This window comes from Hemiscyllium ocellatum, assembly GCF_020745735.1.
Source record: "Hemiscyllium ocellatum isolate sHemOce1 chromosome 27 unlocalized genomic scaffold, sHemOce1.pat.X.cur. SUPER_27_unloc_20, whole genome shotgun sequence".
In the NCBI taxonomy this organism is placed as follows: Eukaryota; Metazoa; Chordata; class Chondrichthyes; order Orectolobiformes; family Hemiscylliidae; genus Hemiscyllium; species Hemiscyllium ocellatum.
The window spans coordinates 446,893-518,627 of NW_026867488.1; the positions used below are offsets into that span (position 1 = coordinate 446,893).

The following is a 71,735-nucleotide window of genomic DNA, read 5'->3' on the forward strand; positions in this document are numbered from 1 at the left end:
GGGAGGAGGGACTTGGAGGAGGGGCGATGGAGATGTGATAGGTAAGAGCTTCTGTGCAGAGGAGATGACCTGGGGGGGTGCAGTGAGAGAGAGACTCACTGAAATCCTTGTAGAGGGAGGAAGAGAGCTTCTTCAAGGAAGGCATCCTTGCAAGATGATTCGCAGTAGGTTAAAATCTTCGAGTAAAAAGTGAGGACTGCAGATAGTTACAGTCATAAAGCACAGGAACAGACCATTAAGTCCAACTAGTCCATGCTGACTGTGTTCTGAAACTAAACTAGTCCCACCTGCCAGTGTTTGGCCCAGACTCTCTGAACCTTTCCTATTACAATTGCAACATTAAAGAGGCATTTGGACGGGTATATGAATAGGAAGGGTTTGGAGGGATATCGGCCGGGTGCTGGCAGGTGGGACTAGATTGGGTTGGGATATCTTGTCGGCATGGACGGGTTGGACCGAAGGGTCTGTTTCCATGCTGTACATCTCTATGACTCTATGTACTTATCCAAATGTCTTTTAAACACTGTAACTGTACCTGCATCCACCACCTCCCCTGGACATTGATACCACATGAGAACCATTCTCTGTCTTAAAATAAAAAGGTGCCCCTCATGTCTTTTTAAAACACCATCCTATACTCCCAATTTCTTCATCTCCGCCGCATCTGCTCCCAGGAGGACCAGTTCCAATACAGTAAAACCCAAATAGCCTCCTTCTTCAAAGACCGCAATTTCCCCCCAGATGTGATTGATGATACCCTCCACACCATCTCCTCCACCTCCCGCTCCTCCGCCCTTGAGCCCCGCCCCTCCGATCGCCACCAGGACAGAACCCCACTGGTCCTCACCTACCACCCCACCAACCTACACCCGGACTAACCAACCCAACCACCCCGTGGCTCAACACTTCAACTCCTCCTCCCACTCCGCCAAGGACATGCAGGTCCTTGGACTCCTCCATCGCCAGACCATAGCAACACAACGGCTGGAGGAAGAGCACCTCATCTTCTTCCTAGGAACTCTCCAACCACAAGGGATGAACCTAGATTTCTCCAGTTTCCTCATTTTCCCACCCCCCCCCCCACCTTGTCCCAGTCAAATCCCTCGAACTCAGCACCGCCTTCCTAACCTGCAATCTTCTTCCTGACATCTCCACCCCCATCCCCTCTCTGGCCTATCACCCTCACCTTGACCTCCTTCCACCTATCGCATTTCCATCGCCCCTCCCCCAAGTCCCTCCTCCCTACCTTTTATCTTAGCCTTCTGGACACACTTTCCTCATTCCTGAAGAAGGGCTCATGCCAGAAATGTCGATTTTCCTGCTCTTTGGATGCTGCCTGACCTGCTGCGCTTTTCCAGCAACACATTTTCAGTTTTGCAAGGAAGTGTACAAACAACTGAACAGGAACACGACAGGCAACTACCAGCTGATCTGACCAAAAAATACAACCATGAACTGACAACATTCATCAAGACTTCTGATCCAATCCTTCCAGAAGCTCAGCATCCACAGACTATTTGAATCCGTGGACGTGTCAGTATTCTACACCAGCATTCCTCACGATGATGGCATCTCGGTAACAGCCTCAGTACTCAATACCAACAACTGCCAATCTCTGAGCACTGTCCTACAACTCATCCGCTTCATTCTCAACCACAACATTTTCACCTTTAACAACCAATTCTTTATCCAGACACATGGAACAGCCATGGGGACCAAATTTGCACTCCAGTATGCCAACGCTTTCATGCACAGGTTCGAACAAGGCTTCTTTTCTGCACAGGACCTCCAATCAGCACTATACAGCAGATATATTGATGACATTTCTTCCTCTGGACCCATGGTGAGGAGTCACTGAAACAACGATACTGTGATATTAACAAGTTTCATCCCACCATCACACTCGCCACACTATTTAGTATCTGTCTCATTTTCGAACACATGCAGCTCTGTCAAGAATGGATGTCTCAGCACTTCTCTATACCGCAAAACCACGGATAACCTGACAGTGCTACACTTCTCTAGTGAAACATATTAAAACAGCCATCCCCTCTGGACAAGCCCTGTTCAGGTGAGGAGGAACGTGACAGACACTTGGAAGTACACAAGCATGCTCTCATAAGAACGGGGTGCAATGTTCAACTCATCAGCTGCCAGTTCCAATGTGTCACAGCAAAAAACTGTAATGACTTATTTTAGGAGACAGACATGAGCTGCAACCAAAATGGTACCCTTTGTTGTCCAGTACTTCTCAGGAGCCGAAGCACTACGCCACGTTCTTCGCAGCCTGCAACACATTATTGATGAGGATGAGCAGCTCGCCAAGACCTTCCCCATGCCTCCACTTCTCGCATTCAAACAACCACCAAACTTTAAACAGATAGTTGTTCGCAGAAAACCACCTGGCCTTCAGGACAACACGATACAACTCTGTCACGGCAGATGGTGAAAGACGTATCAGAGTGTTGACACGATTACCATCATTACACATGGGGACACCACCCACCATGAGTGTAGCAGGTACTCATGTGACCTAGCCAGCATTGTTTGTCTCATATGCTGCAGGCAACGATGCCCTGAGTCTTGGTATATTGATGAGACCAAGCAGAGGCTACAGGAACAGATGAATGGACACTGCACAACAATCACCAGCCTGGAGTGTTCCCTCCCAGTCGGGGAACACTACAGGAGTCCAGGACATTCAGCCTTGGATCTTCGGGTGACCATCCTTCAAGGTAGACTTCAGGATAGGCAAAAAAGGAAAGTGGTTGAGCAGAGGCTGATAGCCAAGTTCAATACCCATGGAGATGGCCTCAACCAGGACGTTGGGTTCATGTCACACTACAGGTGACCCCACTATACTATACATTCTGTCACTCACTCACTCTCACACACACACACCTTCGAGCCAACGCAATCACACAGACTCTCTCATACACATGCACTCTCTCAAATGCTCTCTCTCTCTCACACATACACCCTCTCACAGACTTATACTCCATTATACTCTCTCACACACACATAATCACTCGGTTTCTCCTGCACACACACACACACACACACACGTTTGTGGGTTGAATTTGTACTTGCAGAATCGCATTTTATTTTGCACAAAAACGCATACATGTAAGATTCTGTAATACCATGATACAAATAGAATCCGTCTGACCTAACATTGCGACACAGACAGACTTTAGCTTAACACCTTCAATGCATTATCTGATTGAGATGATACCTATTGTTAAAAGCTATCTTGAGAACGTAACTTTTGAAAAGTTCTGGGATTTACAGATGTAGGAATCAAACTAACATGGTCATTCTAAAAGATGGTAGAGGTCAGCTGAAGTTGTTTAATATTACATTCCATGACACTGCCATCCTGTTGCTATAAAGTCTGTGTGTAATGATTCTGCTCCACAACCAACCGATGAAGAAGTAGCGCTTCGAAAACTAGTGATTCCAAATAAACCTGTTGGGCGACAACGTGGCATTGTGTGAATTTTAACTTTGAAAATCTGTCAGTAATGCCAACATCTCCGTACTGCGCATGCTACTCGGTGTCAGCAACGCAGTGCGCATGTACGTCGGTGTCAGCAAAACATTACGCATGCTCACGCAAAAAGCGGAAGCACTCCGTGATCTTGTTTTGATGGACCAATGAGAAGCTCTGGAGGACCGGATGGAGATTGGTCCTCCTGCCAATCACAGCAAACTCATTGTCTGGATGCGGAAGTAGGACCATGAACTTCTGAAGTTGCTGCTGCTGCTCCTCTCTCTCTGAAAGAAGATTGAGCTTCACCCCAGACTGCAACTTCCTTCCTCTCTCCAACATCTGTGAGTACAGCACGCTCTTTTCCTCAACCCCTTTTCCATTCCGGGGTTGAGCTGTTGACTTGCAGGAACTGAAGGGAAACGGAGTGAATCCAGGGAGGGGAGAGACTCTGGGAAAGTTAGTCCAGGTCTTTTTTCAATGGAAAATACAGGAGAATTGACATTTCAGGCTCGAGCCTTTCATTAGAAATGATGTGTGAATATACAATAGGGCCTCTGCGTCCTTCTAATCCAGTCAGTGCAAGTTGTCAGACAGGTGCAGCAAGTAGCGAGCAAGGCAAGTGGGATATTGGCAAGAGGAATTGAGTTGAGAAGTGGGGACGCCTTCCTGCAGTTTGGGAGTAACTGAATATCTCCAAGGCTGAGTTCATCTGTTTATTGAACAACAAAGAAGTGATGGTTATGGGGGAAGGCAAGACCAGTACAGATCAGTTACAGAAACAGACCCTTCAGTCCAACTAATCCATGCTGACTATGTTCTCAAACTAAACTGGACCCAGCTGCCTGTGTTTAACCTATATCCCTCTGAATCTTTTATATTGGCGTCATAGAGATGTACAGCACAGAAACAGACCCTTCGGTCCAATTTGTCCATGCCTACCAATTATCCTAATCTAGTTTATTTACCAGCCCTGGGCCCATATCCTTCGAACCCCTTCTATTATAGACCAATCCAAATGCCTTTTAAATTCTGTAATTATACCGGTATCCACCACTTCCTCTTGCTGGTCATTTCATATATGCACTACTCTGTGTGAAAAGGCTCGCCTTAGAGGTTCACCTACCTCCCAACTCCTTTACTCAGTGCTGTAACCGATAAAGGAAAACATATCTTCAAGGAACTATGAACCTGCACTCCAAGGTCTCTTTGTTCAGCAACACTCCCCAGGACCTTACCATAAAGTGTATATGTCCTGCTCCAATTTGCTTTTCCAAAATCCAGTGCTTCACACCTATTTAAAATAAACTTCATCGTTCACGTACTAATCCAAATGTCTTTTAAATGTTCTAACTGTTCTGCATCCACCCCTTTGTCTGGAAATTCATTCCACACACAAACCACTCTCCGGGGGTGGGTGGGGTGGGGGGGGGGGAGGGGAAGAGAAATGGCGACCCTCATGTCCTTTTAAAATCTTTCTCCTCTCTTTCTTTCAAAAATTTGCTCCGTAGACTTGAAGCCCCAGTCTAGAGAAAGGATTTTGGCCATTCACCTCATCTATACCCCTCACGATTTTAAAATCCTCCTCTGCTCCAGTGGAAAAAATTCCAGCCTATTAACCTGAATGTAGGTATATTCATGGCAGGTCAGGCAGCATCCGAGGAGCAGCCTGACCTGCTGTGTTTTTCCAGCACCACTCTAATCTAGACTCTGGTTTCCAGCATCTGCAGTCCTTGTTTTACCCTTTACGTAGGTACACTCATATCTACTTATGATCTGTTCAATGCTGGTGCAAACCCGACAGGCTAAATGGCCTATTCCTGCTCCCAATTTGCACACTCCTAGTCCAGGACAGCAAGAGACCATAAAACACAGGAGCAGAAATTAGGCCTCTCAGCCCATCAGGGCTGCTCCACTATTAAGTTCTGGCTGATAAGTTTCTCAATCCCATTCTCCCACTTTCTCCCTGTAACCCTCGACCCCCTTGATACTCAAGAACCATCTATCTCCATCTTAAATCTACTCTGTGACCTGGCCTCCACAGCCTTCTGTAGCAATGAATTCCACATATTCACCACTCTCCGGCTGAAAATGTTTCACCTTATCTTTGTTCTAAAAGATATTCCTTTTACTCTGATGCTGTCAGGTCCTAGACTCTCCTACCAATAGGAACATCTTCCCCTGAACTCTGTCCAGGCCAGTCAGAATTCTGTCTGTTTCAATTTGATCTCCACCTCCCCCAAGTGAGGGCCTGTTAATCAGCATGAACCACACCCTTCAGGATGAGTTACAGCAGGAATTAGGTTCAGCAAAGTCAGAATGGAGGAAGTGATTGTGGGAAGGAGATTTTCAGCTTTTGGGGGATGAGAGAGGATGCGAAGTTCAGTATAAATTAGAATTGATCAGATGGGCTGATGGGTCAAGGAGTGGCAAAATGAGTTTAATTTAGATAAATGTGAGGTGTTTCATATTGTAAGGCAAATCAGGGCACGACTTACATAGTTAAAGGGGAGTGTTGCTAAACAAAGTGTCCTTGCAGGTTCATAATTCCTTGAAAGTGGAATTGCAGGGAGACAGGATAGTGAAGAAGGCATTTGGTACACTTTCCTTTATTGGTCAGAGCATTGAGTACAGGGGTTGGAAGGTCATGTTAGGCGACTTTTGGAATACTGTGTGCAATTCCAGTTCCCGCCCTCTGGCAGAATGTTGTGAAACTTAAAAGGGTTCAGAAAAGCTTTACAAAGATGTAGGTAGAGTTGGAGGGTTTGAGCGATAGGAAGATGCTGAATATGCCAGGGATAATTTCCCTGGAGCATTGGAGGCTGATGGGTGACCTTACAGAAGTTTATAAAGGGTATGGATAGGTTGGATAGCCAAAATCTTTTCCCCGTGGTAGGCGACTCCAAACCTAGAGGGCATAGGTTTCACATGAAAGGGAAAAGATTTAAAACGGACCTGAGGGTCAACTTTTTCACTCAGGGGGTAGTGCATGTTTGGAATGAGCTGCCAGAGGAAGTGGTGGAGGCTGCTACAATTACAACGTTTAAAAGGCATCTGGATGGATATGTGATTAAGAAGGATTTAGAGGGATACAGGCCAAATGCTGGCAAATGGGAGTAGATCAGTTTAGGATATCTGGTCGGCATGGATGAGTTGGACCAAAGGCTGTGTTTCTGTGCTGTATGACTTTAATCATCTTGCGTGAAAGCAGAAGTGTTGTTGTGAAGAGTGGACGATCAGAGCAGCTTTCAAAGATGTTTTGCCCTGACTGGGAACAGAAGAAGTTACAATGAAATATTTAATTGGTGAGACAGCAACTGAGTACATGAGTACTTCTAGGATTTTGGTGGAACGTGAGAATTCACTTCACTGTGGGGGTGAAGAGCTTTAAGGCTTACCAGCAGTAAGGACAGTGTGCTGATTGGGGTGCCCAGTGAAGGGCTAGGTGGATTTTTGAGTTAAACTGCTCATTTCTGTCAGCCCCCGATGTTTTGTTTTCAATGCTGTCCATCAGGAGCGGTGAATGAGTAACTGGTATTGTTAGAAGCCTTACAGTTTACAGTACTGCGGGTATTGCATTGTTTCATCAGCATTGTAAAGGTTACAGGCAGCAGTGGGAGGCGTGGGCTGTATTCACTAGAAATGATTAAGCGTATGTTTAGATAACATACATACAAGAGGGCGGGGGGGGGGGGGGAGACTTGTCTTTTGATTTGCAGAAGGTGGGAGATTCTGGGAGCTGTGATCTGAGGCAAACACAACTGCGGTAAATCATAGAAATCCTACAGTGTAGAAGCAGGCCAATCAGCCCATCAATCCATTCTGACCCCTCCAAAGAGCATCCTGCTCCTGCCCCCACCCCTTAGGGAATCAAGGGTAGTCGGGATAATGCAAGTAAGAAGAGCTGAGATGATGGATAGATCAGCCACAATTTTAATAAATGGTGAAGCAGCTCAACAGGCCCAACGGCCTACTCCTGCTTCTATTACGACGAAACTATAACCCTGAATTTCCCATTGGCTAAGCCACCTAACCTGTACATCCCTGGGCACTATGGGCAATTTAGCAAGGCCAATCCAAATCAAGGTAGATAAGCAATGCAGTGATGTGAAAAATGGACATCAGAGAACAATAGAAAGGAACAAGGAGAATAAACGTACCAGCAATTAAAACTGGATGCAAAAGATTACAAATGATAAATCTAAAAAGGCCAGAATCTGACTGTGTGCTTGTTATGAAGGGGTACATGTACTGTATCTTTGAGAGAGTAAGAAAAAATTGAGCAGAACAAAGTGTTCTAAACAAGATGAGAATGTAATATTTGGTCAACATAAATAGAGCAACTGGGTTACCATGAGGCACAAACACATTCAAATTTGGCTAATCAGTTTAAGTTTTGCCCCAAAATACCAAAGTCCAATCAAGTTTGAATTAAGTATTTTGATAATATTAACACCAATAAAATGATCCGATGTTTGGACTATAAAACCGGGCATTTTTGTGAGTTTTAAAATTCTCTGTTGGACATAAAGAGTAAAGTTGTTAAATTTTTACTTTAAATATTTACCTTTGGGATAGTTCTTTGCCCCTCGAACTTTTACAGATTACTGCATGGGTTGAATCATCTCTATATTGCTGGTTTAATTTAGCAAAGGGGGTTACCCCGTGTCGTAATAGCGCTGCAACATAACAAAAGTGAATGAATTGACTGCTCACATTGAAGAGAATAATTATGATCTGAGACTTCTTACAGAGACATAGCTTCAGGATGACAAGGATTGGATCCTAAATATTGAGGGGAGATGTGGCATTCAAGTCGAATGGGAAGCTAGGTAAAGGTAGAGGGGTGACACTGCTAATCAAAGCACTGACCACAGGGCAGTCTGGTGTCGGCTCGGATTTCAGTCCTGGTTTCTTTGTCCTTGGTTGATCTTCCTGTTCCCACACAGTTGTTGTCTGTTCTCAGCTGTGCTTCATTTCTGCTGAAGCTTTAACCTCCTTTGACACCTTCCGGAACAATAAATCATTCACTCAATCAAAGTCCAACCTACAATCTTCCAACCTACAATTTCCCAGCCTGTCACCCATCCAGACACAGTATCATAATACCAGGAAATATAACAGAAAAGCGAAAAATTAAATAGGTGCTTGTGTTTGTTCATTGGCAAGTAAAGCAGAAATAAGGGTCTGCCACGATTCTTACAGTGCCCTAATTGAAGAATTCTCTCTCCCTTACATCTAAGTATTAGTACCCAGCTGTGATTTATAACAATATTTACATCAACAGAAATAAAGCATCTGTTATGCAATACAGTATGGAACGAGACTTTTTCTCTCTCTCATGTGCGCCACACACACACACACGTCTATAGGGTGAATTTGCATTTGCAGATACATTTGCATTTTGCTCAAAAAATGCACAATCTGCAGGCAGACAATACATGGAATATTTTATAAATTCCACTTTGGAAATAGAACCAGTCTGACTCAAAAACTGGGATACAGACAGACTCTAGCCTCACACCTTTAACGCGTTGTCTGAGTTGGGTTGTCACCTTTTCTTTTAAAATCTTAAGTTATCTCGAGTAGGTGTCTTATCAGAAGTTCTGGGATTTACATATTAATGACACTAGCAACTCATTCTAAAGGATGAAAGACTTTACAATCCAGGGTTCTTCAATGTATCATTTCAGTGGCATGACTCTGTAGTGTTTTGCTGTAAACTCAGTGTCTTATGATCTTATACTCCACAACCACCTGAGGAAGGAGCAGAGCTCCAAAAGCTAGTGCTTCCAAATCAACCTGTTGGACTGGTGTCATGTGATTTTTATCTTTGCTCAGGTTAGGGTGGATTGGCCCTGCTAAATTACCCACAGTGTTCAGGGTTTTGCGGGTGTGGGTGAATTGTTAGAAGCGAGTTGATTCCAACTTCTCGTGACTGTCTGTGTGAGCTTTGGTATGTTCTCCCCCTTCTGTCTGCATGGGTTACCTCTGGGTGCTCCGGTTTCCTCCCACAGTCCAAACATCAGTTTCTGATGGATCGGATTCTTATGGTACCCAACTTGAGGAATTCTCTCTCCCTTACATCTAACTATTAGTACCCAACTCTGATTTATAACAACATTTACAGAAATAAAGCATTTATTATCAAAATAGACATAGAGACAAACAGCATAGACATCAACATTTGCTTTCTCTCATGCACGCACACATGCATATAAGTGTATAGGGTGAATTTGTATTTGCAGAATTATATTTAGAGATACATAGAACATTACAACGCAGTGCAGACCCTTCGGCCCTCAATATTGCACCGACCTGTGGGACCAATCTGAAGCTCATCTAACTGACATTCTCATTCAGATGCCTATCCAATGACCATTTAAATGCCCTTAAAGTTGGCGAGTCTACTACTATTGCAGGCAGTACGTTCCACACCTCTACTACTGAGTAAAGAAACTACCTCTGAACATCTGTCCTATATCTATCACCCCTCAATTTAAAGTTATATCCCCTCGTGCGAGCCATTACCATCCAAGGAAAAAGACATTCACTGTCCAATCTATCTAACTGTCTGATTATCTTATGTCTCAGTTAAGTCATCTTTCAACATTCTCCCAAAAGAAAACAGCCGCACGCCCCTCAGCCTTTCCTCCTAAGACCTTCCCTCCATACCAGGTAACATCCTAGTAAATCTCCTCTGAACCTTTCCCAAAGCTTCCATATCCTTTCTCTAATGCGGTGACCAGAATTGTACGCAATACTCCAAATCTGGCCGCACCAGAGTTTTGTACAGCTGCAGCATGATCTCATGGTTCTGAAACTCAATCCTTCTACCAACAAAAGCTAACACACCGTATGCCGCCTTAACAGCTCGATCAACCTGGGTAACTTTCAAGGATCTACGTACTTGGAAACAGAGATCTCTCTGCTCATCTCCACGACCAAGAATCTTACCATTAGCCCAGTACTCTCATTCCTGTTGCTCTTTCCAAACCTCACACTTTTCCACGTTAAACTCCATTTTCAACCTCTCAGCCCAGCTCTGCAGCTTATCTATGTCCCTCTGTAACTGACAACATCCTTAGTTAATATCCACAATTCTACCGACTTTAGTGTTATCTGCGAATTTACGAACCCATCTTCTATGCCCTCATCCAGGTCATTTATAAAATGACGAAGAGCAGTGGACCCAAAACAGATCCTTGTGGTACCTCACTAGTAACTGAACTCCAGGATGAATATTTCCCATCAACCACCACCCTCTGTCTTCTTTCAGCTAGCCAATTTCTGATCCAAAACTTTGATTTTGTTCAAAAAAGTGCGCAATCTGCTGGCAGTCAATGCAGGCAGTACATGCATATAATATTTTGTAAATTTCACTTTGGAAACAGAACCTGTCCGATTCAATATTGGGATACAGACTGACTGTGACCTCATACCTTTAATGCATTGTCTGAGCTGAGATGTCACCTTTTGTTACAAACCTTCAGTTACCTCGAAGGTGATTTGTAAGAAGTTCTGAGATTTACATATTAATGATCCCTACAACCCATTCTGAAAGATTAAAGACTGATGGTTTGCCACGTCTGTATGTTGAGTTTCTCTCTGGTGTTGGTGTCAATGCCTTGACCCTGTGTCTGGTCGTTTCTAAAGACGCTGTATTGCAGGTTTATCCTGAATTTAGACAGTTTTTCTTTGCTTCCCAAAATCAGACCTGCTCACACTGAGCAGTATCCCAATGTTGTGAAAGATGTTAACTTTCAGGTAGTGTTATTCAAAAGAGATGTTTTTCCTTTTTTGGCCCTGTAAGATCCTGAATTAGCACACTTCCGGAGAATTAGAGTGGAGTGAGAATGGATGGGGGGGGGAGAGAGAGTGGGATGGTGCTTTCAATTTTGTGGAATAACAAAAGAAAAGATTTGTTCTGCAGAAAAAGAATTGCTTGTTGTGAATTTCTACCCTGGACTGATGTCAAAGTGAAGATTTGAGACGGCCCAGGGAATCCCTTGTGGACTCAGACCTGTAAAGCCTCTCTCTTGGTGTGTCCTGGAAATCATACTGTTTGGAAGTCTGGAATAAAAACTTGTTATGGACAGTTTAGTATAATTTTAGTTATCCCCTTTATTCACTAATAGCATCACTGTGACAACATAACATTGATACCTATAAGCTAAACTAACTAGGTTCTAATAATCTAGGGGAGTAGGTTACCAGCTGTCCAGATGCCCAGCAGGCGACTCCAATGTATTGATACAAAGTGGCTTCCTTTGTACAAAAGTTTGAAAAAGGAATTGCATGTTCTTAATTAGACAGATAACAGTGAACGACAATAATTCATAAGGAAGAAAAGCTCATTGACAGATCTGTGAAGCTTGACTAATCACTCCTACAGGCCCGAAGCCATTCGCTAGGTGGGAAAAACAGCTGAGTTAGGCGCCTGCGAGTGAGATAACCTCCTCTCATAAAGAGGTCCCAGTCTCAGCTAATTGGAGAGTTCACAAGATAACCTCGCACAGCTCACATGTCAGATACAGTTGTTTTATAAAACGGCTTCTTAGTAAGGAGGGCAAATGTTCAATCATAAAATGGCTTCCCGACACATTGTGCAAGAATCTCTTCAATATTCAACCTAGAATAAATTTCTAAGCTGGGAGCAGACTCCTGCTTTTTAAGCCCTAAATCATTCTGTCCCTGAGGCTGAGATGTTACCGTGAGGTTTCATTTCAACTGATTCATTCGTCTTCGAATGGAACATGCCTTCTTTTCAAGTTTGTGATTGAAATTCAAGTAACACATAAGATCTGATTAGTTAGAATTGACAGTGGGGCAGTCTGTAAGGTCTGTAAAAACAGCAAGTAAGTTAAAGCTTTATCAATATTTCCTTTTAGAGAGTTTGCATTTCATAACCAGAATTGGCTACTCAAAAGCATCAAAAATTCTCAAAATGCAATTAAATTCAATCCATAGCAGCTAAGCACTAAGAGTTAATTTTCTACTGGATTCAACATCCTCAGCACAAAACTGGTGTCCTTTTGAACTCTCAAGTCAGGGTTTTGTAACAGCAAAGATTTATTTTCTCTGGGACTGCCCTGCTTGCAAGGGGTATAAGAATCCATTATAACTGACAGCAACTGACCGTTAATTACAAAGCTTTTGATAGTACCAAGTTTCGTTTCAGGGTCAGAATCAAACACTCTCATTAATTTCACAAGGGGACGGCTGTGAATGTTATCACTTGGTGTCCTGTTCATACAGATTCACCAATGCTAAGGCAAACATTCTTAATTGTCTTACAGCATCCTGTTATCACTTGGTAAGCCCAGGTGTCCCTGTCTTTTGCATTCTTTAAGATTCCCCCTTTTTTGAGCCTTGCTGTCTATTTTCTAGTGCAATAAATGTGTTATATAATTCAGCATTACATTGAGTCTAAATGTTTAAAGACAAGTTTTAAGGCTATAGACCGTCTCAGTGACAATGATGACTTTTGTAATCTCTTTTTACAGAGTATTTGATCTGAAAACTGAAGTTTAAAAATCAACAGATGAAGGGCTTATGCCCAAAACACCGACTCTCCTGCTCCTCAGATGCTGCCTGACCTGCTGTGCTTTTCCACACTTTTCAACTCGGACTCCCAAGCGTCTGCTGTCCTCAATTTCAAGTCAATGTCTGACAGTCGTTCAGTCCATTGGGCCTGTAACGAGTTTTGACTAAGATTCTGTGAGAAGGAGCAAAGTTTTTTGGTCCCTGTTTCAGTCCGTTTTCAGCATCAGTGGGATGGAATGAGAGACCCTACTGTTACAGCGCACTGAGTGTGGAACCTAAAACAGTTATCCAGCCTGGAAAGAGGAATTCACGGTGGGGAGGGACTGTACACGTGTTTGTGTACCGCTGAAGCTTCAGCCATGGAGAAACCCGAGGAATCCCGCCCCGTGGAGAAATCTTGGAAATGTGGCGACTGTGGGAAAGGCTTCCATGTCCCGTCTGTCCTGGATGCTCATCGGCGCAGTCACACTGGGGTCAGGCCATTCTCCTGCCCTGAGTGTGGGAAGGGGTTCAGCAGTTCCTCCACCCTGCTGAGGCACCGACGGGTCCACACAGGGGAGAGGCCCTTCAGCTGCTCCGAGTGCGGGAAGGCCTTCAGCAATTCCTCTGACCTACTGAAGCACCAGCGTGTCCACACCGGGGAGAGACCATTCGCCTGCCCAGAGTGCGGGAAGGGGTTCAGCAGTTCCTCCGCCTTGCTGACCCACCAGAGGGTCCACACAGGGGAGAAGCCCTTCAGCTGCACCAAGTGTGGGAAGGCCTTCACCCAGGCCTTTTCCCTGCTGAGGCACCAGAGTGTCCACACAGGGGAGAGGCCATTCACTTGCCCAGAGTGCGGGAAGGGGTTCAGCGATTCCTCTGCCCTGCTGACCCATCGGCGGGTCCACACTGGGGAGAGGCCTTTCAGCTGCCCTGAGTGTGGGAAGGCCTTCACCCATGCCTCCAACCTGCTGACCCACCGGTGGGTTCACACCAGGGAGAGGCCCTTCAGTTGCCTCGAGTGTGGGAAGGCCTTCAGCAATTTCTCCCACGTGGTGATCCACCGGCGGGTCCACTCCGGGGAGAGGCCATTCACTTGTCCTGAGTGCGCAAAGGCCTTCAGCAATTCCTCTGACTTACTGAAGCACCAGCGGGTTCACACCGGCGAGCGGCCCTTCAGCTGCCCTGTGTGTGGGAAGGCCTTCACCCAGTCCTGCAACTTGCAGAGGCACCAGCGGGGGCACCAGTGCTCCCAACAATCGGATTCTGCCAGTGAGGCTGCTGTGGGTCACCCCCAGGACTGAACCTCCTGCCCAGTTTGATAGTGGGAGAGTTGGTGGGCTTGTTTTGTTTTCTGCTGGACTGCACCCACTCCCACGGTGGCTCAGTGGTGAGTAGCATTGCCTCCCGGTGCCAGGGACCCGGCTTTGATTCCACTATTGGGGCAACTATCTGTGTGGAGTTTGCACATTCTCCTCCTGTGCCTGTGTGGGTTTTCTCTGCGTGTTCCGGTTTCCTCCCACAGTCCAAAGGTGTGCAGGTAGGGTGGATTGGCGATGCTAAATTGTCCCAGTGTCCAGGGATGTGTAGATGTGGTGTATTAGTCAGGGGAAATGTCAATTAATAGGGTAGGGAAATGGGTTTGGGTGGGTTACTCTTCAGAGGGTCAGTTTGAACTTGTTGGGCTGAAGGGCCTGTGTCCACACTGTAGGGATTCTGTGATTCCACGAACTTTGATCCATTGGGCGCTGCTGCTCGTTGAGCCCGGGACTGCACGTTTCCACTGAAACAATCTGCACAAACCTAAGCCTGCAAGGCCATTGGAGCAGAAGTTAGGCCATTCAGCCCATCGAGTCTGCTCTGCCGTTCGTTAGAGACAAAAATAAACTGCAGATGCTGGAATCCAGAGTAGGCAAGCAGGAGGCTGGGAGAACACAGCAAGCCAGGCAGCAGCAGCAGTGAAGTCAGTGTTTCAGGTATTAACCCAAATCACTGACTTCTCTACCAGAAATGATTTACGAGGATGTTGCCGAGAGGTTGAATAGACTGGGGCTGTTTTCCCTGGAGTGTCAGAGGTTGAGGGGTGACCTTATATGGGCTTATAAAATCATGAGGGGTATGGATAGGGTAAATAATCTCCCTGGAGGTTGCACAGTCCAGAACCAGAGGGTTTATGGTGAGAGGGGAAAGATTTAAATGGGACCTAAAGGGCAACCTTTTCATACAGAGGGTGATGCATGTATGGAATGAGCTGCCAGAAGTGGTGGAGGCTGGTACAATGGCAGCTTTTAATTGGCATCTGGATGGGGACATGAATAGGAATGGTTGAGAGGATATAGGCCAAGTGCTGGAAACTGACCCTTTGGTCCAACTCATTCATGCTGACCAGATATCCGAAATTAATCGCGTCCCGTTTGCCAGCACTTGGCTTGTACCCCTCTAAACCCTTCCTGTTCATACACCCATCCAGGTGCCTATTGATGAGATTCCCTACAGCGTGGAAACCGACCCTCCGAAGAGTAACCCACCCTAACACTACAGGCAACTTAACATGGCCAATTTCTCCAAATCTGCACTTCTTTGGACTGTCGGAGGAAACCCGTGCAGACATGGGGAGAATGTGCAAACTCCACACACAGTTGCCAGAGGCTGGAATCGAACGTGGGAACCCTAGTGCTGTGAGGCAGCAGTGCTAACCACTGAGCCACCATGCCGCCCAAGGGTTTTGCATATTGCCACTGTCCCAGCATCCACTACTTCTTTCGGCAGCTCACTACATCCATACACCACCCTCTGCATGAAAACACAAGCAAAAGAAAACAGAATTTAGAATAGCATCCATTTATAAACCCGACCGTCACAACCTCCCCGCAACGTAAAAAGGAGCTGTTCAGATTTCCTGAAGCATTCTCATATACACACCCCTACAGCAAAAAAGAACGGTCAGTTCAAACACAGGTTCTTACAGGAGAGACATTAGTGAGAGAGCTGAAAATGTGTTGCTGGAAAAGCGCAGCAGGTCAGGCAGCATCCAAGGAGCAGGAGATTCGACGTTTCGGGCATAAGCCCTTCTTCAGGAATTGTAAGTGAGAAACAGTCAGCCAGAAACATTTGTTGAATAAGGGAACCTTTCTTCCCCCAGTAGCTTCAGACAGACTGCTCGCTAAAACCCAAACCAAATCAGGGTTAACAAAAAGGAGACCCGTCCTTTCATTGTCCAAGCGTTTTATAAAAAAATGTTTCAAACCCTTTTCCCCGATTGTTGCCTCCCTGCCCCGCAGCACCGCCGCCACCCTGGCTATCACCTGATTGCCTGCAGAATTTAACTGAGTTTCCATCGACAGTGCCCATCTCTGGAAGTGTCAAGGGGTTTGATGCAATTTTGTTCTTCCAATACTGCTGCTGCATCGTTCTGGAGCGAGAACGTAGAACAATACAGCACAGTTCAGACCCTTCAGCCCTCGCTGTTGTACCAGCCTTTTATCCAACTTGAAGATGAGAAGAGCCTGCACACCCCTCAATTTACTGCCGTCCATGTGCTTGTTCAGCAGTCGCTTAAATGTCCTTAAATGTATCTGACTCTCATTCCAACCCTGGAAGTGCATTCCATGCACTCATCATTCTGAGTAAAAAACCTACCTCTGGCATCTCCCCTAAACCTTCTTCCAATTACCTTAAAATTATGCCCCGTCATGACAGACATTTCTGACCTGGGGAAAAAGTCTCTAGCTATTCATTCTATCTATGCCTCTCAACGTCTTGTATACCTCTATAAAGTCACCTCTCATCCTTCTTTGTTCCAATGAGAAAGGCCCTAGCTCCCTCAACCTAAGACATACCCTCCATTCCAGGCAGCATCGAGGTAAATCTCCTCTGTACCCTCTCTCAGCTTACACATCTTCCTGTTGTGGTTCTGTTCGCCGAGCTGGGAATGGGTGTTGCAGACGTTTCGTCCCCTGTCTAGGTGACATCCTCAGTGCTTGGGAGCCTCCTGTGAAGCGCTTCTGTGATATTTCCTCTGGAAATTTTCCCTACACATCTTCCCTAAAATTAGGTGACTAAAAGTGAACAGAATATTCCAAGTGTGATCTAACCAGTACTCCATACAGCTGCAACATAACCTTGCAGCTCTTAAGCTCAATCTCCCTGCTAATGAAAGCCAACATACTGTACACCTCTGTAACAACCTTATCAACCTGGGTGGCAACTTTGAGCGATCTATGGACTTGGACTCCAAGATCCCTCTGTTCCACCACACTGTCAAGAATCCTGCCTTTAACCCCATAGGTTGAACAAACAAAGGAGTTTGGTGAAATGAGAATCATTAGATAAATGCTATTGAGCAAACTGATAGTGCTATGGGCTGGCAAATCTCTGGGTACAGGTGGACTTCATCATAGAATTTTAAAAGGTGGCTAATGAGTTCATATTTGCATTAATGTTAATCTTCCAAGATTTATTAGATCAGGCAAATTTTCCTCAGACTGGAGAGTAACATATTTAATACTTCTGTTCTAGAAGGAAAAGATACATCATGGAAAATGAATCCCTTGAGTCAATGGCAATTAAACGTTTGTTTTTGAATCAATTAAGGAGATTATAACCACCATGTCAAAAAACTCGTGGTAATTGAAAAGAATCAGCATGCTAATATGAAAACAAAATGCTGTTTCACCAATTTATTCATAGAATTCCGAGAGTGCGGAAAGAGACCATTTGGTCGATCAAGTCCTGCACCAACCCTCAAGAGCATCCCACCCAGATCCAGACCGCCACCCTACTCCGGTAACCCTGCATTTAGCATGGCTAACTCACCTAGCTTGTACATCCAAGGACATTACACAATCCAGCATGGCTAATTCACCCAACCTACACATCTTTGGACTGTGGAAACTCACAAAGACATAGACACAACATACAAACTCCAAACAGATAGCCGACTCAAGGCTGAAATCAAACAGGTGTCTCTGGCCGTGAGAGGGAGCCACTGTGCTACCATGCCGTCCTAAAGGAATTCTTTGAAAGAGTATGTAAATTGAAGCCTGTGGATATACTGAACTTGAATATCCTAAAGGTGTTTGACATGTTTTCACGAAAAGCAAATTGCACAGAAGAGCTCATGGTGTAAAGTATAGTTATAGAACATCAACTGACTGGCAGAAAACAGGATATGCAAGAATGGTTCTTTTGTCAAATTGGTTGTATATTTGAAAGTATGGTGGGGTTCCAACAGGCATCTCTGCTGGCTCCTCAACTTTCTACAATTATATAGATGACTTACAGGAGGGGATCAAAGGTATGTGGTTACATTTGCAGGAAACACAAAAATAGATTGAGAAGTACATTGTGGGGATGACATATCAAGGATGCAGATTGTTAGATTGGTTAAATAAATAAGCAAAACTCTTGCAAGTGGTGTACAATATGGTAAAATGCAATTTATTACCTATTTGGAGAACAACCGCATAATTCTGAGATGCAGAGGGATCCAGGGGCCTTGCAAAGTCACAAGTTAGAATGCAAGCGCAGCAAGTGATTAGAAAGGCCAATGACATAAATGTAAGGAGATTATGCCTCAGTTACAGAGCATTGGTGGGACTACATCTTGAACACGGTGCTCAGTTTTGATATCCTTACCTAAGGAAGAATGAAAATGCCTTAAAGGCAATTGACAGAAGGTTAACTGGATTGACACCCACAATGAACAGACTGTTTTATGGGAAATCATTAGTCAGGCAGGTCTGACTTTCAACCAGAGTTTGGAATAGCAAGGGGTGATTTGATTGAAGTTTCTATGAGCCTGAATGGTCTTCAAAAGATGGATGTTGAAGGATGTTTACTTACTGTTGTGAACGAACAATTAGATCACCCATTTATAGAGTCATAGAGATGTACAACATAGAAACAGATCCTTCGGTCCAACCCAGCCATGCTGACCAGATAACCCAACCCAATCTAGTCCCACCAGCCAGCACTCGGCCCATATCCCTCCAAACCATTCCTATTCATATACCCATCCAAATGCTGGGGGATTGAACATTACCAAGAATGACTATTGCAGTGGTCAGAGCTTGAACAGTTCATTTACAGAACAAGTCTAAACGGTCTTTACCCTGTAAAGGTGTTGTGTGCCAGTTTGATACCAGTTGTGCTGTGGGCTACCCTGGTAAGCCTTGCCCTATCCAAATAGGTCACACTGCAAAAGAGAAGATAGGGAAATGTTATCTTTCGGTTACAATTTGTTTCTTCAAAGTCACAATAGAATATTTGGCAGGGATGAAGTGGTCTGTTATGTGCTGACTTCAGCAAAAGACTTTTTGACCCCTAATGGCACCAATGTCTTCCCAATTATGGGATGGGTGGAACTGTTCTGGGACAATAACCGCATCTCTTACTGAAAGACCCATCTATTGAACAGCCTCAAGGAAGTCACAAAGATAGGCAGGCCTCTTATTTGCAAGGTCCCTCCCTTACCTACACTAAACTTGGTTATTATTTTGAATAAAGTAAGTACTCCTCGTGCTGTAACTGTAGGAACATAGTCTCCCCTGAGTTTTGCACAGAATGGAAGCATCCAAAAGCTCTACAAAACAGGAATATCACACTTTGGGATATGCAGCTCTCAGTGACTTTTTTTTGTAGAAGGATTTTCAGGTGTTATTAGCCATCAAAACCGTATTGATATTGTTTGTGGTCTCACCCTTTTGGGTAATGAGACAACTGCTGCTTTATTGAGATCAGGATTTAAAATTTGAATTTAGGAGCAACAGGTGTATGTAGGTTTTTATTAACCACAAAATGGCATTTCAATTTTAAATAATATTTTAAAATAATATAACAAAATGGCTTCAGGTTATGATTTGACATTGAACTTGAACTGCTGCTTTGCTGAGTTGGTTGGATTTAGAAATAACAGAGAACAATGGAGTTTGCATAATATGAATCATAAGTAATTTGGTATTCGAACTAATCTTGAACTAGCAAGCATGGGATGATTTTGCACGTAAAACAATCTGTTTCCCAGGAAATATCATTGGACTAACCTGCTGTCAATCATGTCACCTTATTACATTTTATTGGTCTTTTCTTGTCATTAAGGCTGTGCTGTCTCAAAAATAAATAATGAGTAATTTTCAAAAGGAATTGTGTAATTTTGCCACGGAACATAAAGTTTTTAACCTGAGTTGCTGGACAAATCTGTGCTAGGCTGCCTTATTTCATTCAGCTCCCAGTGATTCTTTTGACCGATCTCGGGGGTCCAGACCTTCACCCTAACCTGCAGAACCCCGAACACTATGGATACACTTACCTCGGCCAGTCCACTCTAACCTGCACATCTCTGGACACTGCGGGTAAATTAGCATGGTCAACATACACTAACCAGACCATCCTTGAGCATGGCTGAACCACCCTAACCTGCACATCACTACACTGTGTGGGGAATGAAGCTCGGCCAAGGCCGGGGTTACCACGAGGTTGGAATTCTCTCCCAGAAATGACAGTTGATGGTGCCCTCACCAAGATGGCCGCCCGCGCTCCCCGCCCCAAGACAACATGGGCCTTACCCTCACAAAGATGGCGGCTGGTTGCCAGGCAACCCGAGAGCTCCTTCCCCGGTGAAGTAAACACTGGGCCTGTGGGGCTTTTATTCGCGGCCTGCGGCCTCCCCCTAGGAGTTTATAAACTCCCCAGTCTCCCTCCTCCCGCGGTTCCCAATCCTACCCTGTCTCACTGTCTCCTCTCCCCGGGGGCAGGAGCCAGGTCTTGGCGCTCGGACCTGGCGACCTCCCCGGGATGTTTCTGAAACCTGGTCCTGTTCTGAAGAAGGATCCCCGGACCCGAAACACGTCCTCACATTTCTCTCAACACGAGCTGCCGGACCTGCTCAGCTTTTCCAGCGGTTTCTGTTCTTGTTCCTTCAGCCGCCGGCGCCATTCCTCTCCCACACTCAGTAACACTGTCTCTGTCCGGCCGCGGGACCTACACTGCACATGCGCCAGTAAACAAGGGGCGGGTCCCGCTGTGACGTCATGGCGGGCTGAGGGGGCGTGGTTGTGGAGATAACCAAACAATCGGAGACAATGGGGGCGGGGCGATCGTTTTGCCGGCCCCCAGCCGCCAGAAAGGTGTCATTTAAAAAAGTTTCAAAGTAGCTTTTTAAAAACTTTTCAGCCAGTTGTGAAATGTTATTCTAGACCTCTGGAAGGGTCAAACATTAGGAAAGTTTCAAACATAAACAAAGGGATAGTAAAAACGATAAATAAAAATAGGTAAGTTAACTTACAAAAGAAACCTCGCACTAAATATCAAAAAGGACAGCAAAAGCTTCTGTTGGTATGCTAATGGGAACAGAGTCGCTGAGCTAAGTGTGGTACCTTGGAAGATGAGAACTGTGAGTTCATGGGGGAACAATGAAGTGGCAGAGATGATCTCAGTTTTTATGTTGGCAGACAACAGAACTATTCCTATTAGAATTGGCAAGTCTGGGGCTATAGAAAGAGTAGAACTTAAACAATCAACATTGAGAGGGTAAAGGTACACAGCAAGCTATTTGGATTGAGGACAGACAAGTCGACTGGTGCTGATGGCCTATATCCTGGTTCCTGAAGGAAGTGGCAGTGGAGATAGTGAATTCATTACTTACAAAATTCCAAAAATCTCTGAACATGGGAAAGATTCATTGTGTTTATTTAAGACTGATATATATATATATATATTCTTGATTGTCAAGGGGATCAAAGGTTACGGGAAGAAAGCTGGAGAATGGAGTTGAGAAACATCTCAGCCATGATTGAATGGTGGAGCAGACTCGATGGGCTGAATGGCCTAATTTCTGCTCCTGTGTCGTATGATCTGATGGTTCGATTGGATTAGAAAAATGCTAATGTAACACTTGTATTCAAAATGGGAGGGAGGCCATATGTGGGAAATTGCAGACCAGTTTGTTGAACATTTGTTATAGAGTCATAGAGATGTACAGCACGGAAACAGACCCTTCAGTCCAACTTGACCATGCCAAAAGATATCCTAACCTAATCTAGTCCCATTTGCCAGCACTTGACTCATATCCCTCTAAACCCTTCCTATTCATCTACCCAGATGCCCGTTAAATGCTGTAATTGTACCAGCCTCTACTTCCTCTGGCAGCTCATTCCATACAAGCACACCCTCTGCATGAAAGAGTTGCCCCTTATGTCCCTTTTACATCTTTTCCCTCTCACCCTAAATCTATGCTGATTAGTTCTGGACTCCCCCATCCCATTGAAAAGACCTTGTATGTTTATCCTATCCATGCCCCTCATTGTTTCATAAATCTCCATAAGGTCACCCCTCACCCTCCGAACCTCCAGGGAAAACAACCCCTGCCTATTAAGCCTCTCCCAAATGCTTCATCTCTGGAAACATCTGTGTAAATCTTTTCTGAAACCTTTCAAGGGAGAAGGCAGGAAAATGGGGGTGATGAGCAGTCTTGATCGAAAGACATAGCAGACTTGATGAGTTGAATGGCCTAATTCTGCTCCTATATTTGTGAACTTTTGAACTCTGGAGCAGGCAGGACCTGAACCCGATTCAGGGTTAGGGTCACTACCTCTGTGCAACAAGACATCCATAAAAATATCAAATCCTCCCCATCGGGAAATTGCATCCCCAGTCTCCTGAGTCACAGATGGGGATACTAACCACTACACTACCGAGGATGCAGGACAGTTGCAAGATGATGGGGATAGGGGTGGAGAAGGGGTGGGTGTTTCAGGAACTATTATAGACATGAAAGTGTGAATGGACTCCTTAAGTACTGGGTAAAAACAAGGACTGCAGATGCTGGAAACCAGAGTCTACATTAGGGTGGTGCTGGAAAAGCACAGCAGGCCAGCAGCATCTGAGGAGCAGAACGAAGCCAGTCAATGATCTGACCTGTGCCACACAAACACAGTCCCCCTGGAGTATTACCAAAGGTATGTTCAGGCTGTAGGAAGAGATCCAATTCCCAGTTTGATCTGGAATGTAATCCCCACAGGTACACTGGGAGCGGTGATCCATTTGCTCCACATGTGGGAAGGGATTCACTGAGTCATTCAAACTCAAACACATTATTGACTTCCGACTGGACAGAAAGAATTAAACTTCTCAGCAAAAACCACTTTAAAAAAAGTTCAATTTTTATAGTCATAGCGAGAATCACAGTTTTCCAAACTGTGGGCCAGTACTCGTGATGTTGAGAGACCAGGTTTTGAATGCATGGCCGCCCAGGTAACAGTGGGTGCTGTGGGGCTCACAGCGATGACTGATTGGCCGACTCTTTAGATGCTCGGTTGTTTCTGTGTTGTTGATGAGGCTTGGCCTCATGGACTGCTCTCTGAAGTTGGATTTAAAAGAAGTTTTGGAAATTATGAGAAAAATCATACCCCGAAAAGACAGTGAAAAACTGTTCACCATGGTAAAAGCATTGAGAATAAGAATGCAGATTTCAAATCCACTACAAGGAAGAAAATGTGAAGTGAGAACGAAAGTTCACACAGTGAGTAAATAGATCTGGAAGACATCGCATGGAGCAGTGTTTGATGCAGGTTCAGTCAAGAGCATTGGAAAATTATTTGATGACAAGCAATGTACCAGTTTCCAAGGAAATGTCAGGAAAATGGCACAACGTCAGAAAGCTCATTTAGAGAGCTGCATGGACACAATGGGCTGAATGGCCTGCTTCTGTGATTTAGTAATTCAGTGGTTCATAATTGCTTATCAGGTCTTCGTCAGTTGTGAACGTCAAGCTAACATCTGCTATTTTGTATGGTCAGTCAGGGAGATCAGTCAGATCGATGTTTTATAACTGCAGGGATTGGGACTAGGACCCAGGTATTCACAGTACGTGTCAATGATTTAGATGAGGGAACTAATTGGAATATGTTACAAATTGCAGATGACACAAAGCTGGGTGGAAGGGTGAGCTGTGAGGAGAATGCAATGTTATTTGGACAGTCTGAGTGAGTGGGTAAATGTATGTCAGAGGCAGTTAGTGTAGATAAACGTGAGGTTATCCACTTTTCTAGCAAAACTAGAAAAGCAAATTATTTGAATAACTGTAACCTGGGAGATGGGAAGGTTCACCAAGAACTAATCCAAGACAGAGGACCGGAAAATTTGTGGCTGTAAGAGCTGCTCCTTTTTTGAGATATTTTCAGTGTTGGAGGGATTTCCTTGAATTCCAGGAGCAGCAATTAATGTTTTATATGCTGATGCATTGTTTTGGTAAAAAAAAATCAAGACAACAGCAATTTCAAAATGGAGAACGACAGCCAAAGGCAGTGAGCACAGGTCTGTAAGGGAGAGAGAGAGAGAAAAAGAAACGTATACTCCTAACGGACACAGCAGTGAATCAGCATAGTTACTGCCTCTGCTGTTTGAAATCATGTACCTCTGAACATCTTGGAAAAATTAACAAACAGCAAAATTGACAGCTGATCTTGGAGGAACATGTGTTGGAGAGCTCACAGCACAGGAACAGATTAGTGCACACTTTTTAACGTGTAACCTTGCTGTATGTCTGCAGTAGTGAATAGAGTGGGTTTTTTCTTGATTATATGGTTTGAGATTTTAGAAGTTCACCAGCGAGTCCACAACAGGGGAATGGCCAATCACCTGCTCCAAGCACAGGAAGGGATTCATCAATTCCTCCAGCCTGCAGACGCACTAGCGGGTCCACACCAGGCACAGCATGCTCACCCACTCTCAGTGCGGGAAGGGCGTCACCCCTCCTCCCACCTACGGAGGCACCAGTGAGTTCATGTGCCAGCAAAGGGTGATTGAAGGAACAAGTGCTGAGTGCCATTATCGACTGGACTATCAACCCAGTTCTGGGGACTCCTGGGTTTGAATCCCGCCACAGCAGATGGCGGAATTGTAATTCAGTCAGAAATCTGGAGTTCACAATCTCACGATGAAATCATTTTCTGGGGAAAGAAAACCATCTCATTCACTCATGTGAGAGTCCGTCTGCAGCCCAATCCTGAGTCAGACTGGTTCTGTTTCCAAAGTAGGGATTTCAAAGTTTGTGAGAAGATTTGTAGCTCGGGTGCTCGTTGTTGTGGTTCTGTTCACCGAGCTGGGAATTAGTGTTGCAGACGTTTCGTCCCCTGTCTAGGTGACATCCTCAGTGGGAGCCTCCTGTGAAGCGCTTCTGTGATGTTTCCTCCGGCATTTATAGTGACAACCGGAAGCGGCAGATACAAATCACTATAAATGCCGGAGGAAACATCACAGAAGCGCTTCACAGGAGGCTCCCAAGCACTGAGGATGTCACCTAGACAGGGGACGAAACGTCTGCAACACAAATTCCCAGCTCGGCAAACAGAACCACAACAAGTAGGGATTTATAACATGTCACATGGATTGACTGCCTGAAGATTGTGTGCTTTTTGAGCAAAATATAATGTATCTGCAAATAAAATTCTGCAATTGCAATTTCACCCCATAAACTGATGTGTGCATGTTAGTGTGTGTGTGTGTGTATGTGCATAAGAGCATGTGTTTGCATACGACCATGCTTGGTAACGTGTGTGAGTAATGGGATACAAGCCTGTGTGAGTGGGGTCACTTGTAGTGTGACATGAAACCAAGGTCCCTGTTGAGGCCATCCTCACGGGTTCCGAACTTGGCTATCAGTTATACAACACACATTGGATAGGGCAGGGTGGGGCTTGTCTTACAATTTGCAGAAGGTGGGAGGCTCTGGATGCTGTGATCCAGGGCAAACACACCCTAGAGGACATTCGTTCAGAGAGATGGAGCTGGAAGGCAGGCTGCAGACATGTTGAGGATAAAGTGGGAAAGTTAACCAGGCACTTTATTCTGGGAAACGGTCATTCCCCTCTGGAGAGAGCCTTTTGTTTGCATCAGTGGATAGGGTCAGGAGGGTGTAAGTGCAGGACTGGCAGGTAAAAGGGATCTGATACGACCATCTGCAGGTGGGAGGAGCTAACCGGTTGGGCAGTGGGAGTAAAAACAACATTGGGGAGGGGGAGGTGGTGGTAAGGGACAGAACAGTGACAGGGATGGTCTCCGTTCTCTGCAGTTATCAGCAGGAGCACAGATGGCATTGGTGTCTGTTTGGTGCCAGGTTTCAGGAACCGATGTGCTCAGGGCTGGAGAAGTGGAAAGGGAGGTTGCAGTGGGTGTGGTCCAACAATGTCAGGAGGAGAGAGCCTCTGCTGAGGGCACATGAGAAGTTAGAAACTATGAGGACAAAGCAGAACATCAAAGCTCTGGGCGGCACGGTGGCTCAGTGGTTCGTACGACTGCCTCACAACGTCAGGGACCTGGATTCGGTCCCACTCTTGAACAGCTGTCTGTGTGGACTTTAACACGTTCGCACTCTTCTGTCTGCATGAGTTAACTCTGGGTGCTCCAGTTTCATCTCAGTCTAAATATCTGCAGTTCAGGGTGGATCGGCCGTGCTAAAGTGTCCACATATGTGCAACTGAGGATCGGTTAACCATGGGGAACTGCAGGAAAAACGGGTGGGTCTGGAAGGGATACTGTTTGGAAGGTCAGTCTGAATTTTATGGGCCAGATGGCATGTCGGGATTATATGATTCTACTGCATTAGCCAAGCATCTATTGAGAAACGATTGCCATAGGTCTGCTATGGGTGGAGTGGGTTCCAATTTATGAGACACTGACACCAGTCCTGAGGAAGGTGGAATTTGTGCTGTCAGTCCCCCAACCATTTGGTCCCCGTCTACTCTCTCTCCTCACACTCTGCACCCACCAACTCTCTGTGCTCAGCCTTCTTCTCTCTCTTCCCCTCATTTTCTGCACCTCACCCTCTGTCCCATGTAATTCTCTCTCTCTATATATATACTCCGCTCTCTGTCCATTCTCTCCTCCATCTACCATTCTTCCATGCTTTCTCGTGCCCTCTTTGATTGCTGTATCTCTTTCTCAGGAAAAAGAGAATTGATAGTGACGACTCTACCTGGAAGACAGGGGTGCGCAAGAAATGGCTGATCTTTAAAATTAAGAACAGCTAAAATGATATATTCAAAAACATCGTTAAAGTCTAAAAGCATATTAATTTATTTTTTAAAAGCTGCAGTCATGTTTCTGAAACTTGCATTGAAATGTACAAATAGAATCATACAGCACAGAAACAGATCCTTCAGTCCAACTCGCCCATGCCCTCCAGATATCCTAAATTAATCTAGGCATCCATTTGACAGCATTTCGCCCATATCTCTCTCACACCTTCCTATTCAGATACCCATCCTGACCCCGATGCCTTTCAAATGTAATTGTACCAGCTCCACCACTTCCTCTGGGCAGCTCATTCCATACAGACACCACACTCCACATGAAAGTTACCCCTTAGGTCCGTTTTAAATCTTTCCCCTCTCACCCTAAACCTATGCCGTCTAGTTTTGGACTTCCTCTACCCTGGGGAAAGACATACAAAGCTGGACGAAATTCAAAAGGAATAAAATGTCGAGCCACAGGGAAAAATAAAATTGTGGCTGCAGCTTTTTTTCTCCTATTGACATTTGGACGCTGAAAATCTGTCGGTAACGCCAGCAGCTCCACAGAGCATACTGCGCATGCTTCTCGGTGTCAGCTAGCACTGCGCATGTACTGCGGTGTCAGCAAAAGCACTGAGCATGTTCGTCGCTGTCCGCGGAAACGGCGCATAACTTTCTTCTGAAGGACCAATGGTGAGACCCGGAGGACCGGAAGGAACCTGGTCCTCCTGCCAATCAGAACAGCGTCTTTGTCTGAATGCGGAAGTTGGGCAGTGAGTTTCTGAAGTTGCTGTTGTTCCTCTCTCTCTCTTTGAATGAACTTCACCCCAGACTGCAACTCTGCCCAACATCTGTGGGTACCGCACTCTCTTTTCTCACCCAGTTTTTCTATTCTTTTTCGTTCTGGGATTCAGTTGCTGATTTGCACGAACTGAAGGGAAAGGGAGTGAATCCAGGGAGGGGACAGACTCTGGAAAAGTTGGTCCAGGTCTGTGTCTCCGTTGGCAAACGCACAGCAAATGCAGTAGGACCACAATGTAAAGTTAAAGCCTATTGCTTTTTTAAAAAGGCAGAAAGGAGGTGCATGGTTTAAATGATAATATATTGGTTTGTGGAGAAAGTGATGACTGGAGATCAGAGTCAAGTGTCGCTGGAAAACACAGCAGGTCAGGCAGCATCCGAGGAGCAGGAGTCGACGTTTTGAGCACGAGTCTTTCATCAGGAATGATGTGTGGATGTACAAAGGGGTCTCAGCGTCCTTCTGCACCAGTCACTGCCAGTTGTCAGACAGGTGCAACAAGCAATCAGCAAGGCAAGTAGTATATTAGCAAGAGGAATTGAGTTCAAAAATGGGGATGACTTCCTGCAATTAGTGGGGGGGGTGGTAATTGAATATATTCAAGGCTGAGGTCATCTGGCTTCAGATGAACAACAAAGTGGATGGTTATAGGAGAAGGCAAGAAAATGGTTTTGAGAACATTACAGAATCATACAGCACAGAAATAGACCCTTCAGTCCAACTAGTCCTTGCTATGTTTGCATACTAAACTAATCCCATCTGCCAGTGTTTGGCCCATATCCCTCTGTCACAAAGCTGGTCCTTATTCTAAAAGCTGGTCCTTCTTCTCAAGGATACTGTGTCCTTGGTTTTTTTCAGAGTGGTAGTAAAATGGGCCTGGGCTCCAAAACGGATGTTTTAGTACAGAAATGAAAGGGTATTGGTCGGCTTTTTTGTTTATACGTCAACAGATGAGACGTTAGGCCCAAGCTTTTATGTTTTCGAAGTGACTTGCGTAATGAAAGACGAGTGATCTGTTGTGAAAGCTGAGGCCTTGTTTGAGTGAGTTCAGCAGTGGACTGTGTGGAGAAAGGTTGTTAAACTCTCTCTCCTTCAGCCCTTCTAACTTTGACCTGTCAGCCTCTGTTTCAGTTTTACTGTATGTTTAAGGGGTTTGTTTATTGGGACTGTTATGTATATTTGGAACAGTATAATTAAGTCTAGTTTAGACAGACTGAGTTCTGTGGATATTCTATATTCTGTTCTTTGTGTTTCATTCTGTATTCTTGTGAATACATTTATCTGTTTTAAATCCTGGTAGTCAACCTAGCTAACTCTGGGTAATTTTCACTGTGCACTTACTGAAACAAATAGCAAAGTTACGGTCTGTGCTGCCTGCTTAAGAATGTTTTGAGTGGTCTGGCCTAGTCCATAACACGTCCAAACCTTTCCGTTCACGTCCTTATCCAAATGTCTTTTAAACGTTGTAACTGTACCTGCATCCCCACTTCCTCTGGACATTCATTCCACATACGAACCATTCTCAATGGGAAAACAAAGGTGACCCTCCTGTCTTTTTAAAATCTTTCTCCACTCACCTTCAAAATTTGCTCCCTAACTTAAAACCCCCACTCTAAGGAAAGGACACCCATCATTCACCTCATCTATACCCCTGATAAGACCACCTCTCAACCTCCTATGCTCCAGTGAAAAAGGTCCCAGCCTATCCACCAAGATGTAGGTATATTCATATCCAGTTCAATGTTGCTCCCAGTTCTCTCTCATTATGTCCAGGACAGCAAGAGACCATAAGACATAGGAGCAGAAATTAGGCCATTTAGCCAATCAGGTCTGCTCCACCATTCAATCATGGCTGACAAGTTTCTCAACCCCATTCTCTTGCTTTCTCCCCGCAATACTCAATATCCTTGATGCACAAGAACCTATTTATCTCTGTCTTGAATATACTCAGTGACTTGCCCAACACAGCCTCTGTGGCAATGAATTCCATAGGTTTCGCACTCTCTGGCTACAAAGGTTTCCCCTTTATCTGCGTTCTAAATGGTCTTCCCTTAACTCTAAGGCTGTGCCCTTGGGGCCTTGTCTCTCCTACCAATGGAAACATCTTCCCAACATCTACTCTGTCCAGGCCAATCAGTATTCTGTATGTTTCAATGAGATCCCCCAAGCGTGGGCTGTAAATCAGTGTAAACCAGACCCTTCAGGATACAGCATGGATTAGGTTCAGCAAAGCGAGAATGGAGGGAGAATGTGTGGGGTGGAGATTTTCAGCGTTTAGGAAATAAGAGAGGAAAGAAAGTTCAATCTAAATTAGAATTAGGATGGGCTGATGGGCCGAGGAGTGGCAGATAAAGTTTCATTTAGATAAATGTGAGGTGTTGCATTTTGGAAAGGCACATCAGGCAGAATTTACACACTTAGTGGTAAGGCCATGGGGAGTGTTCCTGCATCAAGAGACCATGGATGCAGATTTGTAATTCAGTGAAAGTGGAGTCACAGGTAGACACAGTAGTGAAGGCGGCGTTTGGTGGCGCTTGCCTTTATTGATCAGAGCACTGAGTACAGGAGTTGGGAGTCATGTTAAGGCTGTACATAACATTAGTTAGGCCACTTTTGAAATACTGCATTCAATTCTGGTCTCCTATGTTAGAAAAATGTTGTGAAACTTTAAAAGAGTTTGGAAATGATTTATAAGGCTGTGGCCAGAGTTGGAGGGTTTGAGTTATAGGGAGAGGCTGAAAAGACTGCGGCTGTTTTCCCTGGAGCGTAGGAGGCTGAGAGATGACCTTATAGATGTTTATAAGGGGCTTCGATAGGAGTCCAAAATGAGGGAGAGAGAAAAAGGAGTTTACACTGCAGTGAATCTGCACAGTTACTGGACATTGCAGTGCATCTGGGAAAGGTTAATGAACAGCAAAATTCACAGCTGACCATGGAGGAACCTGTGTGGGGGAACTCACAGAACAGGACCAGAGAAGTGTATAGTCTTTAACATGTAACCGAGCTGTAAGTCTGCAGTCGGGAATGGAGTGGATTCTTTCTTGATCATATGTTTTACTGACATCTGTCTCTTGATTAAATTTTAAAATATAAACCACAAGTACTGTGTTAGCCCAGAGCACTTTTTTAGAACAAAAAGACGGTGCTTTTTTTTGGGTCTGTAGATTGTGAAGGAGCAAAGGTGGCCATTATGAGAGTGATATGCTCTTCCTGTCAGATGTGGGAGATTAGGGAGAGTGTCCATGTTACTGGTGAATATGTCTGCAGTAAGTGTGTTTGCTTGTAAATCCTATTGGATCGCATGGATAAGTTGCAGCGACAGTTCGAGGTAATGAGGAATCTACAAGACCTGGGACTATGATGGTTTGGCAGTTATAGGAAGGGAGAAAAACCGCAGCTACAGGCATGGAGATGGGGAAGGAGGGGTAGGCAGGTAGTGCAGGAGTCTTCTGTGGCTGTCCCCATTTCAAACAAATCTGCTGATTTGGAAAATGTAGAGGGTGATGGTCTCTCAGGGAATGCAGGACGAACAGCCAAGTTTCTGGTCTCGAGACATGCTCTCATGCAATGAGGGGTACATCGGGTTCCAAGTGATCAATTGTGATAAGGGGCTCTCTAGTCAGAGGCACAGACTGATGTTTCTGTGGTTAGCAGCGAAAAATCAGAATGGTGTGTCACCTCCCTGGTGCCAGGATCAAGGCTGTCTCAGAGAGGGTGCAGAATGTTCTCAAAAGGGAGAGGGACTGGTAAGAGGTCATTGTACACATTGGAACCAATGACATAGGAAGGGAAAAGGATGTGATTCTGAAGGGACAGTGGAGAAAGTCAGGCACAAATTTAAAAAAAGAGGTCCTCGAGTCTAGGAAAATCTGGATTACTGCCAGTGCTATGAACTAGTGAGGGTTGGAATAGAGAGGATAGAGCAGATGAATGCATGGCTGAGGAGGTGGTGCATGGGAGAAGGGTTCACATTTTTGGATCACTGGAATCTCTTCTGGGGTAGATGTGACCTGTACAAGAAGGATAGATTGCACCTGAATATTGGAAGAGGGCTAATATACTGGCAGGGAAATTTGCAAGAGCTGCTGGGGAGGATTTTAAACTAGCAAGGTGGGTGTGTGGGGAGGTACCCAGGGATATAGTGAGGAAAGAGATCAATCTGAGACTGGTACAGTTGGGAAAGGGAATGAATCAAACAGTCAGGTAGGAAGGGACAAAACAGAGAGCAAGGTAGGACTGACAAATTAAACTGCATTTACTTCATTGCAAGAGGCCGAACAGGGAAGGCAGATGAACTCAGGGCATGATTAGGAAGATGGGATATGATATCAGAGCAATTACAGAAAGGTGGCTCAGTGATGAGCAGGACAGGCAGCTTAATGTTCCAGGATACAAATGCTACAGGAAGGATAGAAAGGGAGGCAAGAGATGAGGGGGAGTGGTGTTTTTGATAAGGGATAGTATTCCTGCTGGCCTTAAGGAGGACATTCCTAGGAATACATCCAGGAAGGCTATTTGGTTGGAACTGAGAAATAAGGAAGGGATGATCACCTTATTGGGATTGTGTTGTGGGAAATTGAGAAACAAATTTGTATGGAAATTTCAGATACCTGTAAGAGGAATAGGATGGTTATTGTTAGGGATTTTAACTTTTCAAACATAGACTGGGATTGCCATCGTGCTACGGGTTTAGATGGAGAGCAATTTGTTAGAAACCGACCTAAGGGGCAAGTTTTTCATGCAGAAGGTGATGTGTGTACAAAGCTGCCAGAGGAAGTGGTGGGTGCTGGTACAATTATGACATTTAAAAGGCATCTGGATAGGTATATGAATAGGAGGGGTTTAGAGGGTTATTGGTCAAATGCTGGCAAATGGAGCTAGATTAATTTTGGATATCTGGTCGTCATGGATGAGTGGACCAAAGGGTCTGTTTCTGTGCTGTGTCTCTCTGACTCTGGCTTGTCACTAACGTTTGCCACGTCTCTATGGTCAGTTTCTTTCTGATGTCGGTGTCAATACCTTGTCTCATTCCGACCCCACCTCCCCACTGGATTGACAGTGATGACTTTTGTAATTTTTTTTACAGACTATCTGAAGAGGGAAGTTTCAAAATCAACAACTTATGCTTGACTCTCCTGCTCCTTGGATGCTGCCTTACCTGCTGTGTTTTTCCAGCACGACACTTTTCGACTCTGATCTCCAGCATCTGCGGTCGTCATTTTCACATCAATTTCTGACAGTCACTCAATCCATCGGGACAGCAACGATTTTTGACTATGATTCTGTGAGAAGGAGCAATGCTTTTTGGTTCCTGTTTCATAACATTTCCTGCATCAGTGGGACTGGATGAGAGACCCTACTGTTGCAGTGCACCGAGTGTGGAGCCAGAAACAGTTATACGGCCTGGAAAGAGGAATTCACACTGGGGAGGGGCTGCACACATGTTTGTGTGTGGCTGAAGCTTCAGCCATGGAGAAACCCGAGGAATCCTGCCCCATGGAGAAACCGTGGAAGTGTGGTGACTGTGGGAAATGCTTCAGTTTCCTGTCTGCCCTGGAGACTCATCGGCGCAGCCACACCGGGGAGAGGCCGTTCTCCTGCCCCGAGTGCGGGAAGGGTTTTACCCGCTCCTCCAACCTGATGGCCCATTGTGGGTCCACACAGCGAGGAGTCCGTTCTCCTGCCCCGAGTGTGAGAAGAGCTTTGCCCAGGCCTCTACCCTCATGGCCCACCGGCGGGTCCACACTGCGGTGAGATCCTTCCCCTGCCCTCAGTGCGGGAAGGCCTTCAGCAAATCCTCCAACCTGCTGACCCACCGGTGGCTCCGCACTGGGGAGAGGCCCTTCAGCTGCCCTGAGTGTGGGAAGGCCTTCAGCAATTCACCCGCCCTGCTGAGGCACCAGTGGATCCACACCGGGGAGAGGCCATTCTCCTGCCCTGAGTGTGGGAAGAACTTTACCCGCTCCTCCCACCTGCTGACCCACCGGCGGGTCCACACGGGGGAGAGGCCCTTCAGCTGCCCTGAGTGTGGGAAGTCCTTCGATAATTCCTCTGCCCTGCTGAGGCACCAGCACGTCCACACGGGGGAGAGGCTGTTCCCCTGCCCTGAGTGTGAGAAGGGCTTTAAACGCTCCTCTGACGTGCTGGACCACCAGCGGGTCCACACGGGGGAGAGACCGTTCAGCTGCCCTGAGTGCGGGAAGGGCTTTACTCAGGACTCCAACCTGCTGAGGCACCAGCAGGTCCACACTGGGGAGAGGCCACTTGCCTGCCCCAAGTGCAGGCGGAGGTTCATGTCGTCCAGTAACTTGCAGAGACACCAAAGGGGGCACCAGCAGATTCCGTCGTGACGCTGATGTGGGTCACCCCCAGGACTGACCCTCCTGCCCGTTCTGACAGTGGGTGCAGTGAGAACGTCAGAGAGCTCTCTGTTTTCTGCTAGACAGCACCCACACACCCCTCCCATCTTCCCCCAACCCCAGGTTGGCTCACGGGCGGCACAGTAGCTCAGTGATTAGTGCCACTGCATCATATCGCCAGGGACCGGGGTTCGATTCCACCCTCAGGGTGACTGTCTTTGTGGAGTTTGCGCATTCTCCCCCCATGCCTGCAAGGGTTTCCTCTGGGTGCTCCCATAATCCAAACATGAGCAAGTGAATTAGCCAAGCTAAGTTGTCCCAGAGTGTTCAGGGATGTGTAGGTGCAGTGTATTGTTTAGGGGGTAATGTAGATTAATGGGGTAGGGGAATGGGTCTGGGTGGGTTACTCTTCAGAGGGTCGGTGTGGACTTGTTGGGTTGAAGGGCCTGTTTCCCTGTAGGATTCTGTGAGCTTTGCTTGCAGTGCTGCTCACTGAGCCCAGGACTGCATGTTCCCACTGAATTGATCGGCACAAACCTCAAATGGCATCCAAACCAATGTACCAAACTAAAGGGGTAGCCATGGGCACCCGCATGGGACCCAGCTATGCCTGCCTCTTTGTCGGGTACGTGGAACAGTCCATTTTCCTCAGCTACACCTGTTCCTCCAGTACATCGACGACCATATTGGTGCCACTTCATGCTCTCACAAGCAGTTTGAACAGTTCGTCATCTTTATCAACACCTTTCATCCCGACCTCAAATTCACCTGGACCATATCCCTTTTCAGGACCTCTCCATCTCTGGCTACCGACTAACCATGGACATCTACTACAAGCCCACCAACTCCCACAGCTACCTAGATTACGCCTCCTCCCACCGCATCTCCTGTAAAAACGCAATCTCTTATCCCCAGTTCCTCCGCAGCATCTGTTCCCAGGATGACCAATTCCACCGTGGAAAATCCCAGAGGGCCTCCTCCTTCCAAGTTCACAATTTCTCTTCCCACGTGGTCGCCAATGCCCTCCAGCACATCTCCTCCACATCCTGCATCAACGGCCTTGAACCCCACCCCTCCCACCGTCCTCACCTTCCACCCCACCAACCTCCAGATACATCACATCAGCCTCTGCTACCTACAAACAAAAGCCACCACTAGGTATATTTTTCTCTCCCCACCCCTACCAGCATTCCAGAGAGGCCATTTACTCTGCGACTCCCTCGTCAGGTCCATGCGCCCACAACCAGCCCACACCCCACTCCCGGCCCCTTCCCCACCACCACAGGAAGTGTAAAACCTGCGCCCATACCACTCCTCTCACCTCCATCCAGGGCCCCAAAGGATCCTTCCACATCTGACAGAAATTTACCTGGACCTCCACCAGTGTCATCCACTGTATCCATTGCATCCAATGTGGTCTTCTCTACGTCAGAGAGACAGGACACCAACTTGTGGATTGTTTCAGAGAACCACTCTGGGACACCCACAAACCTCACCGCCCTGTGGCTGAACACTTCAACTCCCCCTCTCATTCTATCAAGATCATTGAGGTCCTGGGTTGTCTGCATCGCCAAACCCTTACCACCTGACGCCTGGAGGAAGAACACCTCTTATTCCGCCTTGGGTCCCTGCAACCACATGGGATCAATGTGGAATTCAAAAGTTTCCTCATGTATCCTCCTCCTCCTTCTCCTCTCTCCCCCATCCCCCCGCCCCCATCCCAGCCACAAGCCTCCACTTGGCAGCGTCCTCCTGACCTGTTCATCATCTTTCCCATCTATCTGCCCCGCCCTCCTCTCCGACCAATCATCTTCATCTGCTTATCGCATTCTCAGCTACCTTCTCCCAAACACCCCCCCTTCAATTTATCTCTTAGCCCTCCCCGCCCACAAGCCTCATTGCTGATGAAGGGTTTAATGCCTTAAACGTCAATTCTCTTGCTCCTTGGATGCTGCCTGACCTGCTGTACTTTTCCAGCACCACACTCTTGACTCTGTCCACCTATGTTGTCAGAGATATAGGACCTGCTCCAAACTGATCCACAGTCCAGTTGATGGGACAGGAAACCGCTTCCTTTCTCGAGACAAGTCTCCCGAAGAGAACTTGCTGGCTAACTGATGTACTGAACTTCACAGTGTCCCACTGCTCTCAGTTACCTGGAAGGGGTCCACACATGTGCCTAAGGTGGTGCTCGAGACCTTTAATATCTCTTTGGGATTGATCCTCATTCATTTGAGGCTGTGCAGTCATACAGCCCGGAAACAGACCATTCAGTCCATGATCCCCAACTGAACCAGTCCCACCTGCCTGCACCTGGCCCTTATTCGATAGTCATAGTCATAGAGATGCACAGGACGGAAACAAACCATTGAATCCAACTCATCCATGCTGACCAGATATCCTAATCTAATCCTACCGAAGGATGCAGGATTAAGAGTTCTCTTTGGCAAGAGACCTTAACAAGCTGTAGTAATGGACTCAACGTATGCGATCATATTTCATCTCATATTTTAGAGACATGGTAACTAGATTTAGCCTGTCTACAATAATATATATAAAGAGGAGGGGATCATAACACAGGTAATGGAAAAATTAATAAGGAATGGAAGGGGTGGGGGGGAATGGTAGTGAAAATACAGTGAAATGGGGGGATTTCATTCAAACCTAATTTCGAAATATGTATGAAAATATAGAGACTGCAGTCCTGAACATGACAGTAAAATGTCCCTTTCATAAAGAAGCATAGGCAAGAAATCAGACAGAGATACATTTGTCCCATTGAGCCTGCACTGACACACCAAAGAGCATCCCACCCAGGATCATCCCATTCTCCTGCATTTAGCATGACTAATCCACTTAACCTACACATCACAGAGCAATTTCGCATGGTCAATCCACCTAACCTGCACATCTTTGGACTGTGGAAGGAAACCTATGCAGACGTGGGTGGCGCGGTGGCACAGTGGTTAGCACTGCTGCCTCACAGCGCCAGGAACCTGGGTTCGATTCCCGCCTCAGGCGACTGACTGTGTGGAGTTTGCACGTTCTCCCCGTGTGAGGTAGCAATGTTAAGCACTGTGCCACCCCAATATGATATAAAATTTAAACAAATGCTCTAAGCTGCAAATTTGTCCATGTGAAGAACTTACTGCAAATGATTTGAAGCAAGAATCCATATGAATTGTGTTTTAATGATTTAAAATCTTCGACCTTTGGAATGGTCTGCGAGAGAGAGTGTTGGAGTCAGATTCAATTATGGCATTCAAAAGAGAGTTGGATCATTAAACTGAAATGGAAAGTAATCAGTGTTCGGTGAGGAGTACTACTGGGTACTGTGGTGATTATAATTAGGTCAGTCAGGTGAGTTCCCTTATTGGAGGTGTTCACCTGCACTTCTTAACGTTTCACTTCAATAACCTTGAGATTCCCAATATCTGTAGGGCGCTTCCTCTGTTCAAGTGTCTACTCGAGTGACTCAATGTCAAATTTTGTTTGTGAATTGTTCCTCTGATATCCCATGAGAGGGGTTATGATATTAACAGTGGTATCGAAATAGTTGTGGGTCATAATGTGCCCAAGTGAGAAAGAATAAACTGACCAACCTTAAATATTCATTTTTAAATCATGGAAATAAAATTAATGTTTGAAAAATATCCAACTTGTCATGTATTAAGAAGATCAGAAATAGGAATGGGAATAGGTAATTGACTGTTGAGATGCTCTGTCTTTCATCACCATCCATGGCTGATCATTTATCTGAATTCTCTTTCCTGCACGTTTTGTTTTCCATGTCTTCACCTGATGAAGAGGCTACGCTCCAAGTGCGTGCGATTTCAAATAAACGTGTTGGACTGTAGTTGTGTGACTAATGATTGAAAAAAACTGAGGATATTATTACACAAACTGGATCAGTGGGATTTGAACCTGAGCCTCAGGGCTCTATGGGAGACGACAGCTGCAACCACACAAAAAAACCTCTGTAGTAAATAGGCCCTCTTCTGTTGAATGAGAGGAAACATCTTCCTCCTCACCATGAGACATGACCACTGTACACTCCGAGCCCATTACAGTAAATGGAGCCGTCTCCTATTGAATGAATGAGTGGGAACACCTTCCTCCTGTCCCCCTCGAGACCATTGTAGTAAAGGGGCGGGGACAGTGAAGGGCCTGCGAACCTCTCCACCAATCCCAAAGCCTGCGGTCGGTGCGGACTAATCGAAGAGTGACATTCCGGGTTGTGGCTTCCTTTTTGACTGCAAAGCCGGCTGTTATTGGTCAGGTGGAGTAAGGTGCGCTCTGATTGGAGGGGGCATGGATGACGCGCGTCACCGAAGGAGGAGACGGAATGAAGAAGAAAAACAAAGATGGCGGCGCGAGGCTGCGGTTTCTGACGGAGGGAGGGGGGCAGACAGGCATCGTTTACCTCAGAAAATACCTTTAAAATACATTTCAAATTAAACTCGGAACTTTTCAAGCAAACGTTGTGAAGAAAAGGAGACAGTCCCCGGTGGTGTTTATTGTTTATTTGTGTATAATTCCTGGGGCCTGGGAAGGGGGAGGTGACGGTTACCGGGTGAACGGGAAAACAAATTAAAACTGTCGGCGGTGGAGGAGAGAGAGCCGGCGCCCGCGGCTTCTTCGGCGGCGGCCGGAGCCCAGGAGCTCAACAACCCCCCGGAGCTGGAGGAAGGTCCGAGCTCCAAGAAGCGGGGGGTCCGGCTGGAGGCTGGATTTACTCAAGGCTTGTATCTATTAACTTATTTAAATGGTACCTACTGTATGGGGGTATGGTTTACATTAAAACCGGAGGATCATGTCAGAGTGTTTGTTTATATTGAGCAGTTGTAGTTGGTAAAATACACTCCCTGGAGGAACACCTTCTATGATGCTGCATTTCTTACCTTCTGCCCTTCCCCCATCTGTTATCTCTCATCTCAATTTTACATTTTCGGTCAAATTTAGTTTCACAATAATCGGACATGGTATTCACTGTATTATTAATAAATCTGTTGGATTGTTGTTAAACAAAATTAATGGTGTAATTTCATTTATGATGTCTGAGTTTGACATTGAATGTGCAGGTGGGAATACCAGTAAGTTGTAAAAATAAATCAAGAGCTTGTCCTTTTTTAACAAAAAAAGGAGTTTAATGATATTATTGGCACTGTCTCCTTGAGCATGAAGATTCAAATCTGAGCAGCAAACCATTTCATGCAGTCATCCAGTTTAATTCAAGCCTAAGAAAATAATTCTGGCAGGCTAAGATTTATACAACCCAAAATATAATTGATTATCTTGTGTATTCTTATCTTTAAGCCGTAACAGAAGGCATTTCGTGGCAGTTTGAGACTGAAACATAGCTGGAAAGAATGTAGATTGATGAAGAAAATCAAATGGCAGAGTCTGATGCCACAATCTGTCAGTCTGGCTTGATTGCATGGGTGATGGTTCTTCAAAAGCACCTTCCAAGCCATGGCCTCAACCACCAAGAACAGACAAGTGTGAACACAGGATTCCGACTGCAAGATATATCGCATTGCTTCTTTGTTATTGACCAAAATGCTGGAACTCATTCCTGAACATTGTTGCAGACCACACCATGTTTGTGAAGCAATTTAACAGGCAGCTCAGGACCACCTTTTCAAGGTCAGTTTGGAAAGAGTTGTTGGTACAGCCAATGATATTAACATCTCATGAAATGGTAAGCAAAGAGCCCAGGGTGTTGGAGGCTGAATGTTAGCATGGATAGAGGATGGACTAACTACCACAGTTATGGTAAGGGCCATGTTCAGGATGGCAACTTGTAATTTGTGGTGTACCACGGGGATCAGCGCTGGGGTCAACATTATTTACAATATGTATACGAATTACTTGGATAAGTAAAGTGAATGTACTTTTGCAGAAGAGACAGTTGATGTGAAAGCAGGTGGTGAGGATGACATTAGATATCTGGAGAGGGATATAGACAGGTTAAGCAAATGAACGAAAGCTTGGCAGATGGGAAAATGAGGTCATGCAGTTTGTCAGGAGGTGAAGAACTGAATATTAAATGGAGAAAACTTTAGAGGGATTTGGAATCACATCCACGAATCTCTTCATCCAATTTCAGTAAGTAATAGGGAGGCAAATGGGAGTTTGGCCTTTTCAACAGAGTATAAATGTAGAAAGGTTATAGTGAACCTTTGTAAGGCCCTAGTCAGGCCACAAGTGAATACTCTGAACGGTTTAGGACCCTTTACCTGAGGAAAGATATATTGGCATTGGAGGCAGTCCAGAGATGGTTGACCATGATGATATCAGGGATGGAAAGAATGTCTTATGAGGAGAAATGAATAGGTTGGGCCTGTGCTTATTAGAAGTTAGAAGAATTAGAGGTAACCTTATTGTCACGTACAAGATTCTGAGGAGACTTGACAGGCTGGACGTGGGAAAGTGGGTGAGTCTGGGACCAGAGGAAGTAACCTCCAAATAAGAGATTGCATGTTTAGGACAGATAGGAATTTCTCCTGAGGGCAGTAAATCTGTGGAACTTGATACTAAAAGGGCTGTTGAGCCTGGGTTGTTATGTGCATTCAAGGCTGAGATAGTGTTTGTTTTAATCAGTAAGCGAATTGAGGATTACTGAGGATTATGGGACAATGGCAGAAAAGTGGAGTAAATGTTTACCAGAATAATTGTGATCTGAATGAATGGCAGAGTCAACTCAATGGGCTGAATTGAATAGTAAATACTAATGAGGAAAAGGATACAACTGGCAATTACAGACCAGTCAATGTTGGGAAGCCTAGAGATTGTAGGGAGTTGGTGGCATTTGGGCATTGTTACTGGATTTAACATCTGGAGTTTCAAAATGATGCTGCTATGGCCCCGATGCAATTTGAAATCAATTTATGTATCTGGAATATAAAGCTGCTTTGATGATCTTATCAATTGTCATAAGTACCGATCTTGTTCACTAATAACCTTTTTTTTAAGGAAGGAAATCTTCAGTCCTTTCCCAGTTTGGTGAATGTGTCACTCTTGATCCAAAGTCATGTGATTGACTCTTAACTGCCCTCTGAATTGGCACTTGGTTCTTTTAGGAGACAAAGTGTCACATTCCATGAATGAATAAAGAAAAATATTCAGGACAAGATTGTCACTGTCAGTGAAGGGAAGATTGTGATCTAGTGATACTGGTTAAGTAGCCCAGAGATTTCGGTTTTCTGAGAACAAAAATTAAAATCCCATCCTGGATGCTAGTGGACTTTATTTTCAATGAATAAAAAGATCAGGAAGTGAGAGTTTGTCTCAGTACTGGCAACAAGGAAACCATTATTGGCTAAGACAATGAATTGCAGATGTTGGAGATCAGCAACAATTGCTGGGAAACTGCAGCAGGTCTGGCAGCATCTGTGGAAAGAAAACAATTAATGTTTTGAATCCAGCCTAATTTTGAAGGACTCAAAACAGTAACACTGTCGTCTCCTCATAGATGCTGCCAGAACTATTGCTTTTGTCCAATCATTACTGATTGTTGTGAAAGTATTCTTTCGGGAGGGAAATCTACCATTCACAACCCTACACATGTGTGCGCACGCTCACATCATGTGACTCCAGACCTACTACAATGTGGTTGACTCTCAACGAAGTTCTAGCATGTAGCCAATTGCTCGGTCCAAAGGCCATGAAGGATGGTGAGCAAATGTTGGACATGCGAGCAACAATCCCATCCCTCAAAATATTTTCTTATATATTATAAAGCATAGGTTAATGAAGGACAGCCAAAACAAACTGCTGTGGGAAGGTCATGCCCAACTAACTTGATTTGCTTGTAGTTATAAATGTTGTTTTTAAAATCTTCTTCAGCGAGGACATTGGTTCCATCATTGTTGCAATACTGCATGCAATTCTGTGCTTTCTGATACAGGAAGGGTGCTATGAAATTTGAAAGGGTTCAGAAAACATTTACAAGGATGCTGCCAGGGCTGGAGGGTTTGAGCTACAGGAAGAGGCTGAATAGATTGGGGCTGTTTTCCCTGGAGCTTTGGAGGCTGAGGAGTGACTTTAAAGACATTTATAAAATCATGAGAGGCATGGGTAGGGTAAATAGGCAAGGTCTTTTCCCTTGGGTGGGGGAATCCAAAATTAGAGGGCAAAGGTTTAAGGTTAATGGCAAATGGAGTTTAATATAGATAAGTGTGAGTTCTTATATTTTGTATCGTCAAATCAAGACCGGAATTTCATGGTGACTGGTAGGACTTTAAGGAGTGTAATGGAACGTAGGGATCTTGGAAGGACTCTAGCAAATTAGAGTCGAGATAAGCACCAAATAATAACACATACCAACAAGCACCAAATCTGTTTCATATGCAGGATTTCAAACCAAGAGATGTAGGGGTGCAGGTTCATCGCACCTGGAAAGTGGAGTCATGGGTAGACAGGGCGGTGAAGAAGACTTTTGGCATGTTTGCTTTCATCAGTCAGAGTACTGAGTACAGGAGTTGGGATGAATTATTGCAGCTGTCATAGATTTCACATAACAACACAAGATGTGACCCTGTCCTGCCCTGACTGACCGTCCCTTTGCATATCAGGGGGAAGACACCCCTTTAATTGTGATGATCAGGAAACATGCCATCCTTCAAAAAAAGGGCTGTGTTCACAAATATTTGGACAGAGGAAGGAAGTTGAAGTTTGGGTGAAGATCAATCTTCATTCAGAGAGAGAAGAAGAGCAGCAGCAGCTTCAGAAATTCATGGTCCAACTTCTGAAAATACCTTGTCTGATTTGCAGTTGTTTCTGGGCTTGTAATACCGTACTGCAGCATATTGTAGATCTTCAGTAAGAACGTCAATACTGCACTAGAGGTCCATTCAGCAAGTTGAGTCCATGTGAACTCTTTGTTGAGGTATGCAGTCTGCCCCATAACCCTGTTGGTTTACAGTTACATATGGATCTACACAAAGATCTTTGGGATTGAGAGGAAAGAATGTTCCACAGTAACTAGAATTACGTTTAGATTTTCTGTCATGGACTGACTGTGATGATCCTTGCAATCACTTCACAAGAATATTACAAGAGAAGAATTTGGAGGCAGAAATCTCAGACCAAATATCACATCAAAGTCTGACAGTCACTTGATTCACGAGGACGTGGATATTGATGACCTTGAAAACAAAGAGGAGAAAGTCTGTCTGCTTAGTTAGGTTTTAAACGTCAGTGTGACTGGAACCTTAGAGTCTCACATACCCACACACAAGAGTAGTGACTGGAACAAGCTTTACAGACTGAATGAGAGTGTTCCAATTATCAGAGGGTTCACCAGTAACACCACACACATGCTGTAAGTGTGAGCGAGTTTTCAACTGATTGTTAAGGTCAGAGACAGACGAGGGCACCTGTACCATGGAGAAACCGTGGAAATGTGGGGAGTGTGGGAATGGTTTCCCTTCGCCATCTGCGCTGGAGATTCATTGGCGTTTGCACGTCGGGCAGCGGCTATTCACCTGTACTCATGCAGGAAAGGCTTCCCTCAGTTACACCACCTCCTGGCCTCCAGCGGGTCCACACCAGCAAAAACCCGTTCATCTGCCCCGTGTGTGGGCAGGGCTTCACTCAGTCACACCAGCTGTTGCCGCACCAGCGGATGCACACTGGGGAGAAACCATTTTCCTGCTCCGTGTGCGGGAAGGGCTACACCCGGTCGTATCACCTGCTGCTCGGCTTCCACGTCCACACTGGGGAGAAGCCGTTCACCTGTCCCGTGTGGAGCAATGACTTCTGTGATTCCTCCACCCTGCACAAACACCAGCACATCCACACCAAGGAGCAGCCGTTCACCTGTCCAGTGTGTGGGAAGGGCTTCACCCAGTCGTGCAACTTGTGGAGACACCAGCAACTTCACAAGTGAGATTGCGCAGGGATTCGGGTTGGATTCTGCTGTTACCGCTGCTGAGAGTCACATCTTGAACCCTGTTTAGTGGGTGAAGTGGGAGGGGTAAGGGGTTCCTTTATGCTGACTGGTCGCTCTCACACCCACTTTACTTCCAATGGGGGCTGATGCTCTCTGAGTCTGGGATTGCACCATCCCTATGGAACAGTCCACAGAAGTGGCTGAAGTGCATTTAGATCTGAAATAGATACATTTGTCTCTGTCCCATTGAGTCTCCAAAATCAAAATGATGAGACACACCGATTGGCTGGATGGGGGTGGCATGGTGGCTCAATCATCTAATTGGCCTCTGTCAGTGTTTATGCTACACCTGAGCATCCACCCACCCCTTCATCAGCATACAGGTATCCCCTGTTTTTGAAAGTTCACTTTACCCCCTACCCCCTCCCCATCCAAGACTGTGCCAATTCTTAATCCTAACTTAGATCTGCTATTTATTGCCGATGTGTGGTTCCTGTCCCTGTATTCACCTCCCATTCATGTGTCTATCCAGATATACCTTAAGTGTTGCTAAGGTGCCTCTTTCCACTCCATCCAATGGCAATGCATTCCAGGCATCCAGCATCCAACTGTGTGAAAAATCTTCCCTTTCAATTCTCCCCCAGACTGTCCCCTTCTCACCTTGAACCTGTGCCCTCTTGTAGTTGACTTTTCCACTCTGGGGAGGGGGAAAGCCTCTGACTATCTAACAGACTATCTGGCCCAACACCAAACATCCAAAGAATAATCCACACAGACCCATTTCCCTATCCCTATTACTCGACATTTACCCCTGACTAATGTACCTAACTTTCAATTCTTGAACACTGTGGGGCAATTTAAGCACGGACAATCCAACTTAACCTGCCAATCCCTGGGCAGTGGGTAATTTAGCATAGCCACTCCACCCTAACCTACACATTTGGATTGTGAGAGGAAACCGGAGGAAACCCATATCGACACAGGGAGAATTTGCAAACTCCACACAGACAGTTGCCTGAGACTGAAATCGAACCAGTTTCCCTGGCGCTGTGAGGCATCAGTGCTAATGATTGAGCCACCATGCCACCCCCATCCAGCCAATCGGTGTGTCTCATCATTTTGTCGAGGTCATCCCTCCGCCTCTATCTTTACAGTGAAAATAATTCAGGTTTACCCCATCTCTTCTCATAATGAGACCTCCAGACCAGGCAATGTCCTAGTGAACCTTCTCTATACCCTCTCCCCAGAGCATCCATGTCCATGTTATCCATGTCCTAGTGAACCTTCTCTATACCCTCTCCCCAGAGCATCCATGTCCATGTTATCCATGTCCTAGTGAACCTTCTCTATACCCTCTCCCCAGAGCATCCATGTCCATGTTATCCATGTCCTAGTGACCCTTCTCTATACCCTCTCCCCAGAACATCCATGTCCTAGTGAACCTTCTCTATACACTCTCCCCAGAGCATCCATGTCCATGTTATCCATGTCCTAGTGACCCTTCTCTATACCCTCTCCCCAGAACATCCATGTCCTTCCGCAATATTCTGAATGTGAACGGAATAAATCGCTGTAACATAACTCGCCAACTCTTACACTCAAGGCAAGCGTGCTGTGTGCCTTCTTGATCACGTTACCCACCTGTGTTGCCACTTTTGGAGATCTATATGGCCAGATCTCTCTGTATGCCGGTGCTTCTATGTGGTCTGAAATTTATCGTACAATTCTTGTATTTCCTATGTATCTGTATCCAGCTTTACCTTAATTGTATTCCCCTCTTTATGTCTTTTCCCCTCTTTATCTCTTTTCCCCAATCCTCACCCCCTCCACTCATCAGCATATCATAAGACTATAGGAGCAGAAATGATGCCATTCAGCCCATTGAGTCTGCTCCACCATTCAATCACGGCTGATAAGTTTCTCAACCCCATTCTCCCCGTAACCTTTGATCCTCTTGATACTCAAGAACCTAGTTATTCCCATCTTAAATGTATTCAGTGATCTGGCCTCCACAGCCTTCTGGGACAGTGAATTCCATAGATACACCACTCTCTGCCTGAAGAAGTTCTCCTTATCTCCGTTCTAAAAGGTCTTCCCTCTACTTGAAGGCTGAGCCCTCGGGTCCTAGTTTCTCCTACCAATGGAAACATTTTCCCAACATCCACTCTGTCGAAGCTGTTCAGTATTCTGTAGGTTTCAATTAGTTCCCTTGTCATCTTCTAAACTCCATTGAGTATAGACCCAGAGTCCTCTGATGTTCTTCATATGTTAAGCTTTTCAATCCTGGGACTTTTCTCATCAACCTCCTCTGAACATGTTCCAGGGCCTGTACATCCTTCCTGAGATATAGGGCCCAAAACTGCGTACAATACTCCAATTGTGGCCTGACCGGAACCTTATAGACCCTCAGAAGTACATCCCTGTTTTTATATTCAAGTCCTGTCCAAATAAATGCCATTGTTGCATTTGCCTTCCTCACTACTGACTCAACCTGTAAGTTTACTTTGACAGAATCCTGAGCTAGAAGTCCCAAGTCTCTTTACTCTTCAGATTTCTGAATTTTCTCCTCATAATCCTTCTGTTCCAAGGTAGCAGCAGAGAGTTCCAGACACATCGATTTGTATTCAGGGATATCCAAGGATCTCAAGAACTGCCAGTATCTCAGAAAGAATCGGTATTCCGGGAGGAGGCAGAGAGGAGCGTGGTGTGCACCTGTAAACTCCAGAACTTCCCCCAACTTCATGAGTCAACAATAACTTTTTCTGACCAAGAAACGAAAGGGCCGGCGAGAACTGTGACACTACAGGAACTGAAATTAGGCCATTCAGCCCATTGAGTCTGCTCCACCATTCACTCATTCTGGAGTATCAAGGGGTTCAAAGGTTACAGGGAGAATGGGGTTAAGAAACATATCAGCCATGATTGAATGGCAGAGCAGATTCAATACGATAAATGGACTAATTTCTGCTAGTTAACCATCCCTGGGAAGAAGGAGGCAACACAATAAGTTGTTTCTTGGGACAGGCAAGATAATGTTTAATAATGGTGTGACAAAAGGACAATTAATTCTGCCTGTGGAAGGAAAGCCTTGACATAGAGGGGTTAATTGCAGAGCAGGCTGTTTCAAACAGACAGCTAACCCTCAAGGATAAGAAGGGAAGCTACAGAGCTGAGGTCTCCAGCAATGGGAGGTGATGTTAGAGTCTTAAAAAATAGTCACACCACAGATTTGAAAATGAGGAAATGCCACCAAAATTCAACTCCAGAACGATGCTGCAGCAGTAGTACTTAGAAGAATAATACTGCATCAAACCCCTAGACACTTCCAGAGATGGGCACTGTCAGTGGAAACCCAGTTAAATTCAGCTATCAACTGGGTGATAGCCAAGTTTGGGGGGTAAAGCTGAATGAACTTGAGGGGTTTTATTTGTGGTTGCTAAGTGCAATAAAGTGCAAATCATTGTTTCAGCAGTTGGTTCTCTGTGCAGTTTGAGTCAGGAGCCAAATTAAGGTGATTCACCCACAACCACACCAAGAGGCTGGGATTAATATGGACTCTATTGCATTCAAGAGAATGTCATCAATACTGTTATAAAGCGAAGGCTGAACCGCCCCCACCCCCCCACTCTCCAAGATCTCAAACCAAAACGTCTAAAGAGTGGCACGTTGCCCTTTAATCTGTAAAGTCAGTGTGATAAGTGGTGTAACCTGCTGTAGTGTTAAAAATAAATCTCCGACACTTTAAAATCAACAATCAGCAATTTATTTACCCAACTCTCACAGTGAACAAATGAACAAAGCTACTAACAAACTGAATAAATCCTTCTTAACTACTAAGTATTCTGGAATAAATCCTTCTTAACTACTAAGTATTCTGGAATAAATCAAGATTCTCTGGTATACTGTTCCAATCAATACATGTCCCACTCAGATAACACAAAATAGAATTTAATCGCTCAGATTACAACCAGGTTGTGTGTCTTCCGGAATATTCTGTGCCATCTTCTGTCGGGGATGCCTCCTCCGATTCCTCTGTCAGGAATGCTCTTCTCTGTTTTTCTAAATGATGCTTTCTCTAATACACAGATGACTGAGAGCACGGATTCTTTATGATAGGATTGGTCCTGTTGTCAAAACTTTAGGATTTAAATTTAATAAGTTTTTGGTAGCCAATGGGGTTGATTTAAATTGATTGGTGAAATTGAAAACCTGTTTCTTGTCCTGCTAACTGCATAACCTTTTGATTCAAATGTTTCAGTTCAGCTGCTTTTTGTTGTGATCATGCTGCTCCTTTAAGAAGATTATGTTGTTGGTTTATTTTCAGAAAAGGTTGTAAATGGCACAGCTTCCCATTCGTCTAGGATTAAGGTTTTCACTAATGGTTAACAGATACTGGCTAAGGCAACAATCAGGGAAAAGGGTTTGACTTTTTTTTTCTAAAATACTTCTACAATGAAAGGGCAGTTGTCCCATTCTTTTCCACTGGTTTTGGTTTTAGCAAGCGGTCTGTCTGAAGCTGCTGCAGGAAGAGATGTTTCCTGATTCAACAGATGTTTCTGGCTGACTCTGAAGCTTCCGGGAAAATAGTACCAGCGTATTCAGCCTCTCCCTGTAGCTAAAACCTTGCAGCCCTGGCAACGTCCTTCCAAACCTTTTCTGAACCATTTCAAGTTTCACAATGTCTTAAAAAGACATCAACTTTGCTTGACTAATGTGGGAGAATTTTCTGCATGACGCATTGTGTCTGAAAGAGCCCTCCTGTGTGCTGTGACAGAGCTACAGTGACTTTCAAAAGCCTGACAAATGCTGTTATCAGTCAAAGATTCATTGGGAGAAGCTTTTCAATCACATCTGTAAATGGAGAGAGTGTTTTTAATAATGAGACATGAATAAAGGCTGCATTAATCTTTTGTTCTGAAGATTTACTCATACATCTCAAAACAGAGCAGTCTACAGGAATAAAAGACACTGCTGCCTATTTCCTGACCAGGACCAACTTTGCACAGAAAACATGGACATTTTAAATGAATGGGGTGCCATTCGTTTTAAGATGAGGTGAACTTAAGAGGCACAGCATTGGCTGAGAAATGAGAGATCATTGACACACACACAGCCAAAATCATCACTGCCATTATTATCAAATTAGAATTTAGGCTGGATAGACTGGGATGTTTTTCCAGTGGAGCCGAGGAAGTTGAGAGGCAATATTTTCAAACCATGAGGGGTAGAGTTGGGTTAATGGTAGCTGTCTCTTCCCTAGGGGGAGGATTTCTAGACCAAGGACGCGTTTTTATGGTGAGAGGAGAAAGATGGAAGAAAAGATGTGGGGCAAAATATTTACAAAGTCTAGTTCGCCTGGGGAAACAGCTGCCAGTGGAAGTGGTTGAAGCAAATACATTAACAACATTGAAAAGGTGTTTCAACAAATACATGGATAGGAAAGCTTGAGAAGGATATGGGCCAAGTGCAGGAAATGAGGTTAGTGTTGACAAACATTTTGGTCAGCATGGACCGGTTTGGGCTGAAGGGCCTGTCTCTGTGCTATAGTACTGTATGACTGGCGTCTCTCTGACAGTGTTGAGTTTCCACATGAACCAGGAAAAAGTGAGGACTGCAAATGCTGGAGATCAGAGTTGAGAGTATGGTGCTGGAAAAGCACAGCAGGTCAGGCAGCAACCGAGGAGCAGGAGAATCGATGTTTCAGGCATAAGGACATCCAGATGAATATCTCACTAAATCAGGCTGAATAAAATCTGAGTAAAAAATGAGGTCTGCAGATGCTGGAGATCACAGCTGCAAATGTGTTGCTGGTCAAAGCACAGCAGGCCAGGCAGCATCTCAGGAGATATTGCCTGGCCTGCTGTGCTTTGACCAGCAACACATTTGCAGCTGAATAAAATCTGATCTCATTTGTCAACTCTGATGCAGAGGTGCAGGGGCTGGACAGGTCAGAAGTCACACAACACCAGGTGAGAATCCCAATAGATTGATTTGAATTCAGGAGCTTTCGGAGCACTGTTCCTTCATCAGGTAAAGTGATGAAGGAGCAGCACTGATGAAGGAGCAATGCTCCGAAAGCTTGGGATTTCAAATAAACCTGTTGGACTGTAACCTGGTGTTGTGTGACTTCTGACTTCTTCAACTGCGCATTCATGTTGAACTTGATGGGATACTTTATCCAACTTGGTGTAGTTAAATCATATCGTTTGGAGGGGTTCATTTGAAACCTTTCAGGAGGTGAATTCAACAAGATTGAATTATGCAAAGTTACTCAGTTCTAAACTTACATCAGGACCGGTAGTCATAGAGAGGTACAGCGCAGAAACAGATCCTTCAGTCCAACTCGTCCACGCTGACCAGATATTCTAAATTAATCTAGTCCCATTTCATAGCACTTGGCCCAAATCCCTCTAACCCTTTCTATTCACGTGTCCGACTAAATGTCTTTTAAATTCTGTAATTCTACCAGCCTCCTCCACTTCCTCTGGCAGCTTATTCCATACACGCACCACACTCTGCATTAAACGTTTTCCCTTTCGGTCCCTTTTAAATCTTTCCCCTCTCACTCTAAATCTACGTCCTCTAGTTCTGACAATATCCTGGTAAATCATTTCTGATGGAGATGTCAACGTTTCGGGTAGAACCCTTCTTCAGTCCGGAGGGATAATCCCTGAAATGCTGACTTCTCCACCTCCTGGTGCTGCCTGCCTTGTTGTGCCCAGCCTCCTGCTTGTCTATTTTAGATTCCAGCATCTGCAGTTTTTTATTTTGTCTCTAACAAATGGTGGAGCAGATTCGATGGGTCAAAATATCCTAACTTCTGCTCCAATGGTCTTAAGTTCGTGCGGGTCCTGGGCTCAATGAGCAGCAGTGCCCACTGGAAGAAATGTTCACGGAATCATACAATCACTACAGTGTGGAAACGGGCCCTTCTGCCCAACAAGTTCAGACCGACCCTAATAAGAGTAACTCATCCAGACACATTCTCCTACCCGATCACTCTGCACTTACCCCAAACTAATGCAGCACATCTACACATTCCTGAACACTGTGGGACTATTTAGCTTGGCCAATTCGCCCAAACATGTGCACGTTTGGACTTTGGGAAGACACTGGAACACGCAAAGGAAACCCACGCAGACACTGAGGGGAATTACATGCAAACTCCACACAGACAGTTACCCTGAGGATAGAATCAAATCTGGGTCCCTGGCGCTATGAGGCAGCAGTGCGAACCACTGAGCCACCACCCCCCCTTCCCCCTCCACTCCCCCAGTAGAAAACAAAAAAGCCTACCAACTCTCATTACCCCCACTGTCAGAAAGGGCAGGAGGTTCAGACCTGGGGGTGACCCTCAGCAGCGTTACCGGCAGAATCTGATTGTTGGGAGAATTGGTGCCTCCGCTGGTGCTTGTTCAAACTGCAGGACATTGTGAACCTCTGCCCACACTCAGGGCAGGCAAACGGCCTCTCCCCAGTGTGGACCCGCTGGTGCGTCAGTAGACTGGAGGAGACAGCAAAGCCCTTCCCGCACTCGAGGCAGGTGAACGGCCTCTCCCCAGTGTGGACCCACCGGTGTGTCAGCAGGTGGGATGCCTGAGTAAAGCCCTTCCCGCACTCAGAGCAGCTGAAGGGCCTTTCCCCAGTGTGGACACGCTGGTGCTTCAGCAGGTCAGAAGAGCGTGTGAAGCACTTCCCGCAGACAGAGCAGGTGAACGGCCTCTCGCCAGTGTGGACCCGCCGGTGGGCCAGCAGGTCAGAGGAATCGCTGAAGGCCTTCCCACATTTGGGGCAGGGGAAGGGCTTCTCACCGGTGTGGACCCGCCGATGAATCACGAGGTGGGAGGAGCGAGTGAACACCTTCCCACAATCGGGGCAGCGGAAGGGCCTCTCCCCTGTGTGCAGCCGCTGGTGCCTGATCAGGGCGGAGGAATCGTTGAAGGCCTTCCCACACTTGAGGCAGCTGAAGGGCCTCTCCCCGTGTGCACCCGCAAGTGCCTCAGCCGGGCGGAGGAATCGCTGAAGCTCTTCCTGCACTCAGGGCAGCTGAAGGGCCTCTCCCCTGTGTGCACTCGCCGATGCCTCAGCAGGGCAGAGGAATCACTGAAGGCCTTCCCGCACTCAGGACAGGAGAATGGCTTCTCCCTGGTGTGACTGCGACGATGTGTCTCCAGGGCAGACGGGACACGGAAACCTTTCCCGCAGTCGCCACACTTCCATGGTTTCTCCATGGCCGAAGCTACAGTTGCACACAAACGCGTGTATGTCCCCTCCCAGCCTTGAATTCCTCTTTTCAGGCCAGTTAACTGTTTCAGGCTCCACACTCCGTGCGTTGCTGCAACAGTAGGGTCTCTCTTCCAGTCCCACTGATGCTGAAAACGGACTGAAACAGGAACCAATTGGATCACAGTCGAAAATTGTTGCAGTCCCGATGGATTGAGTGACTCACAAATGCTGGAGAATCAGAGTCGGAAACTGCGGGTCAGGCAGCATCCGAGGAGCAGGAGAGTCAATGGTTCAGGCATAAGCCCTTCATCTGTTGATTTTGAAACTTCATCTTCAGATCAAATACTGTGAAAAGAGATTACAAAAGTCATCACTGCCAGTCCAGGGTAGAAATTCAGAACAAGCAATTCTACTTTCTGCAGAACATTCTTTTCTTTTGTTATTCCATAAAACTGAAAGCACCATCCCACTTTCTCACTCACTCCCTCTCTCCCTCTGTTCTCACTCCATTCTAATTCTCCTGAAAGTGCTGATTCAGGATCTGACAGGGACAGAAGAGCAAAACAGTCACAACTGACACCTCTCTGAATTTTGGATACCTCCACCTGAAAATTAATATCTTCCACGACATTGGGATACTGTTGAGAGTGAGCCGGTCTGAGTTGTGGAAGCAAACATATAGTGTGTAAATTCAGGATGAACCTGCAAAGCAGCTTCTTGACAACCAATCAGACACAAAATTGTTAACGTGCCCCCACGGGGGTGGGGGAGTTTTGGAATGAGACACCAAGGCTATGACACCAGAGTGAAATTGAACAGACTGGTGTGGCAAACCAGAGTCATCTAGATATACAGCACAGAAACAGGTCCTTTGGTCCAACTGGTCTATGCTGGCCAGATATCCTCACCGAATCTGGTCTCATTTGCCAGCATTTGGCCCATATCCCTCTAAACCCTTCCTATTCATAAACCTGTCCAGATGCCTTTTAAATGTGTCATAATTATACCAGCATCTACTACTTCCTCTGGCAGCTCTTTCCTTACACACGCCATCTTCTGCATGAATTGCCCCTTAGGTTCCTTTTAAATCCCTCGCCTCCTCCCCGGGCCACCTCACCCTAAACCTATTACTGTATAGTTCTACACTCCCAGAGAAAAGACCTTGTCTATCCCTCTCTTTATTTGATAGAATGTAAGCATCAACGGCTCAGGGCGGGGATTGGGTGGGTGGGTGGTGGGGGGAGGAAGCCGAATGTGCTGGAGCCAACACGGAAGAAGAGGACACAAAACCTTGAAGCTGCAATGAGGAATACTGCATGTGCTGTACTTGTACCTGTTGCTTTTATTTGTGGAATCAAGTGCATTTTCAAAATAAAAACAAACAACATATCTATCCCTCCCCTTTCCCAATCTCCCAATGCTGTGCTGGACACACAGTGAGAGAATTGGGAGCAGGAGTTGGCCATTTGAACCTGCACCAACACTGAACACATCATAACTGAACATGAATACACCTACAGCCAGGTGGATAGACTGGGATTTCTTTCACTGGAGCAGAGGAGATTGAGAGGTGACCTTACAGAGGATTATAATATCATGAGGGGTACAGATGAGGTGAAAGGCAGGTGTCCTTTTCCTAGGGTGGGGCTTTCAAGATTAGGGAGCAAAGTTTGAAGAGGAGAGAAGAAAGATTTTAAAAAGACACGAAGAGCTCCATTTTTTTCACACAGTGAGTGGTTTGTGTGTGCAATGGGTGTCCAGAGGAAGTAGTGGATGTATGTACAGTGACAATGTTTAAAAGACATTTGGAAAAGTACATGAATAGGAGGTATGTGGACCAATCACTGGCAGATGGGACTAGTTGGGTTTGAGAACATAGTCAGCATAGACTAGTTGGACCGAAGGATCTGTTTCTCTGCTGTATAACTCTGTAGCTGTTCTTTAGATTAGATTAGATTACTTACAGTGTGGAAACAGGCCCTTTGGCCCAACAAGTCCACACCGACCCGCCAAGTGCAACCACCCATACCTCTACATTTTACCCCTTTACCTAACACTACGGGCAATTTATCCTGGCCAATTCACCTAACCTGCACATCTTTGGACTGTGGGAGGAAACCGGAGCACCCGGAGGAAACCCACACAGACACGGGGAGAATGTGCAAACTCCACGCAGTCGATTGCCTGAGTCAGGAATTGAACCCAGGTCTCCGGCACTGTGAGGCAGCAGTGCTAACCACTGTGCCACCGTTCTGTACTGGTCTTAAAACCATTTTCTTGGAAATCCAAGATGGCGGTGGTTTGAGTGGTCTGCTGTGCTGGGTTCTGTGCCACACCCCCTGGCAAGGTGGACTTTTACCCCTCTCCCCACCTCATTAACCATCCGTAGAAGAAACAAATTGCGAATATAAACTTACTGAACGTCTGGAGCTGCTATAATTGTGGTTTGACAGCTTTAGGAACAGAATGAAAGCAAATGAAGGAAAGGGGCCGAAAGGGGTGAAGCAGGTAAGGCACTCCCCAACTACATCGTGGGTGCCTGGAGCCATTGCTCAAACTTCCAGGGCAATCCCTGTGGATTTAATGGGACAGCAGCAGTTACTCTCGGTGTTTGCCAAACTCTGAGAAAAGATTGAAGCAGCGGTGGAACCACTATCTGCCACGCTGGAAAAGCATGGACAGGAAATTCACGTGTTGGCCCGAAGAGAATAGGCAGCGGAGGAGAGGACTGTGGCATCGGAGACCGTGGCGGAGGTCTCAGGAGGAAGGATCCAAACGCTGGAAGACCAGGTTCGGGCCTTTCAGGAGCAAGTGGACGACCTGGAAAACTAAAGTAGAAGAGAAATCTTACAGCTCGTGGGTCTTCCGGAATGCGAGGAAGGCGAAGACCTTATTGGATTCCTGGGGCTGGAGTTGGAGTCGGGCCTGTTGAGTGTGGAGCGGGCACACTGGATCGAAATGTGCAGGTCCGGGTCGGACCCACAGCCCTGCGTGGTCCGAGTGCGGCTCCTGCATGATAAAGAAAATCAGTTAGTGATTAAAACAGCAAGAAGACTGGGAAGAGATCCACAGGCTCTAATGTACAAAAGATCAGAATAATATATTTTCAGGACTTCTCAGGAGCCTGGATTAAGAAAAAGGCATTTAATTAAGTTAAGAGAAAATTAAGGGATCTGAACATACAATATTCCTTGAGGTCCCTGATTGTATTGCGTTTTACTCATGGAGGGACAGTATATAATTTGATTCAGCAGAAAAGGCGAAGGACTTTGCGAGTTCTCTGAATTAAAGAAATTGAGTTGAGGTGAAGGCGGGAGGGACGTCATTCCAGACAATGCTATTTTTTGCCCCTTATTTTGTGGTTATCGGCTTTATACGTACTGCCTTGGCGTAAAACTGGAATTATTTAGTATATCGGTCAGTTAGGTATTGTCTGGGGCCTTTTTTTCACTGCTGTCCTTTTGTTTTTGGATTGGGGGTGGCTATACCTGTGTTTAAGATGTATGGAGAAGGGGTGTGGGGAGATGGGCAACCATTGTTAACTCTCAGAATGTAAATAACATGTTTGTTTCAATCTGTGAATTGCCTGGCGTTTGGGGCACAGCCTCAGTGGGAAGGAGCCAGGCTGGTGGCAATGGTGGGGGTTGGGGTGGGGGGGAAAAGAGATCTCTACATAATTGGGGGTTATTTGAGCATTTGCTTAAGTTATATGTGGTGGTTAGATTTTTATTTATAGTAGTTTTAATAGGAGCAGTTTTTAGACTTTATCGAGTTAATGTCTTTGTTGCTCACCGCACCTCAGATAAGCTTCCTCCTCTTGGGAAACCACAGGCTTCCCTGGATGGCCATGTCTACTGATTCGTTCAGGTGATGCACCTGGAATGTAAAAGGGAGCCATTCCCCCATTTAAAAGAAAAAAGGTGCTGTCAAGCCTCGGGAAGGAAAGGGTGGACACATTTAACTGATAAGGAACATCTGAAACTGCAGCAAGGAGGTTATGATCGGGTATTCTTCTACTCTTTTAGCTCCATGTGTAGAGGAGTTGCTATACTGGTAAGAAGGAACCTCCCTTTCCAGGAAATTGAGCAAATTAAGGACGAATATGGACTGTCCGTCATTCTTAAAGCTCTAATACATGATGAGGGGTATGGCATCCTGAATGTGTATTGTCCCTCCGGTGCACCCTCTTAAATTTCTAATTGATGCAGCTGCTAAATTAATGAGTCTTGGGGTACGCCTCATGGTCATTGGAGAGGATTTTAATCGTCTAATAGATCCCGAGGTAGACAGGGCGCCAAGGGACCAGGCAGGTATACCCGCGCAACCTAAGCAGTTGGTGGACATGTGCGAGGAGTTGGGATTAATGGATGTGTGGAGACATCTCCACCCTACTTTCTCTTCCAACCCACACAAGTACCACATGGGAACTGACACTTTTTAATGCCATTGGATTGCTTGGACAGAACATTGGCGTGTGAAATTGGCAATATAGCTGTCTCAGACCATGTGCCAGTGTATTTAGATGGTAAAATCAAGAGTGGTGGAATGGATGTACAGCACTGGTGCATGGACCCATTCCTGCTAAGGGATAGCAAATTTGTTGAGTACATCACAAGAGTTCAGAGCCTTCTGGGTACCAACTTGGGTACGGCTAGTAATCCGGAAATACTGTAGGAGGCCAATAAGGCATATTTATGAGGCTTGACTATTTTTTATTCAATGGCTAGAAGGACGCAGAGGAAGGAGCAACAACAGATGCTGGAGACCCGTCTGCAGATAGCTGAGGAAGTATACTATAATAGGCCTTCACTGGTGAAGCTGCAGCTCTCCAGCTGCTCCCAACTCATTGCACACACTGGGGAAAAAAAGGTCTGCTTTGCTCAACAAAGATTGTTGGAAGTTGGAGATAAGCCAGATAGATATCTGGCCAGAAAGAAAAATGCTTCCCAATCTATTATGTCTGTTCGAGAGAAGGCTGGCACAGTTACCCGTGAGTTAAAGAAGATTAATGTTAGATTTAGGGAATAATTTGCAGAGTTATATCGGTCGGAGGGAGATGAACATGGTGCAGCGAGAATACAGGCCTTTTTTGAGATCCTGCACCTCCCTAGTATAAACGTGGAACAGGTTTCCTGTTGAATATGCCTATGACGATACAGGAGGTGCAGGATGCAATGAAGCACCACGGTCAGATGGATTCCCAAGTGAATTCTATAGGAATTCATAAGTGTGTTGGTGGAGCCACTTCTGGGGATGTATAGCTATTCATATGCATGGGTTGTCTTCCGCCCTCTCTTAGGGATGCTAATATCTCCCTCATTATAAAGAAGGGGAAAGAGCCCAAAGAATGTGCTTCATACAGACCCATTTCACTGTTGAATGTAGATTTTAAAATTCTACCCAAGACGCTGGCTCTGAGGTTGGAAAAGGTGTTGTCCTGTATTGTGAAAGAAGATCAGATGAGTTTTGTTAAGGGCAGTAGCTCCTCCAACAATATCAGGAGGGTACTGAACATGGTGCAGGTATGCCAGCAAAGGTTGATCCTGGGTTCGGTGGCCTCCCTAGATGCAGAAAAGGCATTTGACCAGATAGAATGGCTGTACCTGTTTGGGATTCTCAAGCGCTTTGGTCTGGGGACAACCTTTGCTAGATGGGTGGTGGTGTTGTATAATGATCCTAAGGCAGCAATCATCACAAATGGCACTAAGTCAGATAACTTTAATGCTGGGAGAGGTAGTCGAAAGGGATGTCCTCTTTCACCGCTGCTATCTACCTTGGCAATTGAGCCATTAGCTGAGGCTATCAGGAGGGATCCTGAAATAATAGCGCCAGGAATGGGAATGGGGGAACATAAGATTACCCTATATGCTGATGATGTCCTTCTGTTCTTGGCCAATCTGGAGGAGTCTGTTCCTCGATTGATTCAAACAATTAATTTATTTGGAAGTTTTTCAGGCTGCAGGATCAACTTTACAAAATCAGACGCCATGCTGGAGGATGGAATGCAGTTCCTGTTTAGATGGTCGTCAAAAGGGCTTTTGTATTTGGGAATTTTTATTACCCCTGCCTTCCACCAGCTGTATAAAGCTAACTATGTACAATTACTGGAGAGGATAAAGCAGGATTTACAGCAGTGGGACGGATTACCATTATCATGGTTAGGCCGAATAGCTCTGATTAAAATGAATGTTCTTCCTCGCCTGTTGTACCCCATGAGAATGCTCCTGTTGTTGCTACCCAGATGGGTATTACGGAGGCTCAATGGTTGGCTAGGTTATTTTATTTGGTGTCGCAGTCACCCCCTAATTAAGTTTACCAAATTGCAGCTCTCACAGGGTGAGGAGGAGTGGATCTTTTGGACTTGGAGAGATATCAAATAAGCGCTTTCTTAGCATATGTGGGTGACTGGGCACGGGGGGACACGAGGTTGATTTTGCTTGACATTGAAGCATTGCAGTCGAGATGTCCCCGAGTTAATCTATTATTCATTGATAAGATGAAATCCGAGACTGAGCAGTGAAAGAGTACAATCATTTTAAATACAGTGAAAGCCTGGAGGACACGGAGGCAAGACAAGGGCAATTGGCTGAAGACCTCGCTAATTACCCCGCAGGTGGCAGCCTAAGGATTTAAACCTGGGGCAATAGACTCCGGCTTTAAGTCATGGGAGTATAAGGGAATCTCCTGGAGGGAAGATTTATTTGAGGGTTAGGTCTTGATGTCATTTAGCCAGCTAAGACAGAAATATGCATTGTCTAATAGGGGCCTTTTCCGGTACTTTCAGCTAAGGGATTATATACAGAGGAAGACCACACTCCTGGCTCAGCTTTACAGGTCAAATGTGGAGTAAAGAGTACTCTGTACAGGCGCTCTTTCAGTTAGTACGTTGCATCATTTACAGAAGGGACATACCTTAGGAGATGTGGAGGGACTCTCTACCATGTGGAATCGGGAGCTAGAATATTTCATTAGAAGTATGGCAAGATATATGGGAAAATGTAAGGAAAATTTCAACATGTAACAAAGCACAGGGCATGCAATTGAAGATTTTACACAGGGCTTATGTGGTGCCAGAGAGGCTAGCTAGGTTCAAGAGTGGCGCATCACCAGGGTATCCCAAATGTAACATTAGTATAGGCACTCACACACTGCTATTGGTCATGTTGTAAGATCCAGAGATACTGGAGTGCTATAGTAAGGGAGCTGAAGGACATCCTGGGGGTTGACAAATTTGCCTTCTCTCGGAGAACACAGAAACAGACTGTGTAACATTCTTACGCACTGTGCAAGGAAGAACATTTTAACGAGTTTGACATTGGAAAAACACCCAGGGCTTATGGCCTGGCATATGCTGGTGATGGAGCATCCGCCCCCAAGATGACCTCACAAATATGGTGCACCACAAAACAGTAGTTTTACAAGACGTGGCAGCCCTTGCTAAATTATATTGATGCAGACTGATCAGCAGTATTAATTAGAGCCGTGGTATAGCTGTGGGAATCATTCCGGGCGCTCATGGGGCCCTGGGAGGGCAAGGCTGGGTGAAAAGAATACGGGTGCAATAACTGGTGCTCCCATGGATGGAAGCCTTAATGGAGGTATGGTGAGTGAAATAGAATAAAGTAATGTGATAGAATTCAAATTAACTTAAATTATGTTTAATTTTATTTTTATTCAATTTGATTGTGGTTTAGTTTAAGCTAAGTTTGTCCTAGTAGAATAATAGGTAGCTCATTATTAATAGTATCATAATATGAAATTGTTGTACTACTATTTTTCTGTATTTTGGTATTGTTCTTTTTTGTATATAGAGGTGTTGCGAGAGATTTGAAGAAGTTTTGAATAAAAATATATATTTTTTAATTTCTTGTCTTCCCCCATAACTATTTTTGAGATTCAAAAGTCAGATGAACTCAGCTTTGAATATATTTAATACCTCCCTAACTACAGGAAGGCACCCCCACTTTGAACTCAGTTCCTCTTGCTAATACACCACTTGCCTTGCTGATTGCTTGCTGCACCTATGTGACAACTGGCATTGACTGGAGTAGAAAGCCTGAGCAGAAGGTAGCTGAGGCACATTTGTACATCCACACATCATTCCTGGATGAAAGGCTTTTGCCCAAAACGTTGACTGTTCTGCACCTTGGATGCTGTCTGACCAACTGTGCTTTTCCAGCGCCACAATTTTCGACTCTGATTTTCGGTACCTGCAGTCCTCACTTACTCCACATTCCAGTATATTACCATTTAAACAATGTACCTGCTTTCTGTTTTTATTTCATAGGGAAGGTTATAACTTCACACTACATAAATACATTTACCATGTGTTTGCCAATTAAGACACATACCTGAACCAACTTTGCTGCAAGTGAAGAACTGAACACCAGAGTGAAAAAATAAAATGAGAAAGGGGGTGAGAAGAGTAAGTTGTACTCACACAAATTTGGACAGAAGAAAGAAGTTGCAGTCTGGGATGAAGTTCAATCTTCATTCATAGAGAGAGGAGCAGCAACACCTTCACAAGCGCCTGATCCAACTTCCGCATTCAGACAATAGGGGGGAGGCTCTCATTGGCAGGAAGACTGCACTCCTTCCGGTCCTTCAGGGCTTCCCATTGGTCGATCAGAAGAATGTTGCGAGCCGTTTCCGCTGACAGTAAGGAGCATGCGCAGTATTTTGCTGACACCAGCGTACATGCGCAATGCTTCCTGACACCGAAAAGCATGCGCAGTGTGCCCAGTGGAGATGCTGGTCCAACTGCCAATCGGAGAGAAAAACAGGCTGGAGCCACACTTCTTTTGTTTTCCTGGGGCTCAACAGTTTATTCCTTTTGCATTTTGTCTGGCTGCTCAATCTTTGAATGTCATTTCCCCAGGGTAGAGGAAATCCAAAACTGAAGGGGCATAGGATTAGGCTGAGAGGGAAAAGGTTTAAATGGAACCGAACTGGTAACATTTCCATGCAGAGGGTGGTGTATGTATGGAATGAGCTGCCAGAGACAGTGGTCGAGGCTGGAACAATTACAACATTTAAAAGGCATCTGGATAGGAATATGAATAGGAAAGGTTGAAAGAGATATGGGCCAAATGGTGGCAAATGGATCACCAGATTAATTTAGAATATGTGGTTGGCATGCACCGAAAGGCTTGTTTCCCTGCTCTGCAACTCTATGACTCTATTTCTACTTAATCTGAACCAACTTCACAAGACGAGGACTTGGCCATTCCATCTTTACAGCCTATTCTCAACTGTGGCCTAATTGCACAGATTTCAATGCAAGTTTCAGAAAAATGTCTGCTGCTTTTTAGAAAAATAATTGAATTTGCTTTCAAACTTTACAGATGTTTTTGAAAATATCATTTTAGCGATTCTCAATGTTAAAGATCGGCCATTTTTCACACCGCCCCCTCCCATCTCCCAGGTACAGTCATCACCATCCGCGCTCTCTCTGTCCTGAGAAGGACTGATACAGTGAACGAAGAGGGTTCTAGGCACAAGAAAGGATGAGGGTGGGGGTGCGGGTAGAGAAATTGGATGGGAAACAGAGGCTAGGCGGAAGAGAGAGAGAGAAATGGACATGGGGACAGAGCATTGGAGTTAGAGAAACCCTGGGGGTGCACAGGATGGGGAGCAGAGCGTTTGTCAGAGAGAGAGAGAGAATGGGGGCGCAGAGTGTGGGGAGAGAGAATGGACGTGGGTCAGTGGGTGGGGAGAGAATGGAAGGGGGCAGAGGGTGGGGGAGAAAGAGAGCAACAATGAATGTTAGGAGAGGGTGGGGGAGAGAGGGAATGGATGGAGAGCAGAGGGTGGGGGAAGAGAGAGAATGGAGGGGGCAGAGAGTGGGAGGAGAGAGAGAATGAGTGTGGGGAGAGGGACTGGATGGAGGAAGGCAGAGGGTGGATGAGAGACTGGACTGGACAAGGGACAGAGGGTATGGAGATAGAATGGACGGAGGTGCAGAAGGTGGCATGTGTATGAGAGGGCGGGGGGAAGCTAGGGATAGCGAGAGAGAATAGACTGGGGGCGCTGTGGGCATGATTGGATCTTGATTGAATGGGGAGTTGGTGAATGCGTCCCACCTACTCCCAGCATCCCCTTCTTTCCACATGTGCACTGCAGATTGTTGTGAATGATGCGAGAGAGAATCTGGAGCGTGAGCGCAGTTACCCTCAGATCCTGGCATCAGCAAACCACTGCCTTTCTGTTTTAAAAACTAAATAAAGATGTGGGCAATATACTGGGAATGGCAAGATGAAACTAAGAAACTGAACCGAGAGTCAGCGCTTTCCGGTGAGGGGAGCTGGCCAAAAACAGGAGGATGGAAGGATGAATTCGAGTTGGAATCCACTGAAAGGTGGAGGAATTGGGAGACAGAGATTTCGGGTAGGAGATAGGGAAGGCTGTTCGGTACAAACTAGAATTCTCCGATCCTATTTCCTGCCCTGCACTGACAGCAATGATCTGTTTTCTCAAGGTATTAGCAGAGGAGGATTTGCTGTTCAGGTGTGTACAAGAAATTTACTCAGGGCCTGAATATCAGCAGCGTTTGAATCCAGGAGGGGAAATTATTTCAAACATCAACGTGACTTGAGAAGCCCCGTGATTACACACAGCCTGCGTGGGAGTGTTCCAGGGTTCTGACTGTGCAGACAACTTTAACGAAATGTGGACTAGAGTTCTCGCTGTAGACGAGCCCTTCTTTGGATCGTTGAAGCTGCTGAGACGCAATGACCCCCGCAGCATGGAAACTCTGTGGAAGCAAATTCAATTCCCCAAACGGGCTGGAGTGTCTGGCATGAAGCTAATCCATTCCTTCAACCCTGGAATGAAGTCAATCGATTCCTTCAATCCAAGACTGTGGGCGGCGCGGCAGCAGCTCAGTGGTTAGCACCGCTGCCTCACAGTGCCAGGGACTTGAGTTTGATCCCACCCTCAGGGTGATTGTCTGTGTGGAGTTTGCATTTTCCTCCCCCCCCCCCCCCCACCCTCCCAATCTCTGGGTGCTCTGGTTTCCTCCCAAGGTCCCAAGATGTGCAGCTGAGAGTGGATTGGGTGTTCTAAATTCAGGGATTAGCTGTGGAGGTTATTGGGTGGGATGCTCTAAGAGGGGTCAGTGTGGATTGTTGGACCAAAGGGCCTGTTTCCACAGTGTAGGGGGTTTGATGATTCCCCCAACGTGTCTGCAACCTGGCTTCTAGCTGCATCTCTCTGAGCCGAAGGTCCTCCAGCATGTGTTTTCCCTAGTTTCCAGCACCCAGAACCTCCAACTTTCTGCAAATCGAAAGGCAAGTCCCACCCTGCCCTCTCCAATGTGTGCTATGTAACTGCTTATTCAGTTTTAGTGGCCCAGCAGAGGCTGGTATCCAAGTTCGGAACACATGAGGATGGCATCAACCAGGACCTTGGATTCATGTCACATGACAGGTAACCCCACTTCACTGTCACGCTCTCTCACACCCACACAAAGCACACATTCTCACATTCACACAGATCCCTCTCTGACACACACACATATACACCCTCTCACAGGCTGATACTCTATCACTCACATACTTTATCCAGCACGCACACACTTACACATACTCTCATGCGTGCACACTTGCATATAAGGCTTTGGTGTGATTTTGTATTTGCAAATACATTGTGCGCTTTTTCAGCCAAATACAATCTACAGGCAGTCAATCCATGTGAGATTTTATAAATTCCTACTTTGGAAATAGAACCAGTCTCACTCAAGATTGGGATACAGATCTTAAGTTGTCTCGAGAATGTGTCTTCAAACAAGTTCTGGGATTTACATATTAATGAACCAAAACCTGCAACCCATCCTAAAAGATGAAAGATTTCACAACAATCTAAGTTTGTTCTATATCATTTCTGTTGCATGAAACTGCGACCTTTTGCTATAAATTTTCCTATGATCCTGCTCCACAAACATCTGATGAAGGAGCAGTGTTCCGAAAGTTAGTGCTTCCAAATAAACATGTTGGACTATAACCTGGTGTTGTATGATTTTAAACTTTGTTTCTCGTGAATACATCCCACACCTCCAGGTGCTGCCAGTAAACCTTACAATGTCGATGAAATGATGCAATACCTGTAGAGATGAAAAGTTTACAATTTCTAATGATATTAGCTACTCATTCACTGCTCCTTCTGATACACGATATTGGAAACTTAGTGCAAGAGGTTGAAAGAAATGCGCAGCTTTAAAACAAAAACCTATTGGATCTCATAGCTTTCATTGACAGTCTGAGACTGGGGTTAAGTTCAAGTTACCTTTATTGCCGCCCAACTTTGTTACAGCTTCAGATCTCCCCAGCAAAACAAAAGTGTATGAAAAAAGCTTTTTTAAAAAAAACAGCTCAAAGCTCACACACTCCTCCCAACTCTACTTCCTTTACTGTTGGTCAGCACAGAGTTGTCCCTTCATAATTGGTCCTTGGTACAGCCTTAAGCTGAAGGAAGTGTTGCCTCACTCAGCAATTTCAACCTACACACTGTGTCCATTTAGGTTACTCCCATCATTTTACATGGGGGGCAGTCAAGAGTCAACCATGCTGCTGTGGGTCTGGAGTCAGGTGTACGCCAGACCGGATAAAGGATGCAGTTGAGATGAGTTCCTAAAAGGGACATGAGTGAATTAGATGACAGTTTCTCCCCCCAAAAATGGTTTCATTATTAGATTCAGAACTCCAAATTTCTGACCGAATTACAATCCCACCATCTGCCTCGGCGGGATTCAAACCTCGGGAATCCCCGGAACTGGGTTGTTAGTCCAGTCGATAATGGCACTCAGCCGTCGCTTCTTCAATCCCCCTGCAATGGCACGTGAACTCAATAGACAATAGGTGTAGGAGTAGGCCATTCTGCTCTTCGAGCCTGCATCACCATTCATTATGATCACGGCTGATCATCCTCAATCAGCATCCTGTTCCTGCCTTATCTCCATAACCCTTGATTCCACTATCCTTGAGAGCTCCATCCAACTCTTTCTTAAACGAATCCAGAGACTGGGCCTCCACTGCCCTCTGGAGCAGAGCATTCCACCCACCCACCACTCTCTGGGTGAAGAAGTTTCTCCTCATCTCTGTCCTAAATAGCCTACCCTTCACTTTTAAGCTGTGTCCTCTGGTTCAGGACTCACCCAACAGTGGAAACATGTTTCCTGCCTCCAGAGTGTCAAATCATTAAATCGCTGCAATGCACAAATAGGCCATTTGGCTCATTGAATGCTATCGGCATAGGAGTTGGGAGGTCATGTTGTAGCTGTACAGGACATTGGTTCAGCCACTTTTGGATTATTGCATTCGATTCTGGTCTCCCTACGATAGGATATGAATGATGTTGTGAAACTTGAAAGTGTGCAGAAAAGATTGAAAAGGATGTCGCCAGGGTTGGAGGGTTTGTGGTATAAGGAGAGCCTGAATAGGATGGGGAGTGTCCCTGGAGTGTCGGAGGCTGAGGGGTGATCTTATGGACATTTATAAAATCATGAGGGGCATGGATAGGGTAAATAGGCTAGAGGAAGTGGGGGAGGCTAGTACAATTACAACATTTAAAAGGCATCTGGATGGGTGTGTGAATAGGAAAGGTTTGGTGGGATATGGGCCAAATGCTGGCAAATGGGATACTAGATTTATATAGGACATCTTATCAGCATGGATGTGTTGGATCAAAAAGTCTATTTCCGTGCTGTATATCTCTATGTCTATTTGATAAAAGATGTTTTATTTCTGTTGATGTAAATATTGTTAGGGAGAGAGAATTCCTCAAGTAGGGGATGATAAGAATCCTGGAAGACCCCTAATTCTGTTCTACTATCTAATTAACACACTTTAAGCACCAAATGCGCATTTATGTCTAATTTTGTTTTATTTTTCTTGTTTTATTCCCTGCTCCGATTACTCTCTCAGTCTGGATGGTTGTCAGACTGAGAATATTTGGATTGGGCCTTGATCGACTGAATGTTTTATTGCTCTGGAAGGTGTAAAAGGGGCTCAGCAGAAAGCCAGCTGAGCTGAGAACAGACAACATCTCACTCTGTGGGAACATGGAGAAGAGGACAGAGAAATCAGGACCTGGAATCCGAGCTGACACCAGAGTACCATGTTATTAGTGCTTTGATTAGCAGTGCCAACCCTCTACTTTTACCTCGCTTCCTATTCAACTTGAATGTCATGTACCCCCTCAATATTCAGATCCAATCCTTGTCATCCTGAAGCCATGTCCCTGTAAGGAGTCTCAGATCATAATTATTCTCTTCAATGTGTGCAGACAATTCATTCAGTTTTGTTACATTGCAGCACACATTCAGCCAGACAGTCTTCAGTTTCAATTTTTGTGTTCTGTAGAATCCAGTTTTGATTGATTAGATTAGATTCCCTACAGTGTGGAAACAGGCCCTTCGGCCCAACAAGTCCACACCGACACCCTGAAGAGTAGCCCACCCAGACCCATTTCTTTCTGATTAATGAACCTAACACTATGGACAATTTAGCATGGCCTGACCTGCACATCTTTGGACTGGGACATTTACTTCCCGTGTCCCTTTCTATCATTCTGATGTTCAGTTTCCACATCACTACATTGCTCACCTGCCTTGATTCGGATTGGCCATGAAAAATGCATGTTTATACATTCGCAGTAATAGAAGCAGGAGTAGGCCATTTGGTCCATCGAGCTACTACACCATTCATTAAGATCATGGCTCATCTATCCATCCTCTCAGCTCCTCTTACCTGCATTATCCTGACTATCCTAAATTCACCTACCATACAAAATCCCATCAAACTATGTCATGAATATGGCTGCTTCCACTGCTTCCTTGGGCAGAGATTACCATAGATTCACCACTCTCTGGGAAAAGCAGTTCCTTCTCCTCTGTATTAAACCTACTCCCTAATCTTGTGACCTAGTCTCACTCACCGGCAGAAACGACTAGATAGCGTGGGTCTGGGTGGCATGCTCGTCGGATGGGTCAGTGTGGATTTGATGGGATGAATGACCTGCGTCCACGCTGTAGTGATTCTATCATTTATCGCAGTTGTCGTTGCCATGGACCGCAGCATCAGAAACTCCCACCTTCTGCAAATCGAAAGACAAGTCCCAACCTGCCCTCTTGTACGTGTGTTATCTAACTGCTTAATCATTTCTAGTGAATCCAGCCCATACCTCCCGCTGCTGCCAGTAACCTTTACAAAGCTGATGAGACAATGCAATGCCTGCAGTACTGAAAATCGTAAGACTTCTAACGATACCAATTACTGATTCACCGCTCCCACTGATGGACAGCATTGGAAATACAATGTTGGAGGCTGAAAGAAATGAGCAGTTTAAAACAAAAACTCACCTAACCCTTCACTAGGCTCCCTGCTCAGCACACTTTACTTCAATCACTTCAACTCCACATTGCAACAAATTCCCACGTTCCACCAATATCCTGAATGTCCTCACTCACTCAGTTGCTGTCTCACAAATGGAAGATTTCATTGTAGCTTCTGCTCCCAGTAAGGACAAAACATCTTTGAAAGCTGCTCTGAAAGTCCACTATTCACAATGACACTTCTGCTTTCCTTCAGTCCAAATTGTCCGTGCTGACCAGATATCCCAAATTAACATAGTCTCATTTGTCAGCACATAACCCATATCCCTCTCAATTCTCCCTATTACCAGATGCCCTTTAAAATGCTTTAATTATACCAGCCTCCACCACTTCCTCTGGCAGCTCTTTCCATACACACAACACCCTCTTCGTAAGAAAGGTGTCTGTAAAGTTCCCTTTAAATGTTTCCCCTCTCACCTCAGACCGATTCCCTCTAGTTTTGGACTCAACTACTCTGGGGAAAAGATTTTAGCTATTCACCCTATCCATGCTCCTTATGAACTTGTGTAAAGTCATCCTCAGCCTCCAATGATCCAGAGAAAACAGCCCAGCCGATTCAGCCTCTCCAGATAGATCAAACCCTCCGATTTTGGCAATAGCCTTGTAAATCTTTTCCAAATCCTTGCAAAAGTTCGTAACACTTTTCCTGTAGCAGGGAAACCAGAACCGAATGCAGTATTCCAAAAGTGGCCTAATCAATGTTCTGTACAGCCGCAACATGACCTCCCAACATCTATATTGAAATGCACTGACCTATAAAAGCAAATATACCAAATACCTTTTTTGCTATCCTGTCTACCTGCGACTCCACTATGAACCAGCACTCCAAGGTATGCTTATTCAACAACACACCCCATTAAATGTGTAGATCCTGCCCTGATCTGCCTTTCCAAAATCCATATTTCAAAACGGGGTTTTCTGCACCTATGTCATATGGCCTCTTGCTGTCCTGGACACAGTGAGAGAATTGGAAGCAGGCACCAGCATTGAACAGTTCATAACTGGATAGAAATATACCTGCATCTAGATGGATAGGCTGGGACCTTTTTCACTGGAGCATCAGAGGTTGGGAGATGACCTTAGAGAGGATTATAAAATCATGAGAGGTATAAATGAGGTGAACGGCAGGCATTCTTTCCCTAGTGTGGGTGTTTCAAGATTAGGGAGCAAATTTTGAAGGTGAAGAAAGAAATATTTTAACAAGACATGAGGGGCAGTTTTTTTTAAAGATAAAGAGTAGATTGTGTGAGGAATCAATGTCCAGAGGAGTTGCTGGATGCAGGTGCAGTTACAATGTTTAAAAGACATTTGGATAAGTACATGAATAGGGACAGTTCGGAGGGATATGGGCCAATCATTGGTAGGTGGGACCAGTTTAGTTTCAGAACACCATCAGCATGGACGTGTTCGACTGAATGGTCTGTTTCTGTGCTGTATGACTCTGTAACTGTTCTGTACTGGTCTTAAAACCATTTTCTTGCCTCCTCCCATAACTTCTTCGTTCTTCAAAGTCACATGAACTCAGCCTTGAATAAATTCAATAACCGACCTCACTGCAGGAAGACATCCCACTTCTGAACTCAATTCCTCTCGCTGATATACCACTTGCTTTGTTCATTGCTTGTTGCACTTTCTGACAACTGGCAGTGACTGGTGTAGAAGGACACTGAGGCCCCTTTGTCTATCCACACCTCACTCCTGATGTAGGGCTCGTGCCCGGAACGTCAACCCTCCTCCTCCTCAGTTGCTGCCTGACCTACTGTGGTTTTCCAGCCCCACAATATTCAACTCTGATACAGCACAGCAGTCCAACGTTGAGCACGTACACCTCAGTCCAACACGGGCACCTCCCGATCACAACAAATATTAAGCGTCCAAATGCGAATACGGGAGACAAATGCCGAAGCTATTTTATTTTGCCGATTTGTTTTCCCTGTGCCTCGACATTTTATTTCTTTTGCATTTTGTCTGGATTCTCAACGTTTCTGTCCTTTCCCCAGGGTAGAGGGATTCCAAAACTAGAGGGTAGAGGCTTAGGGTATGGGGGAAAGATTTTAAAAGATCTAAAAGACTAGGAATAGAACATTCACCCCTTACTGAGCGAAAGTGAGGACTGCAGACGCTGGATATTAGAGTCGAGAGTGTGGAGCTGGAAAAGCACAGCAGGTCAGGCAGCATCCGAGGACCAAAAGAATTGATGTTTCGGGCAAAACCCTTCATCAGGAAATAGCCATGGGGAACTGCAGGGCTGTAGCGTAATCGAGTGAGTCTAAGTGGGATGCTGTTGGGAAGGTTAGTGTGAATGGCCTGGAGGGATGATATGGTTCCACTGCCTTAGCCACGTGTATTGTGAGAAATGTAGGAGGAGTGGGTTCCAGTTCGTGGGACATTGACACCAGGCCTGGAGAAGGTGGCATTTGTGCCGTCTCTCTCTTCACATTCTGCCCCCCTGTCCATTTTCTCCCCATTCACTGCCCCCTGCCCATTCTCTCTCCTCACACTGCACCCTCTACTCTTCCCCCCAACGCTCTGAACCCCAGTCTGTTCCCCTGTCCATTTCCCTCCTTTCTCCACCATCACCAGCGACCCCCTCATCCCCTGCACCCCCACAATCGTCCTTTCTCGTGCCTCAGCCCTCTTTGATCGCTGTATGAAGTCTTTCTCAGGGGAGAGAGAGAATGGATGGTGATGACTTTACCTGGGAAACACGGCATGTGGGAAATAGTTGATATTTAAAATTGAGAATAACTAAAACCGTATATTCAGAAACTTCGTTAAAGTCGGGAAGAATGTTATTTTTTCCAAAACAAAAGCTGCAAAAATCTTTCTGAAACTTGCATTGATGTATGTGCAGTTAGGCCACAACAAAGGAGAGGCTGTAAGGAGTGAATGAGTGAATAAAAGACAAGTCCAACCTTGCCCTCGAGGAGAAAGTGAGAACTGCAGATGCTGGAGATCAGAGTCGAGAGCGTGGTGTTGGAAAAGCTCAGCAGGTCAGGCAGCATCCAAGGGGCAGGAGAATCGCGTTTCGTGCATAAGCACTTGGCACTCGGCCATCGTTCGTTCAATCCCCCTGCGATGGCGCGTGAACTCACTGGTGCCTCCGCAGGTGGGAGGAGCAGGTGAATCCTTTCCGGCACTTACAGCAGGTGAATGGCCTCTCTCCGGTGTGGACCCGCTGGTGGGTCAGCAGTGCAGCTGTCTGAGTGACCCCTCTCCCGCACATGGGGCACGTGAATGGCTTCTCTCCCTTGTGGACCCACTCGTGCGCCTGCAGATGGCTGATCCGACTGAAGCCCTTCCTGCACACTGAGCAGGTGAATGGCCTCTCCCCTGTGTGAATGAGTCTGTGGGTTTTCAGCACGGATGGGGAAGGGAATCCTTTCCCACGGTCCCCACATTTCCACGTTTTCCCCATTGAAGGAGCTTTCCTTGTGTTACTCTGGGTTTGAAATTACCAGTCTATCCCCACCGTGAGGGGTGAGAGTTTGATTCCCCTAAGCTGAGTAAATGGTTTGAAGCACTTTTCACAGTCAGCGCACTGAATCTCCCTCACTCGGGTGTCTCAGTATTCTTCCTGCCACACCAGTGTCCAAAATCTTACAAGCAAACATGTCTTCTTGATTGGAATGGCTGCTGATATTCAAGGCCCAATGAATCAAGTGGCTCTGTCAGAAGTTGATGTATCATTTGCTTTCAGATTTCTTTCTGCACGTCTTCCTGCAAAGAAAAATCACAAAATAAGTGATCACTGTCAGTACAGTTAAATGAACATAACATAGGTGGCAATTCCTGTAGATTGCCAGATGCCTGCTGATCACATATTATCCAGGCCACAGAAACGTGAAAACCCTCATGCAGCCAGACAGGCTTCGGTATGTATGGAGGAAAACTTCATTTCAGTGACAATAACATGGAACAAACTGCCTACAAAGATGCTGGAAATGGAGCTGAATCAAGGATATGAAAATGAAATGTTAACACTGCTTGAGAAAAGAAAGGCAGTAAAATTGCTGAATGACTTCCTGCTGGCCTATTAAATAA

At 45.5% G+C, this 71,735-nt stretch overlaps 4 protein-coding genes and 1 long non-coding RNA gene across 6 annotated transcripts; 3 read left to right on the forward strand and 2 right to left on the reverse strand.

Annotated features, from left to right (window-relative positions):
• Positions 1-3,733: 3,733 nt before the first annotated feature.
• LOC132807717 (zinc finger protein 154-like) lies at positions 3,734-13,977 on the forward strand (the record flags this gene model as incomplete). Its single annotated transcript, XM_060821750.1, has 2 exons — positions 3,734-3,834; positions 12,997-13,977. A coding segment is annotated over exon 2 (582 nt), but the record flags the coding sequence as incomplete, so codon positions are not given.
• A 4,387-nt stretch (positions 13,978-18,364) lies between these two features.
• Positions 18,365-20,973, reverse strand: LOC132807716 (uncharacterized). Its single transcript, XR_009641998.1, has 3 exons — positions 20,871-20,973; positions 19,128-19,211; positions 18,365-18,652 (listed from the first exon to the last, which is right to left on the reverse strand). It is a non-coding gene; the product is annotated as an uncharacterized LOC132807716 (long non-coding RNA).
• Positions 20,974-27,781: 6,808 nt separating this feature from the next.
• Positions 27,782-34,557, forward strand: LOC132807715 (gastrula zinc finger protein XlCGF49.1-like). 2 transcript variants are annotated; one of them, XM_060821749.1, is made up of 2 exons: positions 27,782-27,797; positions 32,910-34,557. In XM_060821749.1, the coding sequence occupies exon 2, from the start codon at positions 33,355-33,357 to the stop codon at positions 34,171-34,173; it is 819 nt and encodes a 272-aa protein (XP_060677732.1). In that variant the 5' UTR covers positions 27,782-27,797; positions 32,910-33,354; the 3' UTR covers positions 34,174-34,557. The 2 variants fall into 2 exon arrangements, with proteins under 2 accessions (XP_060677732.1, XP_060677731.1); XM_060821748.1 differs by having other exon boundaries at positions 27,790-27,877.
• A 9,046-nt stretch (positions 34,558-43,603) lies between these two features.
• Positions 43,604-44,074, forward strand: LOC132807718 (gastrula zinc finger protein XlCGF49.1-like). The gene has a single exon (XM_060821751.1). It carries the CDS (start codon positions 43,604-43,606, stop codon positions 44,072-44,074), a length of 471 nt encoding a protein of 156 aa, XP_060677734.1.
• A 7,338-nt stretch (positions 44,075-51,412) lies between these two features.
• On the reverse strand, positions 51,413-52,308 carry LOC132807720 (zinc finger protein 239-like). The gene is made up of 2 exons (XM_060821752.1): positions 52,150-52,308; positions 51,413-52,108 (listed from the first exon to the last, which is right to left on the reverse strand). The coding sequence occupies exons 1-2, from the start codon at positions 52,306-52,308 to the stop codon at positions 51,413-51,415; spliced, it is 855 nt and encodes a 284-aa protein (XP_060677735.1).
• Between the last annotated feature and the right edge of the window lie 19,427 nt (positions 52,309-71,735).

Coding starts and splice junctions, on each gene's coding strand:
- LOC132807715 (XM_060821749.1), top strand. CDS start 33,355: ATGCTTCAGTTTCCTGTCTGCCCTGGAGACTCATCGGCGCAGCCACAC.
- LOC132807718 (XM_060821751.1), top strand. CDS start 43,604: ATGGTTTCCCTTCGCCATCTGCGCTGGAGATTCATTGGCGTTTGCACG.
- LOC132807720 (XM_060821752.1), bottom strand. CDS start 52,308: ATGGAGAAACCATGGAAGTGTGGCGACTGCGGGAAAGGTTTCCGTGTC. Junction 52,109..52,149: donor CCCTGCTGAGGCATCGGCGA/GTGCACACAGGG, acceptor CCCTGAGTGCAG/GAAGAGCTTCAGCGATTCCT.